Here is a 72,089-nt window from a genome sequence, read left to right as displayed (position 1 = left end):
AATCATTATCACCATCTTAGAATATCTAATCTATCTGCCTTCTGACAATGACATCATCACACATGAAAATGTATTTGTGCCCTACTTCAGTACTCCTGAGTTTTATCTTTCTATAGCCTTAGTTTGATATTTTTATGCCATCACTAATCAACTATCTTTAGGTTCAGATGAGTAGCCTCAGGTGAAATTACTTGGATATGACTCTTTGAATATTATTCTTCTGAACATGAAGTCCCATGAAATAACAAGACAGGTTATATAATTTATTCTCCCACCTCCAACAGACCTTGGTAAGACAAACACAGAAAAACCAATATACATTATTTTGTAGACAAAAAAATAAAGAGGGAAGGACACAGCAAACACTTGCCCATAGCAAGTCTGAAATCTACCTGAAAGTATGGAACAATACCTATCCTTGAATGTTTTCATGGCTCTTGACTCTAGTGGTCATTTCCATTGTTGTTTTCCACAAAAAGAATGTATTTATATATTTTCTCTGCTTGCTTCCTTGATTCCCTTTCTGTAACATTTTAGAGATAGAGTTTTTGTTTGTTTGTTTGTTTCCACTTTTTACTTTCTTTTTCTCTGTCTTAGCTTTTTTTGCTGTTGTGACCAAAAGATCTGATAAAAACAATTAGAGGAGGAAAAGTTTATTTAGGGGCTCACAGTTTCTCTTAGTCCATAGATAGCTTCATTCCTTGGGGCATATTATGAGGTAAAACATCATAGTGGAAAAATGTGGTGGAAAAAAGCAGTTGGGGACATTTTATTAGGAAGCAGAGAGAGCTAATCTCAGCTCACATAATATATAACACAAAGGCACACCCCCATCAACCCACCTCCTCCTGTCATACCCATGCTTACTGAGTGGTGACTGTAATCAGGGGATTACCACACTGATTAGGTTAATGTTCTCATAACCTGATCTTTTCATCCCTCAACTTTATTGCCTTGTCTCATACATGAATTTTGGGGTGCACCTCACATCTAAACAGTAACAGTCACTTTATATCTAACCTGACATGATCCTCTTAAACATTTCATAAATTTCTTATGTTCTCATTTATAATCCACTACATCAGAAAAAGACACATATATAAATATCTCCAGTATACTGCTCTCTGTATTGGGTTTCAAGGGAGTCTTCCTTTAGACAACACATATAAAATCATAAAATTCCTGCTGTTTAAACCAAAGGCTCTATAAGGCAGTTTTTAGATCTTTAGAAGATCTTCTTTTTATTTGAAAAAGTTGGTAAGACAATACTATAAATATTTACAAAGAGTAAATAAAGGATGTCATAGGCACACTGGAATTAGAGATTTTTTCCCAAATCATTTATTAATGTGAGATGATTGTAATTGTTTTTTTGTTTACTTGTTCATTTTTCCAGAAGTACACATAGGGATTAAGAACTAGTCTTATTATGTTTTTTTTAAAGAGAGAGAGAGAGAATTTTTAATATTTATTTTTTCGTTCTCAGCTGACACAACATCTCTGTTGGTTTGTGGTGCTGAGGATCGAACTCGGGCTGCACACATGCCAGGCGAGCACACTACAGCTTGAGCCACATCCCCAGCCCCAAGAAATAGTCTTATTTTCAATGCAAAAAATAATGTTTCTTTTTTTATTTCAAAGTTTATTCTTCATCTTATCTCTTATCTTTTCGCCTTTGTTAAATGGAATAAGAATGAGCTAGATGTAACCTATAATATTGTACCTAAAAATATCCTTAGCCAAATCATCATTTCATTGCATCTTCTAATTTCTCCTTTTACTGTTGGTGACAAAAAGTTGTCAAATTTTCACCTCTATGTATTTCCACAAATTCCAATATTTTCTTTATATTTCCTTCAGTTATCTTGAGAATATTTTAAAATCAATCTCCTTAGTCATTTACCAACACCCTCCATGAAGCATTTTATTGTTTAATTTTGCATCTCCTTAAGTCTAATTTGTTTTGTCTGCTTCCTGACCCCAGAACCTCAATCAGGAAAAAAAAAATTCAGATATTTGTTAAGGCAGATTGCCACTCCTTGGTTTACCATTTTTGTTACACTTAAATGTAAGTATAGGGAAAAAAAAATCATCTCCAAACTCTGGAATAAAAAAAAACAATTTATCCAACATAAATTCAATAATCAGAAAAGTTTCATCTTGACAGCTCTGTCTCAGGGTCATTCATTAGGTTGCAATATGATGGTGGATAATATTAGAAGAGGGTGGAGAATTTGAAATATCTGGGGGGGGGGGTGGATAGACATTGTTTTTTCTTCCTGTAGTCTTAAATCCTAATTCATGGGCTGTGCTAGTCAGATTTCATTGCCATGGTCAAAATACCCAATAAGAACAACTTAGGGGAGAAAAGGTTTATTCTGACTCTCACAGATTAAGAGGTTTCAGCCCATGGTCAGCCAACTGCACTGCTCTTGCCCTCAGGAGAGGCAGAACATCATGGTGGAAGGTCATGGCAGGAGGAAAGCTGCTCTGGTCTTAAGAACCAGGGAGAAGGAGAGCATGCAAGGAGCCAGTGATGAAATGTAAACCCCAGGGCATGCCCCCAGTGGCTTATTTTCTCCAGTAATGCCCCACCTGCTCACAATTACTACCTAGAAATCCATTCAAATTATTAATCCATCAAATGGATCAATTCACAGTTAGCGCTCATAATAAGGTCACCTCTGAATATTTATGTATGGTCACATACAGCTTTTTGGGGACACCTCATGTTGAAACCATAACATAGGCTTTCATAGTTCCACTCAAAATTGCACTGTATCAGAAAAAATAAAAGATTAAAGTCTTATGGAAAGCAAATGGTAAAATGTTACTTATTTACAGAGAAAATAATCAAATATATATATAAAATTCAATGAATCTATAAAATAAAGACAGGAATTCAGTTATTGGAAATGGTACTGTTGAATGTTAATAGCTAATATAAGTAATCAAAATTATAAAAGGTGCCTATAGAGATTTACAAGCCGATGTAAAAAAAAATGTATATGAAGAAATCAAAGAATATTTAATAACAAACAAATTTTGATACAAAAACAAAGTTGGAGGTCTTATATTACCTGTTAAGAGGCTTAATAGAAAGTTATTAAATAATTACTATGTGACAGAATGTGGAACAATAAAATTTAAACATTTTTGGGAAACCTACACCACACACACACACACACACACACACACACACACACACACACATACACACAATATGATTTTCAATACACATGGCAAAATAATTTATAATTGAATTTTACTTTTTATAAAGCAGTGAAGTAAAACTTGACGACTACACTAAAAAAACGAAAAAGAAAACAAGGAAGAACTATACCCTTATATAAATTTCCACTTTACACAAAAAATGAAATTAATCATGTACACCATTGTGAAACTAAAAGTGTATAACTTATTCTAATTAGTGTCATATGTATAATATTCAAAATATACTGTCATGTATATCTAAAAAGAGTTTTAAAATTAGCTGAAATGAATGTGGTAAAATATTACTCATGTTGTTTACTCATAGCAATTCCCTTTAAAGCCTACAAAGCATTTTACAGTATGTGTTCATTCATATAATGAAATGCAAATAAAAGTTAAATAAAATAACGCTCTGAAAGAAAATTTTATAATTAGGGTAAAATTCCTTTCACAGGATACAATGTACACTACAGTAACAGGGAAATAAATTAATCTTGAACATAATCAAATTTCACATTATGAAATTATTTTAAGAAAATGGGAAAGTTAGGTACAGCTTTAGATTGTAAGAGAATAATCTTTTATCTGAAGAAGGACATATAAATAACATATAAATTGATCTTTCTACTCAAAAATATGTAGTAAAATCATAAATAAGAAAATATAAGTAAAATTAAATCATTTAAAAACTTGAACATACATCTAAATAGGTACACAATTTTAAAATTAGCCTGTGAAATATTACTTAATGCTAATTATCAGTAAATTTAAATTAACTTTTAATGTGATACCTACACAATCTCTAGTATTAAACTACAATGACTAATAGCACCAATCGTTAGTAAGTATATGGGACAACTTAATTTATTGTTATTGTTTAAAATCATAAAATATTTTAAGAGATACTTGATAATTTCTTATAAATTTAGAAGTTCATTAGATTAAAAAATGGGAAAAAGGAAGGGGAGAGGGGATAAGAAAGGAAAGACATGAAATTAAGTTGACATAAATTTCATATCTATCTATCTATCTATATCTTCTATATATATATAGATATAGATATATACCACAGTGAATCTTGCCATCATACATCCCCAAGAATGAGGTCTTAAATAGAATATATTTCATGCTTATATAATTATATCAAAATGGATTCTACTGTCACATATAACCAAGAAGAACCAATAAAAAAATAGAAAAAGTATATTCAAGAATGTACTCAATATATAACTGAATAATTCCCTCCTTGTGTACTTGTCTGAGAACTTAAAAAACGATAGGGTCAAAATAAATGTTTTAAAAAATTAGGCTTATATATAGCACTTCCTTTTTTTGCCATTTGTCTTCTATTTCAATACAATCAACTCTATTCATGGAATATACATATAAACTTTTTTATAAAATGAATTTATTTCTATGATCACTAATAAATATGATTCATTCTGTTTCTTCAGAGGAAGAATACACTAGTTTTAGTCAATGCCTTGTGAGAGCCATGGCTTTGATTCATTAATTCTGCTGTTCTTTCATCTTAACATAGGATGTGGAGCATTATTGAAATTCAATAAATATATTGTTGTGTTCACTGAGGAAGATATTTGGTAACTTTATTTAAATAGTCCATTATTCAGGTGTTTTTTGGGTAGGCAAAATTAAGTTGTGCATTATTACCCATTTGGTACACAAGATCATTAAAATTAATATTGTAATTAAATATATTACTTATTTAAAACTGTATATGTGAAAGTAATTTATATGATGATGATTAAAAACAATATATCATAATAAACTTTGGCAGGCATTATGCAAATTATTCTAAAATCAGGTAATTTTTCTAGTAGCCAATGATCTATAATTGAAAAGAGTCCTAGCACATTCTGTATCCAGAAATACCTTTGTTCACTGAGATTAACAAAAATAACAAGGCATGCCTTGAATGAAAAAGAAAAGTGTATGTTTTCAAAGAAAACAATTGTTCATAGTTTTGTGGATCTTATGTGTTTCCTTTAGAAGCCTCCTTCATTGGTGTTCAGAGAGTGTTTGAATGTGAACCGTTCTTTAACTCAGTTTGTCTTGACTTTAGTTATTGCTTTGATACTGATATTTTTCCCCATTTTATCTCAAATTTGACATTTATTATGATTTTACTCTTCAGATTCTTACTCTCCATTAGCCACTCTAATATGAAAGACTTTCCAACCAGGGAGGAACTGCTACACTTTCTTTGTGTCCTACATTTTTATCTCTACAGAAATGATGTAAATTTAATTCACTTGAACTAAGAATATCGATTATGAATATGATAAAATCCTGAGTTAAATGTAGTTTGCATCATTAATGTTGACATGACACTGTGAGAGCACTCAGAATGTTTTACTGATAGAATAAACAAAAGGTGGTAGCCCTTGCTTTAGGAACAAGAGTTTATGATATTCAACATGAACAGGCATAAAAAAGCTACAAAATTTATAATTTCAGAAAGTAAACTGAAGACATAAAAAACCAAGAGAGACCTTAAAATATTTAAAATGTTAAAACCTACTCTCTGCAAGTGGGTATACTGTTATTCCATAAATAAACCGAAATTTATGACACCTAATATCACAGAATCTTTGGTTAATTCAGTGAAATGACAGCAGTAACAGTACAGGCTTCAATAGTAAATTTTTGCCAGTTCAAATGCTTATTAAAATATCAATGCAATTTGCATTCTGAACATGATGGAATAATTGGTACTAGAATGGTCTGATGCCATAAACATCTATAAAACTGAACAACACATGAAGCAAAAGAATAATGGTTCACAAAAGGAAGGCAAAAAAAATGGAATCACTTCCTGCAGGAATTTGGGTGAAGTGCGCTAAAAGAAAAAAAAAATAATCCAAACAGAGTACAGTGGTTTTACAAAATGAATATTATTATTGGAGTTTGGGGTGATTAATATGGCTTGAATTGCTGAGCAGAATTTTAAAACTCAGTAAAGAATGAGCTCATAAAATCTGCATAGGCATTTTCTTGAATATTTGACTAAATGCCTACCTATTTGTGTGCATAACAATAGTTTGCATTCCTGGGCACAAACTATGTTATGAAAAGTATAAGTAACAGATAAATTTACAAAGCTAATAGGTAGTTATAAACAAATCAGTTTTCAGGATTCAGACAGAACAGGGAGACCAAAAGCCCTGAAAAGTTAAAATAGAGAGATCAGTTTTGTCACCCTTGGAATTTAGTAGAGACATCAAATGACCACATCATAGAAGTGTAGTTAATATAATTGAAGTAGCAACTGCTCCTTCTCTACTCTAAAAATTCATATAACTTTTCTCCGGAGTAAATATTAGCAAGTCTAATGTTGCTTAACTAATGACAAAAATAATGGGGAAATTATTGTCAATATAATATTCACATAATAAGAAAAAAATTGAACATGCAAGGAAAACAATGTTCTTAAAACAAGAGTAATAAATATGAAAGTAGAAACTCAATTAAGATAGACAAAAATGAGAGAATAGATGGAATTCATAGGTATGGAATTTAAAACAGGCATTAAAAATGTGTTCACATATTTGAGGAAAAATTTAAACAAACTGACAAAACATATCAATTGTAAAAAACATCATAAAGTATAAAATGAGAATCTAAGAATTTACAAAAGTCAATAGGTGCATTAAAGAGAATATTAAACATTATAAGGTACTTCATGGTAGAGCAAAAGAAACTAAAGAACAGAAAAAGAAGAAAAGTGGCTGAAAACTGTTAATTGACCCTTATTGATCATTACTGGGGTATTAGTGAGTGGCTTCTATATATTCAATTGACACTCAGACTGTGCACTCAGAGAAGAGAAGCAGAAAATTTAATTGAAGAACTATTGAGTAGAAATTTTATGAACTTGATTTGAAAACATTAAGTCTCAGACTTAAGGTTATTAGCAATTTTAAACAAGAAAACAGGAAAAAATAAACACTAATAAATCAGAAGGAAAATCTTAATAAATGGCAGGGAAGAAGACATAATATATTTCACACAGAAAACAAAACTGAAATGAATACAGAATTGTCATTGGAAATAAGGCAATCCAGAAGGTAATAGAACAATAAGTTTAATAACCTTAATTAAAAAGTAAAAACTATTAACCTAGAAACATTCTTTTAATGTGAAGGCAATGGAATATTATTAGAAAAAACAGAGAAAGTGGAGAGAGTTTATGAAGAGCAGGCTTGCATTTCAAGAGATGTCAAACAAAAACAAAAATTTTTTCAAGAAAAAAGGAAATTATAACCAATGGGCTTTCTAAACTACATAAAAAAACAAAAAAACAGTGATGTAATTAGTGAATGTATGAATAATTATAGAATAGATTTCCTCATAACTAATTGAAATGACATAATTGTCCTTGAATTGTTTGCACCCAACTACAGAGATGAAACATAGGTGAAAGAAATGAGGGTTAGTAGAAAAAATATTAATAATCAAAGATTTCAAGTATAGTTGAAAATGTAAAAATTAAAGCAAAATATGGAAAACTAGAACAATGTTATCAACCAACTAACTGTAATTATAAAATAGTATACACAATAACCACGACACATATTCCTTTAATTGAGTGGGAAAATGTATCAAGATAGATAACAGATTTTGACCCAAAACAATTCTGAATATATTTATAATGAGTAATACAGGTAATATTTTCTGCAAACAATGTTATTATATTAAAAATCAATTGCAGAAGACATGGGGAATAATTCTAGCTGGTTGTAAATGTACACATATTTCCAGAAATTCCATGAAATTTCCACCTGAATGAAAATGAAAGCACAAACCCAAACTTTAGAGATTCTGGGATATAAACTGCAATCTGTTAATGTTTATATTACAAAAGAAGAAAAACTAATATTAACATAACCTTGATCCTAAGAGAATAGATGAAGAGCAATTTAAACACAATGTGAGAAACAGGAATAACACATTGATGTAAGTGCGGAAATAATGTAATGGAATATAGTCAAACAATCAGTTAAATATAATGTGTGTTTTTGAAAAAAAATAAACTTGATAAAGCCTTGATCTGGACTGATTAAGGGAGAGAGAAATATCATGATATAAAGCTGGAGTAGCAACAAAATACCATAATCAAATTGGAAAGACAGGCTATCACATAGAGCGTTCAAGTGCTAAAAGGATAATAATGATTGACTCTTTTTCAATAAATTTTATAATGGCATTAGTGGACAAATGTATAAAGAACTGAAAATAACACAAGGAGCAGTAAAAGTATAAATATTTATTTATTCATTTATGACTTCTAATCATTTGAGAAAGATATTATACCAATCTTGCAAAAATTTGTTTTAAAATAATGGAGAAAAAACTTCAAGCTTATTTTATATACTAGCATAATCCTAAGGCCACATCCAAAAGAGACCAATGTTCTTTATTAACATAAAAATAAAATTTTTAAACAGAAGACAACAAAATATAATTCAATAATATGTTAAAAATATGATAAACTAGGTCCACAGATTAATTCTAAGAATGAAAGCTTGACTTAACAATTAAACTCTACTAAGTCTCTGTATTAATAGGATAAAACAACAACAACAAATATAATATTATCTCAAGTGACAAAGAAAATGCAAGTGGACTTAACATTCACATACATTTTTTTTTTCAAAATCCATCAATAAACTGCAATGGAAGAAAACTTTCTCACTGTAACAAAGAGGCATAGTCTGTAGTTCAGATGAAGACACAATTAATTGGCCATGATAAGCAGGATGACCATGATAAACAGGGATAAGTAGAACTGCTAATATACAATAAAGGCAAGGAGGAATATGAATGGAACCTGGTGTTCCATTGACACACCTTTGCCCAATTTTAAATGGTTATTGATATGGACACTAATCTAGTCTTAGAAACTCAAAGTGACTAACCAAAATAGATAAAATAGATTAAAACTAAAAATACAAAAGACTAGTGAAAAAAAACACTTTCTGAATTTTTATGCATATCTAGTCTGAATACAAAAAGGTATAACCACAGTTTGGAAGTCAGTTTAAAATTTTTGTTAAGTTAAGCATGTACCTAGTTCATGATCCAACAATTACACTTCTAGGAATTTATCCAAGAAAAAATTAGAATATACTTATACAAAACTGGAACAATTGCATTTATAACAGCTTCACTCATACAGGTAAAAACTGAGAACAACACAACTGCTCTTCTACACTAAAGTGGGTAAAAATGTAATTACTCTGTGAGACTATTTGTAGCAATAAAATGAATAAACTACTGACACACCCATCATAAATGAATCTCAAAAACATGATACTAACTTGGAGAAGCCAGCCATAAAATAGTATGTATATTTCAGTTTGCATAATGTTTCTAAGAAAAGCAGAACTATGAAAGGTAAATGAAACCAGGAAACAGGGAGTATATCTTGACTGTGAAGGGACCTAAGGGCTACTGTTAAGGACACTGCTCTGAATATACAGAAGCTTAGATCCCATCAGTAAATGCAACTGCAAGCATCCATGGAATTTGTACTTAACATATCTGCCTTTTGCTCCATGTAAATGATTCACCTCATTAAAACATACTTTCCCTGGATGTTACTTGCTAGACTAGTTGAGTTCAATAAAAGTATAAATTTCTAGAATATGAAATGAGATTGGCACATAATAGTAATAATATAGTAATAATAGTAAATAGTAATAGTAATAGTAAATTATTCCTCCACCAGGAAGCAAGATTAAAAATGAACTGTATTTTTTTTGTTTGTTTGTTCTAATTAGTTAAACACTTTAAACACTTTAAAAATTTAAACACTTTAAAAATTATGGTATTTGTAAAGGATGTCTACATTTGCTAGATGTCTACAAGGCAAAAATAAATGTGCAATTGGACTCATATGTATGTAGTAGAAGTGTTCAAAAAACTTTCCATGTGCATTGTACTTATTATAACATGATTTCTTTTCTTTGTATGGCTGTAAAATACAGTTTATCATTAACCTGTAGGTTTTTTTATAACAGTATTCTGTATTTATATGAATGACTGACATTTTTATTCCCTCACTTCTAATGGGAGATTAAATTGTATGACTTTATCATTTTATTTATTTTACTGTAACAACTTGCTAAGATTTCTAATTATTCATATTTACAACATTATATGGTATCCTGAATAGCTCATTTTTTCTTTTAGGATAATAATACAAACACTACAATATGAGTGCCAAATTCAGCTATGCTTTGTTGTTGTTGTTCTTTGTTTGTTTTTCAAAGTTAGGTTCTCTTTAACACTTTGGTTTCTAGGTGTATTTGGAATAACACTTTTATTTATTTATTAATATTTATTTATTTATTAATATGTGGTGCTGAGGATTGAACCAATGGCCTCACACATGCCAGGAGAGCACTCTACTTCTGAGCCACAATCCCAGCCCCTGTGCTTTGTTTCTATAAATAAAGTTCATACCCATTCTGTTACCATTGTCTATGGATGCTTTCCTCTTATAACACAGAGATGGACAGTTATTAGAGAGACTACATGGCCCCCAAAGGCCTTAAATATATACTATTTGGTCATTTACAGAAAAGGATTGCTGACCCTTGACTGTTTCAAATAGTGAAAGGAATTTCTAAACCATCATGCCTGGGAGTTAACGTATTGATAATTGGAAAACACAGAGAAAATAAAAAAAATTAAATAAAACTGTTTTATCATTCGGTACTCAAAGATTACCTAACCAAAGAGAACATTTTGCAGCCCCTTCATAATATTAACAAATTGCTCTCTTAGGTACAATAAGCAGCTGATTTATTGAAAGTGACTTGTGCAGTTAATATCTGGAATGAAACAGCTAGTTTCAACTTGTCCAATTTTTACATTACTCTTTATTTTCCCTGAGAACTACATTGTCAAAACACTTTTAGTAAAGCACTTCCTTGTAAAATGATCAGTTGTATCTGTCACTAGGAAGAAATGCATTTTCCTGCTTTATTACAACCATCTGCATCTTTCATTTTCTTTTAATTCAGTCACTGGAGCCATAATGATCGTTGCTATTTCAGGAGATGCCATCAATTACAGCGAGGAGCTCATTCAGAAGTGAAAGATGAGTTCCATTCTCTCTTACTTAGAGGTCAGTGATCATTCCCCAACCACTTTTCTGTGAACAAATAGTACAGTAATTTTCAGAGGCTCCTTTCATTTTTCTCAAGTCGGCTTCTTTACGACTTTTTGTAGACATTGGTTATAATAACTTCATATGTTCAATGCTCGCAGCCTGGAACAAGCCTGACCCAAACATTTTCTTTGTGTCCAACATGTTAAAATCAAACATATACAAGCCTGACTTTAATGGGGACATTTTTGAAAATATCCGTATTGTTAAGACAGTATTTTTAAAAACATGGTACAATTTATATTCAAATAATTCTGTAGTAAACTACTTTCCCTCCACACATTCTATATAATTTTTATAAAAATAATCATTTTGAAAGATTCAATATATATCATACATTTGTGTCAAAAATAGCACAATATTCAAAATACTTCATTTATAGGCCTTCTTCAGAGCACCTTTAATGATTAGGAATGAAATTCAATTGTCACTATTCTGTTCAGAAGTAGGTTTGGTGTGACTAATACATGGGCACAAATGCCTGCAGAGAAAATATATACCAGCTTTAAAAATAATCACCAAAAATATGAAGCAACCAAGATGTTTTAAAATGGCCAAATGGATAAACTGATAACAAATATAATGGAAAATATTATTCAGCAACTTTTAAAAAATTAGCTATTCAGTCATTAAAAAGACACAAAGAAATGTCATATACATATTATTATGTAAATTATTTAAGAAAAATTAAGAAGATGGGGAAAACTTCAGTCTTCACCAAAGAATCAAGGGGAGGGATGAGTGGGTGAAGCAGAAGAAATATTTAGAGTGTCAAAATTAGTGTGTATTATGTTTTACTGGTGAATATCTGACTTTTCATTGAAAGACCCATAGAACTTCACAGCACAAAGATTTAACCTTAATGCATGCAAATTGGGACAACACTAATTTCAGAAGTTGAGATAACCCAAGATGAATGGAAAAATAATAAATAATACATATATTGTAAATGCACAAAGTAACCTTACTGAAGGGGGTGAGCATAAATAGTACTGACCTACTTAGTTTTGGAAATGAGTAGTGTCTTAAAAAACCAAGTATGAGAAATGCTACATAAGCACTGTGATCCAGATGACAAAGTTGTCTCCCTCTGGGGCATGTGACAATGATTCTTATATTTCTATATGAATACAATACACATGAACAATTAAGCAAATGAATGGTGGACAGTGAGGACTGCTTTCTGGCTTTTGGAATACAAGTTCACACAAAAACCAGGGGATATAGGTAGGATGAGATTCTGGGTTAGAAATGGAGACATCATGTGAAATTAAATAGTTGGCTACATAAAGAAATCTTAATAAATTTGAATAAAATATATGGATTAATACATATATATTGTTGAGGGCCACAACCAAGTTATGATGGCGCCTGGCAGTATGCCAGAAGGAGTGGTTTGTGAGCCAATGCCAGCGAGCCATTAAGATGATGAGGATTCTTTAATGACTGACTGCTCTGTCTAGATGATGTCAATTAAGTTAAGCTGTGTGTAATTAGCTGGGTATATGTACCTCTGCTGTCTGGCAGAGAAGCAGTTACTACTACCTTGGGTGCCCACTACTTTGAGTTCTCAGTTCCTGCTGAGTTCACTCGAAATAAACCTTCAAGTTGCTTGTCACCTCTCAGTAATTTTGCCCAGCCAGACTTAGGCAGCCCAGGTGGACTATGGAAATATATAAATATAAATACATAAATATAAATATAAAAATTCTCTCAGCTGAAAGGATCTAAGAGCAATGACATCTGGAAAAGTTAAAGTGACTGGAGAATGGGGAGTAAGGGGACAAAATGGAGAGTAAAGTATTTCATCCCAGAGGTAAGAACTCTTTTAGTAGTTATTAAGAAATGGGACAAATGAAGGGGATAGTAATAGAGCTGATGCTTCAAATATTTTATTTCACTCTTCTTTATTCCATATTTCTGAGATGAAATTCAAAGCAACTTATCATTAATTCTGTATAGATAAAGTTTTTCTTGCCTCTGATATATCATAATTTTCTCTTAATCCTTTATTTTCTATAGTATATTATTTTGTCATTTATCCTGCTCAATGTTTTATGAGCTTGCTGAATCTATGGTTTATTTCCACTAATTAGGAAAATTCTAAACCATTATTGCTCCAATCATTTTAGCTGTTTCTCTCTCCCTTCTCCTGATAGTCCTATATGTATATACTGTACCTTATGTAATTACTTTGCAAGTATTGACTATTTTATCCCAGTTTGAATATTCTTTCTTCTTTCTGCATCTTAGTTTTCAGAGTTTCTATTAAGGTATATTCAAGCTGATTGCTGTTTCCTTGGCTATGTTCAGTCTATTGATGAATCCATTAAAGATATTCTTCATTTTTATTGTAATATTTCTTATTTCTAGCATTTTCCTTTGTTAGGTAAGTTAGTTATTCATGAGCAGGTGGGTTGTGGTTAGCCGTTCCTGCGGACTGTGGTCGCCATTACATGATGGCGCTGGCTCCGTTGTGGTCTGTGAAGGACAACTCCATATCAAAGAGAGTTGGCGTGTTCCCAGCTCCTTATCAGAGAAAGTTGGCGTGTCATTTTCTAGCACCCTGTGAGAAGGGTACACGTGGCAGCTTTGCATTGGGGTTCGCGGTGCTTTATTAAGGCTGGGAGGGGCATCCGAGGTAGTAGTAGAAGAATTATTAGAAGAATATCAAGGGCCTGAATAAACTGTTGAAAGAAGATTCCTGAGTCGCATCTTCCTTGCGGGCAAGGGGGGTCGCGACAGTGGGTAGAAAAAGGACAATGAAGGGCAGTAACAACCTAGGGAAGACATCAGAAATATGCATTAAGAAAAGTCCATCTATCACAAAATCAATACCACAGGAAGCCTCATGCGACAGGCAAACATTTGAAAAATGGGAACGCTAATGCCCAACCCTAACCAATCCTTAGATAACAGTGACCCCTTAAAGGGCTTGTTACTCGAGATTATGGGGAACTTTGTGAAGCTTCAGGAAAATGGGGCCTGATACTTCAGAACCTTTCCCAGCCATAGTTATTTACAATCCATTAAGGAAACAACTGGTTTCAGGCCATGTCACTGCCATCACTTATGACTAGGACACTAGAACTCTTTCTTATCACAGATACCATGTCACAACCGCCCTTGAGACTAGGTCATCATGACCCTCAAATAAGGAATTCTAAAGGGATAACTAATCATTTAAGTGTACATGTGATAATAGAACAAGGACAAAAAAACTCAAACCTCCTAAAAACTCATTATTCTGAAATGCCTATAAAAGAGTTTTCTTTATTGCAATACCTTGAACTTCCCCACTCCTTCCTCTCTTCCCTCCCCAATTCCCTTCTAGTACACTATTGATATTTTATTTACATATTTATTGTAATTGGTACACTCTAGAAGTACACAAAATTGGAATTGGAATAAATTGTGATATATACATACATGCATATAGCATAATATTGTCAACTTCTTCCCCCAGTTGTTCATCTTCTCTTTTTTTCTTCATCTCCCTACATTTTTTGTTTGTTTTAAATAAAAATAAACAAAAGATACTCCAGCTCAGGGAAGAAACAAGGAGATAAGACACAGCTTTCCATCACAGCTGATCTTGAGAATAACTATGGACTTTAGTGGTCCTGTTGCTCCTCAGACATCTCCTGACTTTGGAGATGTTTGTACTGTGTCCTGACTTTGTGTAGATAGGTCTGTCTTGCCTCAAGAACAATTAAAATTAAGTTCTGTCCCAGCCTGGGGGAAGAGGAAGAAATTCTGTAGGGTTCAATAGTAGATGCACTGCATGTGTATCTCTCTTATTCTTACTTTCCCAAGTGAACTCTTGCCTGCTAATATACGCAACTAGCCTGAAATCTCTGGGAGACCGAGATCACAAGAACTAGTTGCTTGTGAATTCTCTTCATCCCTGTAGATAGGTTTCCACTGTAACACTTCTGAATTTTTTAGTTTCCACATGCTACTTTTTTTATTTTTATATTACATTCATGTATTAGAAGCTTATTTTCTAATGTAATAGTATTGAGAGGTGAGGCCTCAATGAAGGATGATTGGGTCCCGAAGGCAAAACCCTCATGAACCTAGTAATGCAATTATTATGTCAGTGAGTTAGGTATGGTAAGAGTGGTTTATCATAAAATTGAATCTGCCCCTCATGCTTCTTTTTTGCATATATTTCTTTGTCCTTTCTTTCACTTTCTCCCATATAATCATGCAACATAAAGGCCCTCACCATTCATCACAGCTATTCACTTCTACTTTCCAGCTTCTAGAACTGTGAATTATATAAAGTTCTTGTCTTTATAAATTACCCAGTCATTATGGTTTAGATATGAGGTACTCCTCAAAAGCTCACGTGTGAGACAATGCAAGAAGTTTCAGAGGAGAAATGACTGGTTTGTGAAAGTCTCAACCAAATCAGTGAATTAATCCCTGAAGGAATTAATTGAGTGCTAACTAGAGGCAGGTGGGGTGTGGCTGGAGGAAGTGATTAACTGGGGGCTTGGTTATGGGGTACAGATTTTGTATCTGGAGCTGGAGTCTCTGTACTTCTTGATCACCATGATGTGAGCTGCTTTCCTCTGTCACCCTCTTCTGCCATGATGATCAGTTTCAACTTGAGCCCCAAAGAATGGAGCAGCTTACTCTGGACTAAGACCTCTGAAACCCTGAGCCCTCAAATAAATGTTTCCTCTCCTATAGTGTGCTAGTCAAATCCTTTAGTCACAGGAAAAAAAAAACTGACTAAAACACCAAACTTTGGCATTCAATTGTAACAACAGAAAATGGGTTAAGACAGCTTTCTTTTGCTTATACTAGCTGTCTGTTACTATGCATTTTCCCCTTTCTTTATTAGAGCCTGTAGCAGATTAGTCATAATTGCACTAAATTTCTAGTATTACATGTCCCCCACATTTTTGAACCAGGTTCTTATGTTCTCTCTGTTTCAAACTGTATTTATTTTGTTTCTTTTAGAAAGTGTTGGAATTTTGTTGGTTGTTGTTGAAATAGGACCTATTGTGCATGGAAAATGGAACTGAGATAGACTGCCCTTAATGAAGTGCTTTATGATTTTCTGGTAGAAGTTAGTGTGTATTTAGTATCTGCTTCCGGTAAAGGTGTCAAAGCATAAAATTTCTACTAGTGCCACCGTTACTGTCTTGCTTTTATCTTTGCAAACCCACAGACATTTCTTGTTAAATGACTTCTAAGACTTGTAGTTTTTTCAACTCTAAACTCCTATTATTATAAAAAAGACATATAGATATTGTTGCAAGAGGTGGGGTAAAGTGAATCATCCTTTATGCCTATCAGTACTTTAGGATGATTGGGTCCTAAAGGCAGAACCCTCATACATGATTCTGTTTTTTTTACATTTTGTATATTTTTTTGTATTTGTAGGCAACCCCCAAAATTACTTGGAACAAGAAAGTTACAATGAACAAAATTGGGCTTATTCCTTTCCCACATGGATGTATAGAGTGGGTAAGGTTTATGTATTTTCCTGATCCCACTCACGTGGTATCTGATAAAATCATTTTTCTTAAATACAGATATTGTTAAAGAAAACAAGAGCTCTGAGTTCATTTCAAAATGTCCATTTTTCTATTTCCTCCTCCTGAAATATTTGCAGCCACATCAATGTGGATAGCAGTACAATTCACAATAGCTAAACTGTGGAACCAACCCAGATGCCTTTCAATAGATGAATGAATAAGGAAACTGTGTTATATGTACATAATGGAATATTACTCAGCATTAAAAGAGAATGAAATCATGGCATTTGCAGGTAAATGGATGGAGTTGAAGAATATAAGGCTAAATGAAGTAAGCCAATCCCCAAAAACAAAGGTCTAATTTTTTTCTCTGATAATTGGATGCTGATCTATAATGGGGGTGGTGGAGGCATGAGAAAAATGGAGAAACTTTGATTAGGCAAAGGAGAGGGAGAGAAGAGGAGTGGGGGTATGGAGGGAGGAAAGAAGATATAATGAGATGGACATCATTACCCTAGGTGCATGTATGACTACACATAGGGTGTGACACTATGGTACAACCAGAGAAATGAAAACTTGTGTGCAGTTGTGTACAATGAATCAAAATGTATTCTGTGGTATATAGACCTAATAGGAATGAATGAATGAATGAATGAATGAATGAATGAATGAATGAATGAATTTTTTAGATATTCATTTTCCTCCTGCCCCTAACAGCAACATGGTAAATATTTTTTTATCTTGTTGTAAGAACCTGACAGAGCTCTTGAAGGCAAAATACACAAAAATATGGACCTTTTTAAAATATGAGGCCTTCCTACAGTTTTTTTTCCCTCTCTTTATCTATATTGAAGCTCCAATAGTTATTATCTTTTTCATACCCAGGTTTTACTCTAGCTGTGATTTCTCTTCTTGGACCTCTCTTCTGATAAAATGTGCAATGATTATTTTTCTTTGGGGTTGGGGGATACCAGGGATTGAACTCAGGGGCACTCAACAACTGAACCACATCCCCAGCCCTATTTTGTATTTTATTTAGAGACAGGGTCTCAATGAGTTGCTTAGTGTCTTGCCCTTGCTGAGGCTAGCTTTGAACTAGTTATTTTCCTGTCTCAGCCTCCCAAGCTTCTGGGCATGTGCCACCATGCCCAATTGTGCAATGATCCTTCATACCTGCCTCTCTATGTCAGTGAGCACTGCAGTTTGCTCTGTGAACTCAATTCTTTGATAATTTAAATATGTTAATTTTTAATTTGTTCTATTTTTTCTGTGATGACTACATAAGTGATGACTTTCAAGATATGTATATCAGTATATATGTATCTATTTTTAGTACATATATAATATATTTTTACTCAATACATCATAAGGAAATAATTGAATAAATACCGACAACTATAGGAGAATCTTGTTACTAACAGTATCAAACTTCTCAAAACAAAAATGATGAAGTCTTTAAGATGATAATGCATAGCCAAATATAAAGGAGGAAGAATAGATAGGTAGAGTGAAAATTGAGATTAGAGGAGTATCCAGTATCATTTTACTAAATGTCTTTGAAAAATTCACAGAAATTATTAACAAAAATTTAACAGAAATCATCCCAGGGAAAAATGAATTATTTTTAATTAAGTCTTTTAATTTTCTTATTTTTATAATAAATATAGATTGTTTGAATAAAAAAGTGTTTAAATTTATTGTAATATAATATTTATTCAGGAAGAATTTTACGTATTTGAATTAATTTACTGACTGCTTTCCATGTGTGAGAACTTGAGCTAGTCAGTACTGAGAGGATTCAAATAATTCTGTTGGTGTCCTAAAGAATATAAGGAGCTGCTTATCTTTCAAAAATCAGGGCACACTGAAAATTAATAAAAACAGAAGGTAAAGCTTCCTCTTTCATGCATATATGAGAAACAGCAAGTTTACTAAGGCATTTTTACCTCTTTTAGAAATTTAACTCCCTGAAGCAATGTAGTATAATAGTTTTGGTCATTTTTTTTTCTTCTAAGTGTTTTAAATGTAGAGAAAAAATGTATAATGCATATACATATACTCATTTAGTTTTTTGTTCTGCTGTTATTTTTTGTACTGTTTTTTAAACATTGACTAAAAATTAAAGTCATGTGATCAATCATAAAATACTGTCTACATATTATTGTGTGGTTAAATTAGTTAAATTACTTGCTGAATAATAGAGATCCTAAAATACTTAAAGAGAAAAAGAAGCTACAGCCTATTAGAGTATTTTCATTTTGACCTCATACATTTTGTAAATGAGAAAAATATTTTTATGAATTTATTTATTTTGGTCTTGTTTTAACACATTTTCTTTCCATTTTTATGCCCTCTCCAGTGATTTTAAATTTTATATGGGCCTCAAATAAATCACAACTTGTCTCTAAGTATACTACATTTTACATAAATTCATCAAAATTCTCAGTGTTAAATCAATTAAATCATTCTGTAAACATCATGTTCTAACAATGGAACCGTCTTTGATTAAACCTTCCAAAATTATAGAAAGTCTACTTAACCTAAAAAAAAAAATGAAGACCTCTAATCACAGTTTTAATATAATTAAATTGCAAATGTCATTCTTTTTCAGCTTCAATAATAGCTATCATAAAAATTGTTTAGAAGAGAAAAAGACATAAACCCTTTGGCTATATCAACTTGTCCTCCATGAATTTTCTTCCAATACCTATTGCTGGTTAATTTTTCAGACTTTTTTAGGTTATAATTTATTATATATTATTAGTTAATAATTTATAATAAAATTTTCTTTGTGCTGTAGAAATATATAGAGATAATAAGAACTATGAATATTGTGTTTTAGGATTGGGTTTTTAAAAGCAACAAAGTTTATTATTTGTTCAGACAATGAGTCCCCAGATATTCTGCTACTTCCAGAGTGATTACTGGTGAAGAAATAAATTGGGTTAGAACTCTAGCTGACTAAGTACTATATTCAGCATTTCCAGAGTACAGGCGACATCCATAATAAATGACTTTAATTTAAATGTGATTTCTAACAAAAATAATTTTACCATTCTGACCTTATATATAGTAGTTTCTTAGTATAACAATTATTTCAAATAATATAAAATTTCAACCTGCTGGCATGGATTCTATTTCCAGGACAACACAATATGAAATATTTAAATTGGGCAAAGTCAGAGGCATAGTCCTGCCTGTTAGAAAACCAAGTTAGATATTTTAGGACATAATTTAAATTCTCAATAACTATTTCAAAAATGCTGATTTCTAATAAAAAGCTGAGAAATGTAAAGAAATTAACTGATGCATCCTGCCTTCAGGGAGATTATGGTCCAAAAGGGGAGATGCTGGTAAATAAGCCTTCTGCAGAGTTATCCTTGCCCTCAAAAGAGTATGCATGTTCAAAAGGGGGGTTTCAGAGGAGCAAGAAAGTTTATCAAGCTAATGAGATTAGGAAAAACAATGTTGAGCATAGGATGCTTAAATAATTAGCTTTCTAAGGCAAGAATTTAATATTTAAATGAAACACTAAAGAAAGTGTTTTTTACAGTGAGTTCAGTCTGAATAAGAAACCATGTCATGAACCTAAAGTCATATGTAGAAAATAATGAATAGTTCAGTTTTACATATGAATGTATACACAGAATAATGGGTAAATAAAACTAAAAAAGCAGCTCGTAATCTTATTTCACTAAATACATTGCTGTATCACCACAGCAAAGTGAGTTTAGAAGAGAAATTCAAAGAGATGTTCTTAATACTTGTTGTTTGGATATTATCATTTCTTTGCCTTCTTGAATGATCCTATAAGCACTGCTCTTCCAATCTCTTGCAATCACAAGATTAAAACAAAGGCTAAATGGTGCACCATTTTCTTAATAAGAAAAAAAAATAAGCAAAATAATGACAAATATACCTTTATATGATATTCCTTTATATTTTTCCTGTGTGTATATTTCAAAATTAAAAAACTAAAAGCATTCTCAGTAGATATCTACTTAAGGACAAAGTCTTCAACCTACATTTTTAAATAGATAAAGTATAAGGTCCTTGCTTAGCATCTGGACGGCCATCTTAAGTGGCAACCGCCATTTTAAGGAAAGAGTTTCACTTTCCTGTTTAAAGGCGTTTCTGAGAGAGGCTCACCACTCACTCATACCAGCCCAACCCCGAACCCTCATCCCCCCACCGAGCATTAGGAGTCCCAGCTCTGATTCCTGAGCCTACCCTATAAAAGTCCTGGAACCTGTTGAGAGCCACAACCAAGTCAGGATGGTGCCTAGCATTTTGCCAGAAGGAGTGGTTGAGAAGTAACGCCAAGGATCCATTAAGATAATGATAATTAGTTAAGCTGTGTATAATTATTAAGATAATGACTGATTGCTGTCATTGGATGATGCTAAATTAAAACAGGCTGTGTATTCAGTTGTATATATGGACCTCTGCTGTCCAGCAATAGGGCAGCTCCTGCTACCTCAGGTGCCCGCTACTTTTGAGTTCTCCCGGAGTTCCGGTTGAGTTCGCATGGGTTGGGGAATAAAGTAGTTCCTGTTTGAACCTATAAGTGGCTCGTGACCTCCTGGTTATTTGGTGCCAGCCAGACTGCGGCAGGAACCCAAGCCTGTTTTGCCTCTCTCCACTATACAGAGATGGCCTTTATTTGTTAACTCTGACCAAAAAAAAAAAAAAAAAAAAAAAAAAAAAAACCTCTCGTGTATATCTCTGCCTGGTCTCCCTCTTTAATTTCTTGCTTACCCATTTTTTATTCCTTGATTTCTGTTCATAAAGTATAGATTCCAATACTCTATTATCATTGAAACTGGCTGTAAGCAGCATTATACCACATTTAGACATTAGAAGTCTCCCTGATTTATCTCCTGGTCATAAAGTTTTCATGCATTGTTACTTTTATTCATTTGCTTATATGTAGGAAAAGTTTGCAAGTTACAATTTGGATGAAAAAGTAGACTATGTAACTTTTTCTGAGGGTATATATTCAAATTAACATCAAAATTTATGTGTATACTATGTTTACTTTGAGTAGCCTAGGTAACGAATGAACTTCAGTAGTGAGTTAAAGCTTACTCAAATTACCCTCAGGGCCACCATTTTTCATTCATTCAATACATACAGTGAATCTGTGATTTAGGAACTGTGAGTACACTGAAATAAAATAAGAAATATAAAAGATGATATCTATGTCTTCAGAGATACATGGAGTATTTGAGGGAAAGAGAAAATTCAATAAGCAATTGCACTTTTAAATGAAAATGATGTGATGAGACAAAAAATACAGTATTGGTATACAGGTATAGAAATATTTTATGAACCCTAGATCCTAGAGAATTGTATATTACTGCAAAACACTATCATTCTATTTCCAACCACATTGAAATTATGTATTCCTAGAGTTGGAAAGTTACTTGAGGACCAAAAGAATCACTGTTTAGTAGGGAGAGAGAATTTTATATTATCTTAACATTAAATAATAATCTGTGAGCTCTCAGCTGGAAATTATAGTTCCATAGTACATACCAGTGATTTGCAATCACATCTGGATCCAAGAAACTACTTCTTTAATATCCTAACTATATAAACTGAATAATTTGTTGCCGTTAGGGTCTATATAAGTAATGATGACAAAATCTATCAAATGTAAAATAAACCAATATAAGTGTTAATTAATTATATAAACATATCTGTATTTGAAGTAATGACATTATAGAGAAGATGCAGTCATGTGCACCTGTAGTTTTAGATACTCAGGAAGCTGAGAATGCTGCATCACTTTATCCCAGTGTTATCCAAAGTGTGGTCCTTGTCCCTGATGCCAACTCATGCCAATTGAATATTGAGGACACATTTTTGAGAAAAAGGAACAAGTAGGTTTGTTGTTTTGTTAGCCAAAAAGAAATACAGGGCACTTCTGTCCCAGAGGCTGTGGTTCTGCCCATCAGGAGAACAGAGGGCTTTAAAAGATGTTCTTATATGCTGCATTCCATGTGTGCCTTGAGAGGGGGTCCCAGGTGTGCCAGGATGGTGTGTTGAAATTTACTTGTTAATTTGGGAGACAGTAATTTTCTAGATCTTCACATGACATCTCCTTCTAGTGGTGGGAACAAGAGGTTAAGGGAATAATTTTATATAATGGGCCCACTCTGCTGAACTACACATACTTTCTTTTCCAAGAAGCAATTTACCTGTAGCCCTGCCTGGCTTAAGTGAATAGTATATGTCAAATTCCTTAGCAAACTACTTGTTATCTGCAGGAGAAATGCAGGCCCACAATATTGTCAATAAGAGGAAATTACTCTGAAGGGGAAGACTTTTGTAACACTTTTCACAGAACAAATCCCAGAACTCATGGAGATAAGAATAATTCTTCTTAACCATAAAATCTGTGAGAATTTGTGGTTTACAATCTAATTGCAACTAGTCAGCATGGGTCAAAGTGATCTAGAGTTGTCATAATAGTGAGGACTTGAAAGTCTGATGTCATTCTGCTGTCAGTCAAAAATCAAGAGGTAAAAATGGATGAAACTCTCTGGAAACTTCCCTGGAATGCCCAATAAAACTGGACTACAGGAGAAGCATGCTGCCCCTATTCTCACTGAGAACACCCACTCTTTCTTCCTTGAAGGTGTCCCCTTTTCTTTTTCCTGTTCCTTCAATAAAGCCTGAGTGATGTGTCTGAAATCTTTTTGATGTGTTAGCAAGAATAAGGGTTCGAAGTGGGGAGGGGATCCTTATACTGCCTCAGTTTCCTGCAAAGCCCTAGCCTTATAACAGTAAGCTCTTTTTTTTAACATTTATTCTTAAGTTTTAGGCGGACACTATATCTTACATTTATGTGGTACTGAGGATTGAACCCAGTGCCTCTTGCATGCTAGGTGAGCACTCTACCACTGAGCCACAGCCACAGCCCAACAGTAAGCTCTTTTAACAAGTCTACCTACAACTCTAATAATCTTTAGCAAATTCTTTCCTTTTTATTTCTCTATTAACAATGTAAACTGGTAACTTTTTCCTTATAAAATGTTCTATCAAATATAAATATTTGAAATTGCTTTCTTAGATGCATAAATTTCCTATGGTATACATAAAATAAAACTTTAGACATATGCTTCCAAATATTATGAGAATTTTCTTTAATATGTTCAAAGAAATCACAGAAAGTAAAAATCTTACATGTGATTTTTCTTTGGTTAGCTTTTTACAAAATTATAAAAAGCTATATTTTCATCAATTTTTTAACAATCTCTTGGATATTAATGTCAATGTTTATATTTCTGTCTTCTTATTAGTACTCCCAATTCACCTCAATAACTCTTATACAAAGTATATAGAATGCAGCTTATGGAGGTCTCCCCAACTGGCCTGTCAGCACTCTGGCTCAACTCCTCAACTCTTTGAAATGTGCACCAATTTATCCCCTCTTGCTTCTATCCAGACCCATCATAATACTGAAGAGCCCAGGGGCTGATTAACAAATAAAATACCCTTTTTTTTCTCTCTCTCTCTTTGTTGAATATTTCTTTGACAATTTTAGTCTTCTGTAGTTGTGTGGTTAGACTTTTGTTGTTGGTGGTGGCAGTGGTGGTTCTTCTTTTTTTTTCTTCTTCTTTTTTTTCTATAAGTTGCCAATACAGACATAATTAAAGCATAATTTTTTAAAGATAAGAATATTGTTGCTCATAGGCTTAAAAACTAAACACCTGATTTTTTTCAACTCATTAAATAATAAGAGAACCAAAAAGATATATTAAATGCATATGCACATACACAAACACTTGAGGAACTTAGTATTTATAGGCAATTTAATAAAGGAATGATAACATAAAAATGTTGAATTAGATACAAAACTTCTTAATATTTGCCCTTGAGTTATCTTCTCCATCTAAAAGTGTTAATTCCCTCTCTTCTGAAAAAAAATCTACAAGTTAAACTGTACTGTGGAAATCTGAAATAGCCCAGTCAATAGAAACTACATCAAAGGTTCAAGGTCAGAAGCAAAATGAAAGAGCACTGAATAAAATCTTCTGCCCTTTTCCAAGTTTCAGAGAGTATTTCTAACTTAAGTTCTTCTCATTGGGACACTTCTTATGTTTTTATCATTCTACTGGTTTAGATGTTTTTACTCTTGCAAAATGGTGGTTCTGGCAAGGTTAGCTTGGTATTCTTATCAAGGTTTCTCCTATTTCTCCTAGAAAACTAGAAATATGGAAATTAAGAATTTGCAAGAATTACCGATATCTCAATCTCCACTCTTTCCTGGGTCACTGCCCATTGGGATATGAAAACAACAACAACAAAAAAAATTATTAGTGTTTTCTACACATTTCAAACAAAATCTTAATATTTGGTTTACATAAACCCAGATTATCATAGGCTCAGGAATTCTGTCCTATACTATGTTACACAAATACTATATGTCTGGTGGATCACAGAAGCCACAATTGTAAGAAATATTGTCTTATTAAAAGCAAAGTATGGATAAACTTTAACCTGAGAAATTAGTTCTATGAAATTTATTATACTGTGATAGAACAGGTGATGGACATAGCAAATCTATGACTAAAATCTGCTAACTCTTTTTCAATAAAACTTTGCTCCTTAGAATCTTGCCGACTCAATCTTTATAACAAAATATGCTTTGGTATCTCTGTCTGAGTTCAATTACATAGAGTCACTTTCGAAGAAGAGTGAAGTTTTGTTTTCCCCCAGATTCTGATTAGATACAGAAAAGAATTAGAATTCAAGGATACTCATGGTACCAGATAGATTATAACAATGTTAAGTAAGTTCTTGTAGTAGATTCCTCTGGAGACAGTCCAGCATTTCTGAATCTCAAAGTTCAGTTATTTTGTCTCAGATAGCTTAAGTGCATTGTACATTAACAATTGTATGCACTTCATAAAACCTTAAAACAATATTTTCATGTTTTATATTTATTATTTGCTTTGGAAAGTGGAAAATAAGAGTCATAAAAACTAAATGGATTATCCAAAACCATTATCTGTAGGAGAAGATTCAGATTTGGGTTTGTCTGCAGAAGATAGATAAAAAAGAGTTTGAGTTAATTAATATCACATTTCCTTACATCATAGAAAACACTAATTTGTATTCTAAAATATGACATAAAATTGATCATAAGCAAGGTATAATCTTGCTTAATATAGGTAAGAATTTATAAAAAGGATGAATAAAAGTTATAAGTTTCATTTTCTAAACTACTAAATAGGATAATATATCATCAATGTTTCAATTTTGAAACTGAAGAAGAACAAAATGTATACAACTAATGTACAACTACTTGAGATGACCAGGTTTCAACATTTTATCTGAAAAGAAGCTTCAAATTTTGATTTTTTTCTTTTGTGTTAGTTATTTGACAATATTTTATTCTAATATGTATGCCTTTTGTTTTGTTTTTTAAAAAATTTCACTAGATTATTTATAAGAAAAATAAAACCAGCTTCATAAAGTGTAATGTCTTCTATTTTTAAGAAAAAAATGTTTGAGTATTCATTTAATTTCTTATTAATTATACATTAATTATACATATGTCATGTTTCTTACTGGTTTGATTTAGTTGGATTTTATGTACCTTTTCCAATTTTTAGGGTATGTTTTCAAATTTATAATAAATTAACTAAATTGTATTCATACACACACGTTTTACATTCTGGAAAGAATACAAGATTGTAGGGTGCAGGTGCTTCATAGCTGTGAAAGTTTTGTTATGAGGAGCCACTTCAGAAAACACTGTAAGTCTGAATTCAAATCAAAGAGAGTTTTATTAACCTGGCCAGGGACTGTCGTCCACCCATAGACACTGAAGCTCTGTGGGAGAACAGCAATTTCCCAGTCTGTATCTTGGGAATTTAAGGATGAAAACCACAACTCAGGGGCTTTTCTCAACTTCATGCAAGCAAGCAAGTTAGAGAAGCTAAAAAAAAGCTGTTAGTTTAACCCCTCCTCAGTCCAAACAAGTGTTAGACAACTGTATCCTGAGTTTCAGCTGAGCAGGGGCAATAATCTCTTTTAAAGTCATGTAGACCATAAATGAACTCAAACCCAGGATGTAGCTCACCATGACCACAAACATATCCTGAGCTGGGTACATTCTGTTGGGTACATTTTCTACATTGCAAAGTACAGGACAAAAAAATTTTAAAAATACAGCCTTCAGGGGCTGGGGTTGTGGCTCAAGAGGTAGAACACTCATCTAGCATGCATGAGGCACTGGGCTCCATCCTCAGGACCACATAAATGTAAAATAGAGATATTGTGTCCACTTAAAAAAACTAAGAAATAAATATTTTTTAAAAAGTCATCCTTCATTTCTGTTTCTCAGAAATGGGTCATGCAGTTCCCTCTTTCACAGGAGCAGTAACAGAAAACTAATGTGGAGTCTAGAAGAGCTAAGATGGAGTTCCTATGGCCACACTTTTTGTTCATATAGCCACAGTGACTCCATTTGTGCTATTCCAGTACTAGTGATTTATTTGATGCTTACAGTTATCTCATTTACTCATCATTTTACTACTGATATCTATAAGCCTTATGTTTATATAATCAAGCTAACACAATTGTTCACAACTATAGTAATTCAACCTTGTTTATAACTGTATTAGCCTATCAGCCTATATTTATCCATAACTATAGTGGCATACTGACTTATCACCATTCACTGTTCCATATCTTTTTCTTGTGGCTTAAATCCTATGTCTTATGGTTACATGATTTTATTGCTATTACTTAGGCTTACTCCTGATAAACTTATCTATGAACTTCTATGTTACTATTGCTTATCTATGTTATCTTACCTTATTCCTATAATCTATAAATATAACCTATGTCTATGACTTATTGATTATATTGATTAGTTCACAGCACAGCAGTTTAAATGATTATCTCTACTTTGGAGAAATGTTAGTGGAGAGAAAAGAGAGAGAGAGAGATAGAGAGAGAGAGAGAGAGAGAGAGAGAGAGAGAGAGAGAGAGACAGTCATCTATTGCTTAAGAGGAGTTTTTTTCAGAGAAATGTCTCCAGACAAAATTTCATCATTGTGTGAACATCATACATTTACTCAAACTAGGATGTCTATAACGTCACTAAGCAATATATTCTTCTGGGACCATCTTCATATATGTGGTTTGTCATTGAACAATAGGTCATTATGGACATTTCACTATACACAGCCCTCCATATCTACAGCTTCTGTATCCACGTATTTAACATTGCTTGAAAATACATAATGTGAAATATAACTCAAAACTTTGTTTTATACTATTTACAAAACAATTACTTGGGGAAACATTGGTGCCATTCACTCTACCTTTTAAAATTTATATGAAAAAATATTTTCAATCCTTTTTTTCTCAGAAAAAAAAACTAGAGCCTGACTATTGTAGCATACAATTGTTTATCATGTGTACTTATTGCTACTCTTCCAATTAAGATGAAAAGTGAGTAAACTTATATTATAGAAATATTGATTGTCATGTATAATATCAATTTTTTTAGTTCATGTATATATAAAAATTAATCTAACACAGATGGGAGAAAAACATTGTTTACAATGATAGAATTATACTGTGTATTTTAATAGCATATTTTGAAAGAAATTAGAAATATAAAATGCCATAAAATGACATGTGAATACATGAAGTGTTTCAATTATATTTTAGAATTACAAATAAAATACTTCAAATGATTAAAAGAAGTTTCATTTTTTTATTTTTCACTATAGACACTGCACAGTTCCTGGTTTAATTTTAGCAATAGATAGTTCACCAGGTATAGCAGTGACCCCCTCCCTATCCCAGTACATAACCGTGTAAGTCTTAAGTAGTGGTGCTTAATTCTTTGATCCTCCTCCCATTCAATACCCCCTTCTCTTGAATCTGGTGAACCTGTGACTATATCAACCAGTCAAGTACAATATATGTATGCCATGAGAATTCCAAGTTTTTATTTCAAAAAGCCATGCAATTTCTGCCTTGTTTACTAGAATTCTTGGTACCAGAGTTGTGAGCTAAATCCTAAAAAAGCTGACTTCTTCTGACAGCCATATTGAAGAAGTATTCTATTGGTATTCAAGAATACATGTCAGCTAAGACCAAACTTCCAGCTGTTCTGCCAAAGCACCAGATATGTCAGTGAGGCCATCTTGAATGTTGCAGAGTAGCTTCTGCCAGCTGACTACCACAAAGTGATTCCACATAAAACCACATGGAACAGGAGAGTATTCCACCCAACTACTGCCACAACTGTTTCCCACAAGTAAGTGACTATATTAAGCATATTGTACCTTTGAGTCATTATCTTTTGAAAGAGTTCTTTTACAGTAATAAATACATAAAAACATATATCAAAATGATTTCAGGTGTTTCACTCCTCAGTCAAATATCCAGAGAAAACACTGCCTATAAAGGTGTCACATAAAATTCCCAAACCATTATTAATTATCAGTTATTGAAGCCAAAAAAATATTTGCTTCTGTTTATTGAATGTTTGGTTTTTCCAAGCATGGGACTACATATTTTGTGAGTAACTGATAAGAATCACACTACCTTGATTATATACACTGCATATGATAGCTAACTCTAGGTATCATATCAAAAGCAGAAAATTGAGAGCAAGGAACTTAGAAAATATGACTCCTTGACAATACAAGATTGAAGTTCTTATTTGTTTTGAGATTTCAGCTCTAGTTAATCATAATATTCAGTCTATATTATAATATTGTGTTGTCAGCTGTGGAGGCCATTATGAATTATTAAAAACCATCCCACTGATACTATCAAAAACTGTGTTAAATTATGAAATATGACTACTCTATAGAGAACCATACTTTCACCAGTATAAGGAGAAGTATAGAGACAAAAAATATTCTAAGGATCCATAGTACATTTTTTCTAAGAAATATCTAAACAGATTTCTAAAAAAAGATTGTCTGAGCTCTTTGGGGTTTATATAGGAAAGCCAATCCCATTTAGATTAAAACAACATCACTGACTGTCTTAAAGTGAAGACAAAATATTTTGCAACATGTAAATTGAGAAAATTATTTACACCCTTATTTCTTATGATATAGCTAAACCCTTTATTTGCAGGTGAAATATACCACTTGTGTCAATGCTAAATACCATGGCCTTTATTTGTTTCAAAAGTTTACTACCATTCAAGACACACAAAATTTAAAGATAAATTTATGAGACCCTCAGGAACCTCACAGATAGAAGTTAAGAAGGATGAAGGCCCTTTTTCTAAAGTTATAAAGTCTAATAAAATAATGTGTGTGTATATCATACATAGGTTGCATAAAATAGCAGAAGATTATTTTCACCTAGGTTAGGCAAAGAAGATGTGTATGATAGGTCTATATGTTACTTTTCTATTCCTGCTTTACCTATTATTACAAACTCAAGTGTTTTAAAATAATACAAATGCATATGGCAGCAATCTGTGGACCTGGCTGGATTCTCTGCTCCTGCTTTAACAAAGCAATTAATGTAGTGAGTGGTTGGTCTCTTATCAAGAGCCTCTTGGAAGATTTTTTTTTTATATTAATTCAGACTGTTGACAAAGTCCAGTTCTTTGAGTTTATAGAATTGAAGTCCTCATTTCTCCAAAAGATGCCTTTCTGATCCTTATATAGAAAGTTTCTACTTTAATAGGTACATGCAAGTAGATTAGACTTACTCAACGAATCCTGAATTCTCTCTGCCTTTCAAAATTCACAGTTTTACTTGCATCTACAAAGTTCCTTTTGCTATGTAATGCAATAAATTCACAAGACTCAGAGATTAAGATATGGATATTTCTAGGAGAAGCTTCTGCCTAGTTGTGGTTCATCAACTTATTAGACATTTTTAGAATAAAAGATCATGATATATGTAGTAGCAGAAAATAAGTATATATAGTTTGAGAGTGAACTATCTATACATGCACAAGGCACAAAATACTATAATATTAATAACTAATCTGGGTAAAAATGATGCTCCTGTATGTGAAGAAATGTGTATATGCTACATGTTGTTATACTTTATGTGAAGAGTTACTATAGTTTTCATACACATAGATGCAGTTAGCTTGACCTGGATCAGCTTCAGCTTTTTTGAGAGGCCTCTTTTGTTCTTTATATGGACTAATAATGAAGAGAAATAAACAACAAAGACAAATCTATTTTGACAAAAAAAAGGCTCACTCCTATTTCCCAATTATTGAAGTGCCTGAGCCATACTGAATATAATACCATATTTGTGATGCTGGAAGTACAGCAATTCCTGGGAGAAAGGATTCTGAAGTTCATATTTCATTGAGATGTGAGACAGCACTGTTAAAATGGTTTTATTCATAAGGGTGGTTGGATCTTAGGGAATACAAAATTATACATATATTCTCCAATTTTTGTTGTATACACATTCACTCTTCTTCACTTGGAAATACTGAGGGGATATTTAACCCTATATGAAATATATGAATGTACATATTTATTTGTATATGAGGAGAATGGACACAAAAGTATAATAATAGTTGAGGGCATGGGTATGTAAAAACACTTATTTGCCATCTGAAAGGAACTTTGAAATTTGATTTTTTATTAGTAATGGGGATTTAAATAGTGGGACTTTATTGCCAAGCCATATCTTCAGACCTTTTTATTTATTTATCTATCTTGAGACAAGGTCTCACTAAGTTGCTTAGGGCCTTTCTAAGTTCCTAAGCCTGGCTTTGAAATTGCAATTCTCCTGCCTCAATTGCCAGTGATTGCTGGGATTATAAGCGTTTGCCACTGTGCCTGGGTGAAACTTGATTATTTTTTAAGAATATATAATCAATGTTCATCAATTTTAATTATGTAAATACATGAAGAATAAATATTATTTGATATAAATTTTAGATGTATTTATTAATATACAAGTCCAAGAATACTGTGACTACCTAGAGATTGGGTTTCAGGAACAGTGTCACAGTTATGTATTTGTAGGAATAAATGCATAAGAGAAAATATATAATATACAAATAGAAAGAGAAAATATCTAATATACAAATAGAAAATATAATATTAAAATTTATGTGAAAGCATAACACACTGCAAATAGCCCAAGAAATCTTGAAAAAAAGATTAATGCCTTCTGCATAACAATACCTGATTTCAAACTACAGAACCAAAGTATTCAAAACAGCATGCTACTGAGAAAAAAAAATAGAAATGAAGACCAATGGAACAGAATATAGATCTGAGAAATAAACACACACATGTATAGTGAACTGATACTCAACAGAGACACCAAAACACACATTGAAGAAAGGCCAGGCTCTTGATTAAATTGTACTGGGAACACTGGCTATTCATATGCAGAAGACTAAAATTTCACACTTATATCTCAACCTGTGTAAAAGTCAACTAAAAACATCAAAGACTTAACTAAATGTTCTGAAACTATAAAAACACTAGGAGAAAGCACTGTGGAATCACTTGAAGTTATTAGAATAATCAATGATATGATTCCAAAAAAAAAGGCAACAAAAGCAAAAGTAGATAAATGGTATTACATAAAACTAAAAAAAGTTTGCATAGCAAAGGATATCATTAAGAAAGTGAAAATGTAATATATCAAATGGAAGAAAATATTTGTAAATTTCACCTGATGAAGGGTTGATTTTTAGAATATAGTAGAAACTCAAAAAATTTACAAAAAACATATAATCCACTTTTCAATGGGCAAATGAATCTGAACTAATATTTCTCAAAAGAAATGCAAATGGCTAACAAATATATATTTTAAAATTTTGTATATTCTTAGCCATGATGGAAATGCAAATTAAAACCACAATGATACATCTTCTCATTTTTGTTAGAATGACTATTATCAAAAATTAACAGCAAAAAATGAAAATTATTTTGTGGAGAAAACGGAAGCCTAATACGCTGTTGAAGGTAATGTAAATTAGTATAGTCATTTTGAGAACAGTATGGAGAGTTCTCAGAAAACTATGTTTCAGGTACTCCATTTCAGAATATATATCCATTGAAAATGAAATCAGTGTATTAAGTAGATATCTACATGCTCAGGTTTATTTTGGCAGTATTCACATTAGCTAAGATAGAAAGATTCAACCTAGGTGCCCATGTATTACATATACATTATATATATAAAATATTATCTGGACATAAAGAAGGATAAAATCTTGCTGCTAATCTTTTGCAACAAAATGGATGTAATTGAAAGACACTATTTTAAGCCAAATAGGCCGCCAGTTACTCTCTCTCTCTCTCTCTCCCTCCCTCTCTCTCTCTCTCTCTCTCTCTCTCTCTATATATATATATATATATATATATATATTCTTTTATTTTCTTTAACATGGTTTATCTTTCATATGTGTAAGTTAAAAAGAACTAACCTGAAGGTAGAATGGTGATTATTAATGGGTGGGAAGGGTTGGTGGAAGGGTAAAGAAGTTAGATTTAATTACTGTACACTGTACACATTTCTTGAAGTATCACATTGAACCTCAGAGGCATAATTAGAACATTGAATTAAAAAATAAATTTAACAAAAATATTGGTACAGATTCTCTAAGAAACACATGCCAAAACAAATATAGAAATGAGAAAGATTTATTTGAAATTAAAAGAACATGATTTTGAGGAAAAAGATGTGGGAAATGGGAGGAGTCAGGAGAAACCATAGAAGCATGGTGAAAGTCTGACCATAGACACAGAAAGGAAAAGCAGGAAGAGTCCTGGATTGCAAAAGCATAGTTGTAATAAAGTTTTGCCTAAGTCCTAGAGAGTCCTTGAGTCAACATTAACTCTCAAAGGTGTCCTGCGTTTTGTAGAAACTAGCTTTCCTTACTATCAACCTCATGCTCAGTCATTGGCTTGGTGGAACTAGTTGAAAGCATGGCATCTGCCTGAATGTGGTGCTGGAATTAGAAAATACATGTATGAAGATGTGAAAAATAAATTAATAATAATAATAATAATAATAATAATAATAATAATAATAACAATAACAATGCAGTAATAAAGCACTTGCATTCCCCAGAACAATAGATTGGAGAATAACATTTATCTATTTGTTTGTTTATTTGTTTTTTCAGGGCTGAGTGCCAAACTCAGGGCCTTGTGCATAGTAGGCAAGCACTCTGCCACTGAGCTAAATTTCTAACCCTGAGAAGAATATTTTTATGTCGGCTTCAGTCTACCCCTTGTGCCACAAAGACCTATTTCTGAATTCAGTTTTGTCTCCTTTGGTTCTCATTGGACTTCCTTGTTGAAGGGGAAAACAGAATGTAAGTGAATTGAACTGATGTTAGCTAATGGTGGAAATCATGGCCTGCAACTAAATGCTTGGTAGGTATGCATATCCTCTCTGAGCGGCCACAAAACTAGCTGCTAACTATGTCATCAAGTATATCATTTAGGGCAGCATCCTGAGCCTAGAACACGTTGCTTTTCGATCACAAATAGACTTAAGAGGTTATCTGCTTTCTTATTTTTCAGAGAGAATGCAGGATGAATTTATTTTGAGTCTCTGGACATCCAGAACACTAAGCCCTGAGAACATCACTGAAGTAGCATATCACTGAATCTTTGAGAGGTTTTTTTCCCCCCATGATATGTAAAACATATGTCTAAGGAATACGTTCAATCCTTTTGCTCATATTGTCTGATCAGTACTATAGTGTTGATGTGATGAATCTGTGCAATATTCTGTGGAATCTCCTGGAAGTTTGTATCAGAGGTTATGACAAGAGAATGACATCTTACTGAAGCAAAACATTATATGAATATTCTTCATCATATTATAACACAAATGGGAACTTTTTCTTATCCTATTATCTGAATTGATAGAATACATTCCCCAGGTCAATTCTGTTTCCCAATTTCCTGAGATCTTATCAATTTATTAATGATGCCTTATTTAGCAAAGCAGCCATAACTAGGGTGCTCACTTCACATTTTTAATTTTTTAAAATTTGTTTTAATTAGTTATACATGACAATAAAATGCATTTATGCACTTTAATATATCATACATAGATTAGATATAATGTCTTATTTTTCTGAGTGTACAAGTTGCAGAATCATATTGGTCATGTAGTCACATATATACATATAGTAATAATATCTGTCTTATTCTACTATCTTTCCTATCCCAACTCCCCTTCCTATTCCTCCCATAACTTCTGTCTACCTAATCTAAGGTAATTCTATTCTTCCCTAGTTCCCCCTGCCTTATTGTGACTAAGCATTCAGGTGTTAGAGAAAGCATTCAGCTTTTGGTTTTGTGGGATTGGTTTATTTTGCTTAGCATGATAGTCTCCAACTCCAACAATTTACTGGCAAGTTTCATAATTTTACTCTTCTTTAAAGCTGAGTAATATTGCATTGAGTATATATCCCACATTTTCTTTATACATTCATCTATTTAAGGACACCTAGGTTTGTTCCATATTCTAGCTATTGTGAATTGAGCTTCTATAAATATTAATATGGCTGTGTCACCATAGTATGCTGATTTTAAGTTCTTTGGGTATAAACCAAGGAGTGGGATACCTGGGTCAAATTGTAGTTCTGTTCCCAATTTTCTGAGGAACCTCCATACCACTTTCCATAGTGGTTGCACAAATTTGCCGTCCCACCAGCAATGTATGAGTGTACCTTTTTCACCACATTCTCACCAACATTTACTATTGCCTGTATTCTTGATGATTGCTATTCTGACTAGAGTGAGATGAAATCTTAGAGTAGTTTTGATTTCCATTTCTCCAATTGCTAGAGATTTTGAAGACTTTTTCATGGATTTGTTTATTAAATTGGGAGGCTGTGCATGTCAAGCATCACCCTTGTTATCTTCCCATTAACTTTGTCTCTATGGGCTGAAAAATTCAGGGATGAATATTTTGTCCCCTTATGTGACTTTGTCATGATTTCTGATGTTCAAGTAAGTGCTGACCTACTTGTCCTCTTATTTTGGAGCACTAAAACCCCACAGATATTATAATATACAGCTCTGAGACAACCTTTTTCATTGTCATCCATGCATTCACAAAAACAGCCATCCTCAAACTTCTTAGTGATTATGTGCTACTCTCACTGGCACACCCTAATGTCTATGATGAATAGTGTGATCTTTAAGCCTTCCTGTGGAAACTAACCACATAGTAGGTATTCTAGCCTCACATAATAATTCCATTCCACTTGCCTCAGGCGTGTTATTATTTTCCCTACTTTCTTCCCAACTCAGCCATTTCCATTTTGCTTAATATTAACCATCAATTTCTCTGGGTTTCGAAAAGCAACCCTAGCAGAGAGTTTGCTGCATATCTAAGGGTAGTTGAGAAGATATTATATTCCAACTTCAGTTATAGACACCATTTGAATGAATTCTTGTTCTTTTTGTCTTACATGCCATTCTTTTGGTCAATTACTCTCAAATTCCAGTCATTGTGGCAATGCATGCTCCTGTCATTTCATGCTATGTAATTCTTGAAATTCCTTAAGTGTATCATCCCATTCATCTCTTATCAGGTCCATTATATCCTTACTTAGGCTATAATAAGATTTAACTCTAATTATCAGCTTGCAGCCAAGAGAAATTAGATCAGCACCATAAAGTAGCAATTGTTGACTTGTGAGGAAGAGGTCTATACAATATCTTAGAACAGGGTGGAAGAACTCTAAATCTTACTGAGCAAAGGTGGACCACCTCTTCAATCTCTATCATTGAGAGACGTCTGTAAGAGTCATCAACTACCTGAGCATCCTTACAAATATCCACAACCCATGTCTCAGGGCCCCAGGTTTTCCCAGCCAGTCACTTTCAACACAAAAGATCTGTCTTGAAGAAGACTTCAGATGTCTCTGGAGTTATGAAACTGTTATTACCTTGTCTTCAATTTGTTGCTGAGTATTTCCTTCTGCTTTAAGACCTAAGGATCTCTTTCAAGTTACCAAGGGAGTCCTCTGGTGCTCACATTTAGCTGTTAACTGATTGTTTATACCCCTCCCTTTCTCATTATTCCTCTGAATACCACCATTGTAATGTAGAAGGCCACTGATGATTTTTCTTTTTATGCTGCTTCTTATGCTCTTATTTTTCAAATGAATGAATCCTTGTACTTCAAGAGGCATGTCATTCCATTGGAACCTGTTGCCAGATGGCAAATGATAAAACAGTGATTGTGTTATAATCTCCTTTCTGAGACTCCACCTCACCTATTACTTAGAATGGCATCCTTTTCTCCTGAAGAGGGGGCAACTGATCCTGTTTTCAACACCCATGTTTCCATCTCATTTTATGAGTCTCTGTCTCAGTATCATTTATGTAACTTCAGATTCTTTGACAAAAGCTGCTAAGAAGAGCTTATTTGTGAAAGAGAATTTTTGAGAAACACATATTACTGGGAAAGGAGAGGATCCAGAGAAGGTGTGGTGCAGAACTGAGTCCTAGAAAAGACAATAGGAAAGGGGCAGTATGTAGTAGGAACACTATTTAGATTTTAGTACATTTCGAAAAAAAATTTAGCCATGCCAATGAAAGTCAATGAACCAAAGTCATTTGTCTGAGGACACCTATTTTCCAGAAATGATCTTGCACTTGTACCATGAGAAGCATGGTCTTGGTATAAACATTGTGGTGGATTGTCAGAGAGCAAAGCATAGCCATTCGTCAATCACTCTTCCTGCAGCAGAATATCTCTATGGTATATTTTATTGTCTACTATAAAAAGCATGAAAATTCGTGCTGCATTTTTGTACCAATATAATGTGAAATGGCAGCTGTGAAAGCAAATAACTAACACTTGCAAATGCACTGACATATTAAGGAAAGTTATGATTTAGTACAATAAGTACTAGAATATTTCTTGAGTCAGAGGTTGAAGGGATATAGCTATAAGCTCAGCTAGACGCTATATTATCACTGAGAATAGAAATGCAATGTGAAATTAACATGTGAGCACTACTTATACTCAACACTATTCTGGAAATTGATCTTGCTAAGCTCATCAAGATTTATCTTTGGGCTGGGGATGTGGCTTAAGCGGTAGCGCGCTTGCCTAGCATGCGTGCGGCCCGGGTTCAATCCTCAGCACCACATACCAACAAAGATGTTGTGTCCGCCGAGAACTAAAAAATAAATATTAAAAAAATTCTCTCTCTCTCTCTCTCTCTCTCTCTCTCTCTCTCTCTTTCTCTCCTCTCTCACTCTCTCTTTAAAAAAAATGATTTGTATCTATTTAAAAAAAAAGATTTACCTTTAATTAAACCAGAAAACATACTCAGTGGTGAGGTCTCCTATAATTGTTTTAATCGCTTTTCATGACTCAAATTGTCTATTTGAGAGGGTGGGGCAAACTTAAATCTGTCCAAGCTACATACCATGATGCAGAGTTACATTTAATTAGAAGGAAAGTAAGCAAAATTGTCAGCCTATAACCATAGTGCTACACTTACTTAGAGTGTCATTTTCTTCTCACTGGAAGCATAGAAGAAGGCTAGAAATGGATTATTATCATCACTTATTAAGGTTTCCTCCCTTGTAAACATTCCAGAATTCGTTCATCTTCATCTTCACTTTTATCAGCTTTCAAGTATGGCACAAATTTCATCCATCATCACTCAACAGGTAGATGGTCATACATCAGACTAACTTCATACAGATATGCAAAAAATGTATGAGCTTTGGAGTGAAAGAAAAAAAAATGTGAAATTATATTATCTAGTGTCATCACTCCAGCTGTTACATCAATGCTTCTGAAATTTAATTCACTAGATATAAAGCACATGTTCTATAATTTACCTTTAATAATGAATAAATCATTTCCAGATCTTTTTCTTACTATTACATTAATTGAAAGTATGCTTTCCACCTTTGCAAATATATACCGACTATTACACTACTTTATGATGCACTATTTTAACAGTATAAAGTAGGTTTACCAAGTTTTACATCTAAACATAACATCTAGCTTTTTCTTTTTCTTGTTTTCTGTAAAAGTATCATGATTTTTAAGTAAATATAAACTTCTATTTCTCCCTAATGATGTTTACTCAGGACTGGTAAATAAAAGATTGGCTATAAAATATCCCATGACAGTATGAAATTTAACTTTCCAGCACTTTACAACTGAGTTAGACATAAACTTTATGCATTACATATTCCAGTTTCCTTTTTTTGTGGTATTTTCTCTCTGAAAAGATTTAACATTCTCATCCTGCAAAGCCAGTTATGACCATGAGACTCAGTTTGGTGTGTGTCTAATCTAAGAAAAACATCACTTTGAAAAGTCACATTTTGTTCAGAGGTATCCTTGTCCAGTGATGGGAACTATTCCAGATGGGAGCTGTTTCTTTTTTTTTTTTTTTTAAAGGAGCTCAGATTAATATGTTATTAAAAAGCCTCTCAATTAACATATAACATGTAAAAGAACTAACTCATGCTTAAACTCAATGTCATTTTTTAATTATCTATTTTTCAAGAATGGTACAATTACCAAACAAAATATCCAAATTTTTAATGAAAATTGACCAAATATTTCTGTGAATATTCAATATTGATAGAGTTGCACCAATCCAAAACAAATTATATCTTTCTTGTAATAAATTTTCTCTTGAAGTAATGGTGTGTGCTTCTTACTCTACCTAACATATCAAACTCTAAACTCACAGTTCTGTAGCAGTTATTTGCAACACATGGGTAGCTGATAATTATTGGTTTTGACCAAGGGTCTACATTTGCTCTAGTAGTGTTTAACGAATTTGAGTGCACAAAACTTATCAGACTGTCACAGTTATACCTTATCACCTTGAGCAAATGCCTGGTCTGAGAGGATTGTACCGACTACTAAGGAATCTCGGAAGGAGATGGTTGAAAAAGTCTGTAAACAGGATTTTTAGATTTCTTTTTGCTAAACATGTTACTACATGTTCAAAAACATGAGTGGATTATGCTTACTAACCCATGGCTTAATATCATTTAAAATACTGGATTACACATTATCTAGATTTAAGGGGAAAATAAAGAATGTCTATATATTACTTTTTTTGTTTCAACATTTTCAGTTTGTGTCCTGTTGGTTTTTATAAGAAAATCTAGAAAGAAAGTAAACAGGTTCAGAAAAACTAAAACAATAATGATATTCCAGGGTGTAAATGAGTTGAAATGGCACTACAAAAGTTCTGAATAGAAATAACTCTTATCTTTTAAAAGTTAAATTCCATAAGTAACACTTTTCCATAAAGACATTTTCCAAATCATGTTGCTTTTCAGAGCCTATTATTTGTTGGTAAAATAAATGCCTGATCAGTCATTTTTTTTGAATAAAGATAATTGATTAATATCTGTGAATAAAGAATGTTATATCTTTCTCAGGAAGATCTATTTCACTGAGTGGGTACTAGTAATGGAAAGAACACTATGGTATGTAGGATAGTATATTACTCTATAGCCCAGCCTGGTAATCAGGGGTGACCAACAGGAAAATAGATGCTTTGCATTTTATTTAAAAGGTATTAGCCCCATGAAAATTGTTGTACAACAAAATATCCACTAGCAGTTTTTCCTGAACACTATCTCACTGATTGCTCATATGACCTTCAGAATATTCATTAGTACTAAAAATTGAAAAAAAGCAGTAACATTTCCCAGACCACTATAATTGTCAAAGTATAATTACCTATATTTTCTCACCTATACATTTGAGACAAAAACAAATCATCCAAGTGAATCACTGATTATGCTCCCTGAAAGTGAATTTGTGCCATACTTATTTAGGGTCAGAGAGGTTACATATTGGTGATTTGGGATTTTAGTTTTCTTTATTTGGACGTGATATTTCAATTAAAACAACTAGTTTAGTTTTGAACAAAAAAATGTTACTTTTCATTTCAGCCTTGCTTTTTACTTGATTATTATTTCATTTATAAATTTATTTTTACTTAAAACATGGACCATCCTCACCCCGATTATATGAAAAAGAAAGCTTGGAACTAGTGACCTGCAGCTGCATTTTAAAATGACCTCTGTCTTTTCTAATAACAAACTCCCATGTGAAACCTTTCTGTAAATTAATGGCAAATTAATCTTAAGCCATTTTGTCACAAAGTCAGACTTAAAATAACTGTTTCTGAAATTTCATTATGCAGTGATACCAAACGAATAAATACAGCCCACAGAAGATGTTTTAAATCACTTTCTAAAATCTAGACTTTTCAACTCTGTGGCCTTAAAATTGATAGCTGCAATTCTCCACTTGCCTTGTAACCCTGATGGTGCTGATACAAGCATGATTCTCCTTGAAAGTAGAAGTGCTATGCTTAAATTAAGCCCAGTGATGGTGCAGAACAAGTCATATATTTAGGTGAAACTGTTTCTTGGGTGAATAAGATATCTTGACATGTCAATGGAATATGAAACTCAATTTCGCAAGATTTTTCTAGTGCCAAAAGAAATTTAAGTAGAGCTATCATTTTTAGTCTTAATAGAAAGGATAAGTCTTCCTCTATATATCTTTATATTCCCAACCTGTTAAATTTAATTTTATCATCCTCATAAAGTCTAGCATTCTATGAGCCTTCATAAAAGCAAAATTACATTTCACCATTGCCTTGTATTTTGTTTTCACTTTCAGCAACTTCTTAGACTTCCAATTATTCCACTTTTCCTCCTTGTGCCCCATTTAAGATTCTCTACTAACCAGTTTCACAGAGCTGAATTCATTATAAAGAAAAATAGGGGCTTGCAGCTTTCTTTAACCTATATTATCTAGAAAGAAAAATAAATATTCTACAATCAATGAAACACATGTTAGAAGCATATCCAGCTGAGTAAAATTAAGGCCACTTTTTTCAAAAGGCAGCATCAAAATCCCAAAAGGACTTTAAAAGTCAAATTAGACAGCCAAAAATCAGCTTAAAAAAGTTCTAAGTAGGTAATTTGAAGGTTATTTAAAAGCAAAAATTTTACAAAGAATTTGATTTTACTGTAAGTATTGTTTTATTTCGTAATCATTGTTTATTTCCTTAATGACTATACTTTCATGCAGCAGCACATGGTATTTCAAACTTTGAAGTGTCTTTTATTTTCAATTTTCTATGATAACTCTCAAATGGCTTTAGCTAAGTGGCATTCTTCTACTCATTACACCCTGACATCAGCTCAGTGTCCCAAAGTAAACCTCAGATGTTCTTTACTTATTTTTAATTAGACCAAGAATCAAACATATTTCCCCAAAAGTGTTTACTGATGAATTTTCAGGTAATCAGGTAATAATCCCAATAATCAGGGATTATTGCTTCAAGGAAGAAATTTTAGAAGTTGAAAGAGCAAAAAATGCAGATAGCAGATATCACAGTACAGCAAAGTGGAAATAATATCTAAATTATTCCTCCTCCTCCTCCTCCTCCTTTTCCTCCTCCTCCCCCTTCTTCTTCTTTTTACAAAAGTCCCTTCATGATCAGTAGATATTAAAGAACTGCACATTGTTGAAAAGAAAAATATCATTGTGGGCAGTCAGTTCATGAGCTAATTGAATGCAAATATATAATTTATTTTATTTTTAATTTTTTTGATAACTTAAGCTATTCAAGATTTTTTAGTTATGGTTGTGCATGCTGATAATAAGAAATAATACTAAAGGCTTAAAGTAAAAACTTGGTCAAGGTGACCCCAATAGTAGTGTTGGTAAGGATTTCATACTGAAGATGACTTGCTTTCCTGGAACTCAATTAAAGCTTGTTTTTTCATTGCTTCATATTGCAACTATTCCTATCACACTATGTGTTCATTCAGGAAGCTTTTTGGGAAAGAAGAAAACACCAAATAATATTCCTCTGGAATTCCATGTCTTCTAATAGCTGTTTTCACATACTTTCACCCAAGATAGCATTATCTCGAGACCAGCCATTGCCCGGAGGTCCATGAGCAGTTGAAGTCTCTTTCAGTTTCATATGTAAACTTCATTATTTGTGATATGTTTTGAGAAAGTAAAGAATATAGTTGATAATCAGGATTATTGCTTTGTTTGTTTACATGCCAGCACCCGAAAACTTTTTCTTTCACATCAGATCCTAGGTCTATTTCACACATTCTCTTGATGGAAACCTCAACATGCTGTTCTTGGTTGGGTGTCATGGATAATAGTGTAGGCAGAGGCACTTTGGAAATGTATAATATGTGAGCACAATATAATGTGCTTATGTTGTGTAGTGTTTCTGACTGTTGTGTGTTTGGACAGGAGAACTGTAAAGGCTCATTTTTTGCTTTAATATTTTAAATCCCTATCACAGCCATATTCTATTCTGGTGGGAAGCTCAGAAAAAGAAGGGAAACAGATTTCACAATGACAATGAACATTGCCATTATGATGAGAAATGATATAATCAAATTATTACTATTGATTGACTTCTTTTAGAGACTATGAACCATTGTGTTTCCTTCCAATTGTCTATTCTATTCATATGCTTTCCTTCTTATATTATCAATAGATTGTTATGTCATAAGCCTTAGCTACATTTTATGGATTATCTTTATGGCATCTAAAATGCTCAGCTTCCAATAATAATGCCATATATCTCACAATGTGTACTTGTGAAGATACAATGCTAAAGGCATATGCTAACATATCAAAATACTATGAATACTCACACAAACTTCTGGGACTAGAGCTTAAACTTCCCCTGTACCTTTTCCTGTCTCAATTATTTATGGCTAGTTCAGCACATCTTTATTTCTACCATCTGCTTAGTATCCCAGTTCAGAGCTGAGCTTATTTTAATTAGAGTTGTCATAGGTGATTCACTAGTTGCTCAAACGGTTGAAAAGTGATGCCTATGCTAGACTACAACAGATTCTGCCAACTTTGACTCTCTATGACTGTTTAATTTGTCTCTGCTTTTTAAAAATAGAATACATTACTTTATTAAAGATAAATGTGAGTCTAATTCCATTCTTGGCAATATAAATACTCTCTCCTTTCGGCTGGATTACAATCATTATGGTATAAATTGTTCAGAATGAGTAATGCTAAATAGCTATTCCTTGCCAACAATTTAAAGTGGTAGATATTGCTGAGTACAAAGTGAACCATGTAAGCTTTTCCTCAAAGGACATTCAAATTCAACATTTCGTACATTTAAATGTACACTACCTGAGAGTTATAATCTTTATATTAAATTTATGTATATTTTTTATCATTTTAAGTAAACTATTTTAACATGACAGTGCTTAAAAACAAGAGCAGTATTTATGTTATAGAAATTGTTACAAATTATTGGTTATAATATTAAAGTAGTTAGACCATTAAAAAAAAAAAGTAGTGCTACAACATTTGTTCCAGGTAACGGTGTCAGCTGCAACCCAGTAAACACATTTTGACCTCTAATGTTTCTCTTTTGAAAAATCAGGATGAAATGTATATGACATTAAATTAACCCCTTTAAAGCAAACCATTCATTTATCTTTAATCCTTACTAAATTGTTCTGTAAGAATTAGCTTTAAAATATTCCATCACCTACAAATGGATCTGCATGCTCTTTAAACATGTTATCATGCTTACCTCCCACCAGACCCTAGAAATTACTGATGTTCTTTATTTCTCTACAAATTTACCTACTTAGGACATTTTATGTATATAGATATAGATATAGATATAGATATAGATATAGATATAGATATAGATATAGATATAGATATAGATAGATAGATAGAGATATATAGATATAGATATAGATAGATAGATAGATAGATAGATACATACATACATACATACATACATACATAGATAATATAGTATATCATCTTCTAAGCTGCTTTACATTGCTGTGACCAAAATACCTGATAAGTACAGCTTAGGGGGCAAAAATGATTTAGGTTTTCACAGTTTAAGAGGTTCAGTTCATGTTCAGTCAGCTCCACTGGTCTGGGGCCAAGATGAGGTAGAATATCAAGGTAGTAGGGCATGGCAGAGAAGAGCTACTCCTATCATGGAAGCCAGGAAGTACAAAATGCACAGGGAAGGGACCCCAGGGCAAGTGAATTTTCCAGGATCTACCTCCTTCAGCCATATGCCATCTGCCTACAGTTACGATTTCAGTTAGTCTATTCAAACTAGGATGAACTATTTAGATTACACATCTCATAATTTCAATATTTAAACTCAGAATATTTCTGCATTAATACAGTAGCATTTGGGGGACATCTCATTTCCAAGCCATGACACTTTTAAGTCTGGATACTTAGAAAATATTTTGAAGTTCATCCACAACCACATTGTAACACATTGTAGTACTTTATTCTTTTTCTGTAGATGAGTAATATTCCATTGTTTGGATATCAAGTTTAGTTTACCCACTCATCTATTAAAGGATATTTGAATGTTTCCACCTTTAGGTAATTGTGTAGAGTTAGATTACAAATATTTGTATAAAAAATTTATCTAAATACCTCTTTTCAATCATTTTGCATACTTTGCTAAGGGTAGAATTGGTGAATAATATAGTAACTATGTTTATTTGTATTAGAAAGTATATTTTTAAATAATAATTCATTTATAAAACACATTATGATTCAGAAGCTATCTTTAAACGTGTTACCTCATTTGCTCATCAAAAACATGAAGGAACAAGTATGATTACTCATGTTTTATAGAAGTAAAACATGAGTAATTATATTCTCATATATATGAGTAATTATATGAGTAATTATGTTACAGAGATAGAAGTGAATACCTAATTAAATTAATCAAGTTCTCAGTATTATTTCATAGTTTTAATAAAAATTTATTTTTTGTACTGGAGATTAAACCCAGGGATAATCTACTACTGAGCTACATCCCCAGCTTTTTCTTTTGTTTTCTTTGTGTGTGTGTGTGTGTGTGTGTGTGTGTGTGTGTGTGTGTGGCACAGTCTTGCTAAGTCAAGGAGGCTGGCCTCAAACTTATGATTCTCCTGTCTCAGCCTCCTGAATAGCTGAGATTATAGGAATGTGCCACCACACCAGGTTCAAGAAGATTATTTCTAATATTTACTCTGAACCTGAAATTCTAATATTCTAAAGTTTGAGGAGATCCACATGGTAGATTTTAAATATATTCTTGTTTTCAAGGTACTGAGCAGCATCTTCAAGTTTCCTTATTATGGCTCCATCTCTCCATGCCTGGTTAGTGTTTCTTATAACCTGGAAAAGAAAGAAAACTTTAGTTTATGTCTTAGAACACCAATGACTCTCTCATACCTTTGGAGACATTTCCATTTTGTGAATCTTATTCACTCTTGCCACTCACTTAATATACACTCCTGCCTATTTTTTTCCCTTGGCTAAATTTCAATCCTGTAAATAGCTATAAAAATTCTGGTTTAACTATTTGATGAACTAAAAGAAGAATTTGAACTGGCTCAGATTATTAAAATGATAAGAACTGGGTATGGATATTTTGATGGAATATTAAAATGTAAAAACCCCTTTCAAAGCAAGATTTGTAATCAACTACTGTTAGAGTTGTGGGTATTAAAAAGAATGAGGATATAACATGAGTGACATAGAAACATGAATGAATGGAAAAGGCTAAAAGACACAGTATTGTTTGAATTCCTTTAGTTGCCATGGTTTCTGTGCTTCTCAGTTTCTACCCCAGGTTATTTTCTGCTCTAACTTAATTTATGGTCCATCTCCCTGCTAAACAGTTCCCATTTCAGTTCCCCCCTGAGCCTTTAAAGGAGATTGAAAGTAGCAGTTAAAGCTGGTTATGCTCAATAGTCAAAGCGAATTTTGTTTACAAGATGCTTCCTGTTACAGTGTTTCCATTGTCTAAATAACAGGCAATAAAATCTATCAGCTGGAAACCTCCCCTTGTTGTAAATGAGCAAATGATTTCAATCAGTATCTTCTGCTGAACAGTCTTTCAAGGGCCGTCCAGTTTTAACATTTCAAAATCTATCTGAAATCAATGTGAAAATATTTATTGAATTAATGATTACATACCCAGAACTCTGCTAAGTTCTATAATAGATACAGAAGTAGTATAAAAGGGCCCAGCCTGTGAGAATTTTGCATCAATTTCTGTGACACATTAATTTAATTTTTTAAATGAAGAAAATATTATTATGGTGCTACATATAAATATGGGATCCAACATAGGGAAAATAATTAGAAGTAGTATCTTCTGGTAGAGCTTCAAGGAAGAGCTCGAATCATGCCTCAAAGAATTTTGAAAATGTGAGATGATAGGGAGATAAAATTTGGATTACAGAGAAAGAGTTGACTAAAGATTCATAGGAGATAATAGTTTGAAATATAAAAATGGATGGGAATGTAAGAAATACATTTTTAAAAGGCCTCTCAAACTTTACAAAGTGATTAACTAATTGAGGAAGTGATTGTGAATTGACTTAATGAATTGAAAAATACATGTGATTGATTGCCTGTACTAGAGACATATATATAGTTACAAAACTGTCCTGAGAGATAGCCAATAAGCATGGAGATAATTTTCTATATTCTACAAAAAGAGATATAAGAATGTAAATGAGGCAGTGGGCATGGAGTGGAATAGAAAGGAGAGGAAAATATGGCTACATGTAATCTGTGTGATAATCTTCTTAGCCCTTTTCCATTGTTTGTTACATTAAGTAGTTTCATAAGTATGTATTTTTCAATATAAGAAAGGAGTAAATTGAGAGGTATATGATTTATACAAGTGGGACACAAAAGTGAGGTTTTTATCTAGATTAATTTTATTCCAAAGTGTTATTTCCTTTGGCTCTTGCTGAATTTTACAGGAGAAGCAAAATATAAAGTGAAGCTTTCACACTAAGGTAATCCCAAAGTTTCTCATTATAAATTGTAGCCTCCTATCTGAAATGGGAACCATATGTCATTCATATATCTCACAAATACTGATAATAATTAAATCCTAGTAATTGCATGTTAACTTTGAAGTCAGTAACAGCATTTAGATGATCATGTTCTCCCCCACTTAACGTGATGAAGATCTACAATCTCTTCTTGTTGCTTCTTGCTTTTGTTATCTGGTGACAAATACATCATTTTCCCACCAGATAGAATAAATATCAGTGCCACACTGTCCTCAGCACTTCTCCCAGCCCTCCCGAATTCTATAGATTTGCATAGATGCCAGCTTTTAAATATTTTCAGTGAGTATTCAAACTTCAAATATAAAAAAGCACAAACCCTCTGATTTTTATAGAGGAAGAAATCTTGAATTCTTTGATATCACTATCTTCTTCTTCAATTTCTCAAATATTCTGTTTCTATTTATAGTCATCTCTCCTTCTCTTCAGTATTCTCTTCTCATCTTTTTCTCAGCTAGTCTTCGAAGACTTTTTCCTCCACATCAGCTTTCCTCCTGATTCTCTGTGTATATTACTATAAAGATAAACATCTCTAATCTGAAAATCCCAAACTGAAATGCTCCAAGTGCTCACACGTTTCATGAGTGTAAAATTCTCCATTTGGCCTCATATAACCAAATGTAGTCAAAATGCAGGTCATCTAAAAATATTGTGTAAAATCACTGTCAGTCTATGTCTATAAGGAGTATATGAACCATAAATAAATTTCAAGTTTACACTTAGTTCTCATCCCTAAGATTTTTCATTAAGTATATGCAGATGTTTTAAAATTTTAAAAAAATCTCCAAATCTAAGACACTTCTGGTTTCAAGTATTTTGTATAAAGAATAATCAATCTTTACTATAGTTTAATAGCAGTATCAGCGATTTTTAAAAACAATTTCTGGTCTCAGAGCACTTGTGCATGCTTGTCTTTTTATTTAACAACTTAAAATATCTCTTTGAATGAAGGTAATGTGCAAATGTCAAATGCCTTCTAATGTAATTTGAGATTAAATCAGGAAAAAATCCTTCTAACTGTATTGAACAACATTTTAAAAAATTACTAGTTTAATCAATTTTAGTTTTCTTCAATTTATATTTTTTCTCTTGAAAGCCTGTCTTTTGTATTACACTCTTCTGATAGAGTCCAGCAATGGGAAAAAAGAAAAGCAGGACCCAATAGGATCTCCCCATTGTTGAAATAGTTTTGCTTTCAAGGATCAATATCAAAAATGTTCTTGTGAGAACCCTGTGTTTTAGCTGTCATAAAAGATGTTTTTATCTCCATTTTATATTTTGCTCAGCATTTTTTCAACGCTGTTTTAGTTGAAAGCATGATAGTCTAATAAAGTTACTTGTCATATAAAATATGAGTATACAACTGAAGAAAAACTTATTTTATAGAAAAGCATTTTGAAAAGATATACATTATTTAAATGAATGTAGGGATTCTAGAAGAAATGAGGGCTTTTAATTGGATATTTAAATAATACTTCATATATTTTGATCTTCAAAGTTTAGTATCTATAAGAATATTAGTACTTCCTTTCAAATTTTAATAAAATTGTTATAAGTTACAGTCATAGACTCTCAAAATCCAGAAAAGCATTAAAATTGAGATAGAATATTTTGCAAATGAATTTCAGTGTAATCTTGTAAGGCACTGCTAGTAAGAATGATGCCATTTAAGAATCCTCATGACTTCAATAAAAATTAGCAGAGAAAGTGAAAGACTTTTCAGTCTCACACTTTAGTTAGGTCTCAATATTCCCATGTTAAACAGAAACAAAGACTTTAATGGACCTTGAGTGAGATAGAATAAAAAGGCAGAAAAATATGATCCTCCAATGATTGTCTCCACACAGACACACCAAGTTGAACAGATATTCATGCACCAGACTATATTCATAGAAATTAAGGAAGTCAATTGAAGGACAATGATGCCTTTTTTTAGCATAAAAATAAGAAAAAAATACATTTAAAAAGGCAGGGAAGAAACAGTTCCCATATCACTCCAGCCCAGCATAAAGAAGGAATCCTCCTATTTCAAGGAGGAAGAAAAAATTAAGTGTAGGCCTTAGACTTTATAGCCAGTACCAGGTGCATAGCAGTGAAGCTTCATGCAGGGCAGAGCTCCAGAATTCCTTCTGCCAGGCCAATATCTGTGGGCCAAGCTTTTGAAATGGGCAGCAAGGATACTCTCCAGCACTGCCACTCAAGCCCCTCACATCAGATTGGAGAGCAAGACTTCACTTGTTGAGGGGCAGGGGAAAAAAGCTAGCAGAGGACTATGTCTTGGAGCTCAATGCCAAGGCTGATGCAGTGAGACCCAGCACACAGTAGAAACTGACATTCCCTTACTCAGGCAAGAGCTCACAGATGGAGGCTTTAATCTGCCCAAGCATCAGGAGACCTGTGACTGATGGGACAGACTCAAGTTTGGGCCGGCATCATTGCCAGCTCCTCTGGCACACTACCTTACCACAATACTGTGCACATTCCTACAGCTGTGAGATGTGTGACCCAGTTGAGTGTTAGCGTGTTGGCCAAAGTACTTTCTTCTCATTCCATCCCCAACCTCAAGCAGCATAGCTATCACCAGGCCAATGCTTGCAGACAGAACTATAGATGTGCCCTGTTGCCAGTCAGAGACCTGTACTTTGTTAGAATGAAGGCCTGCTGCAGCATGGGCCTTTGCATGTCCCTGAAATTGAACAAGTCTTTCTGGCTATGAGATTAAGGTGTAACTGAGCTTAGTAGTGGCCTGCGTTGTCAAGGAACTGCCTTCACCAACATTACTCAAATCTTGGGCAGCATACCTTGGAGTGAGATCTCATTTGGTTTAGGTAAGATAGGGTAGAAAGCACAAGATTGTTACCTGAAACTTAGTGGCCAGTCGGTGAAAGCCTCATACTAGGAAGTTCCTAAAAGTTCCTATTGCAGGTCTGACCAAAGACTGAGCCTCTAGAATAGCTTTCACACCAGAAGACACATGGCCTCAGTCTATCATACCTCTTCTAAGGCCAACACCACATGAAGCTTTGTCTATATATCTTCCTCAGCAGTAGGCTGCCCATAGCAGTATGGACCTTGACTATGCTGGTCTTATCAGGTTTTGGGTTCAAATTTTGTGACACTTCTTGGTGGTGTTGATAGCCACAGGTATGGCATAGGGACCTGGGGCTAGATGATCCATAATTGTGTACAGAGCTGGAAAGAATCTTGTAGCTCTTAATTAGGATGGCTAATGTAGAAAAGGTTTCTGGGACTACATAGGCCACAGGAAGAGGCTTGTGGGAATGGATTATGCTTTTAGCACTACCCTATGTCTTTCTAAATTATACACCAACTATGGTTTAGGGAAAATTTGGGATTAAATTGCCCTGTAGTGCAGAAACAGTGACAACACATTGAACACAGACTTGAGTGCCATTCAGTGTTTACACAGTGGGAGAATCTGTAGGCTCAAAGAAAATAGAGAGCAAGCTTAGAAATTCTGGATAGACAGAGACAAACAAGTTGAAATTAGGTAGGCTGGAATAAATATACAGCCATTCAATGCTCATATGATGTTACATGCCAATGAGCAGCATCAAGAGCTTTCAGGAAACCATGACATCACTCAAATGTTGAAATCTTGAAAAACTGACTTCATAGAAATTGAGAACAGAATAGTGGTTAACCAGAAACCAGAGAGAACATGAGGAAAGCTGTCCAAAAGCTACATTTAGGTAGGAGCAAGATGTTCTGGGATGTTATTGCACAGTGGGGTGACTATAGAAAACAATAATTTACTGTACATTTATACAGGCTAGAAGAAGGAAGTACTAAAGTTTTCAATATAAAGAAATGATAGATGTTGAAAAATGTACACACACATCAAAGCATTACCATTATAATCTAGTAGGATGTACAATTTTTATGTTTTGATACATTAGTTAAAAAATAAATTTGACTTAAAAAGACAATATGGGTGTTTTAGCATTGACATCAAAGTGGGGCAGAAAGGAATAGCAGCAGATTTCTTCACAGGTGACTTTCTCTTGCTGTATCTATAAACAAAAATTTTATCAACACAACAAAATGCATCATATTTTTAAAGACAGCTCAAGGATATACTATTGAATATAAATATAATTTAACTAATTTATTTGAACTAATTTGTTTTTTAATCACCTAAGGAATACTTTCTCTAGTTGTCTTATCAATTTAATTTGGTTCATAACATTTTCCCATAGAATAAGCCTGCATTTCCCTTCCCAACATACTTCTTTCTTTCTCACTTGAAGGAGAAGTCAGCAAATTATTGAATTTATGCCTGTTTTTTTTAACCAGAGCCTGCCACAATCCTTGAACAAACTAGAGGCTCAATAATTTTAGAAATGATGAATAGCTTATATTGCACACAAAGCAGAGAGAATAGGTTAAAAAAAAGACCAGCTGTGAAAACTCTTTAATCTTGTAAAACAGGCATTTAAATTAGTAACAAGGAAGACAGGCTAGTAAGAGAAGGGTCCAAGGATTTACCAAAGTGATTACACCAAAGAAGAACTAGAATTAGGTTATTCTTCAGCCCTAAGATTCCATGAGTCTCCTCAGTGCAGATGAGTGAAGAACAGATTATGATCCATTCTATCATTCAACAGCTTTCTATTTCCCATGTATCTTTTTTTTTCTTGCAGGTATGAATATATTGCAATGCATTCCAATTTTATATAACTATAATGTACCAATTAAAAATAAATAAAGAGAACACAATTGGGGAGGTTGGAGGGAAGGGAAACAGCAAATACTGAGGATTGAGATGGAATAAACTATATTATATACATTTATGAATATCAAAATGAAACCCACTATTATTTACAACTATAATACACTAATACATTTTTTTAAAAAAGAAATTAAGACAGTAAAATATTTGGTTGAGCCAAAAGGGTACTGAGAATTTATAATAGTGAAGTTCTTCAAAAGAAATGAGTTTTTCAGTACTTGGGTACTTGGCAAGAATAAATAAACAACTTGATATAAAAAACTAAAAGGGCAATTAATATTTCCTTGCCATTCTAAGATTTTCTAACTGTAGTTTCATCTATTCCTAAGCAAGTACGGAAGTAGGTGGGAAGCAATTAGTTTTACTAGGGCATGTATTTGATCCTCTAGTAAGGTGGATATGTAGAAGAATCACCTAAGGAATATGTCTAGTAGGCCTCCTGGCATCCAGAATCAACTCAACAATGACTTTCTATATTCTACTCCTTTGTCCTGGCACAGTAAGAATTTGGGGGAATTTATTTAAAACTGTTAGGATACTTTATATATCCCTCTCACTCCGAGTGTTTACTGTAAACTTAAAACTCCTGGATTCACTGTTTTACTATAATCTATAAGTTTTATCTCACAACATTCATTCTCTGTGCCTTATGTTACCTACACTATATTTTTCATTATTACATCATTATTGCTCAAAGGCAGAACTTCATTGGGTCAAATAAGAAAACCACAACCCTGTGTGGAAAATTCTCATGCCAAGAAAGTATCTTTCATACTTCTATGCATCAGTGTCAGGAAATCTTTGCTAATTCATTTGATTACAATACACAAATCACTAAAGTAGAATCACAAGTATTACAAGGTAAAAGAAAAACAAGCAATGTCCATGAGAAAGCCACAGGAAATTTAATTCTTAAAAATACATATTTTAGTCTCCAATAAGAGTCTTATTTTATCAACTTTCCTAATCCAAAAGCCATCTTTGTTTTTAGAATTAAGAACTACTCAATATCTAGTGGTCATATATTAAGTGAAGTCTGACAATCAAGAATATATTGACTAACTAAACAATACTAGTGGCCAATGAAGGTTTTAAAAATAAAAGCATAAGATATGGTAGGAAACATTATTTATAAAACTAAATACAAATGTAATATTAAATGGCTACTTCTAAGTGTGGCATCTTAGATTTAAGAATTAGGGCAAATATGTCATAAGAGGAAAGGGAACTAATCAATCAAATCCAAAAGAACTCACTATTTTATAAAGTTTGAGCAACAGCCCTATGAAATAGTATTTATTTTTACTTTTCATTAATCTCTTTAGTAACTTAATTTTTAATCCTATAATCCATCTCAAGTTTTGCAATTAAGTAAAAACAAAAGCAGATATGTACACCAAATATTTTTACAAAACTCGCCATATATCCAGTCTGGGATCCACATCTGTAGATTCAACCAACAATAGACTGAAGATATTTGGGGGGAAATTTTCCAAAAAGCAAAACTTGAATTTCTGATGTATCTTTAAGCAGGTGTGGTTCTAGTGTGGTGTTATAACTAGTCATCATTGCTATTACAAACATAGAGTGTCCAAATATTCAACATACAAGTCAGTAAATAACACAAATTGAGTAGTGTCAGCTCATCTGCCTTCTCCAGAACATACTGTTTCAATGTTGGTCTGGGCTGAGTTGATCACCTCGTCTGTCATTGACTTGTTCTGCCAAGCAGTTATGAGAAATTTATCTTGAGAGTTGGAGACTTTCTTATTCATCTATTTTGAGAACAAAGCACACAATGGGAACTCAAGAACCATACTTTTATAAGCAATTAACTTTTCTAGTTCAGCTCAGTTAACCAATTTTCTGCATGAGCTGGAAGAAATCACATAACTATAACCTCAGTTTCTCCATTTAACAGGTGAAGACAATGTCTACTTTATAGTAAGGGAGATGTTTTGTACAATAAAAAAAACTTAAATTATTGAAATAGAAGTCTAATTCTGGGAGCATAGTCTAACTTATTTATGAAAATTTTATTACTACTTCCATAGTTATTAATAGTTTCAAAATAATTTCTCTCTATAAAAAGGTATTTTGAAGACAAAATTACAATAAGTGTTTTTTTAACACTAAACAATGACTGATTATTAGAGACCAGTGATTTATGAATTATCTTAGAAAGCCCTGGATTTGAGACTTTATTGGAACTCTGAAGAATACCGCTCAATTGAATTCTTCCCATGGAATCTAAGGTACTACTGGTTAGTAAGTAAGAAAAATGAATGGATCCATTAATTCTGACAGATGACTGGGGAACCATGTGGTGCCTGCTACCTATGACTGACACAACAGCAAATGCAATCTACCACAATGATGGTGTCACAGTAGTTTCCCATTTAGTGTATACTGTCTTATTTCAGCTTTCATAGGAGAAAAGACTTAGCCTCATGTTTTATCAATACAGCTTTAAAACTGGAAAGAAAAAAATAGAATGATCCCTGAATAGCAGATGTCACTTTTTATCATTCCTTAGGAGAATGGAAATGATGGAGATTATACAATATTTCCAAGTGCTTCAGCTCTATATGAAACTTTTTGTCAGGATGAAGGTTGATTCAGTTACAACTTAAAACAATATATAAAATAAGTAATAATTTTCATATGTACTTAACACGTCAGAAACTATAAAACTTATTTAAACTCTGCTATATATACATATATTAATTTTTTAGTAGTAGACACAATACTTTTATTTTATTTATTTTTTATGTGGTACTGAGACTTGAACCCAGTGCCTCACACATGCTAGGCAAGCACTCTACCATTGAGCCAAAACCCTAAACCCTAAATTGCATTATATTATTTAGTCATTTTTATAACATTATTTAGCCTATTGTAATGTCTATATATTACAGGTAAGGAACGAGAAATATTTTTAAGGTCAAACATTTGGTTTGTAAATGGTGGTGGCAAACATGCAGGTGGTAGTGATGTCCAAATCTCAGGTCATAACTATGACCTTGCCCTGGCCCAAAAGAACACTCAGATTTAAATATAAGTTATGAAAAGACAATGCATGTGTAATCATTGAGCATTTGCTTCCTAATAACCAAAAAGTTCCTAAAAATCTTGAGATACACTAACATGCAAATGTGGATCTATAATCACCATATACTTTCCTCATATTTTGAACTGAATTATTTGTCAGATTGATTGTTTTCTTCAGCATATTTCATTTTTTTTTTTTTGGTTAAACTTTCTAACAAGTTCAAATTCATGAAAACAACACAAGAGTTCTGACAGGTATCTGTTTATTTGTTCTGATTCACTGGTCTGAAGAATTCTGGATTTAAGTAGCAAAGGGGCAAATGTGAAAGGTACACTAAACCACTCACCTTATTAAAACTCATATCACTATATACTCTCTGTGGCATTTTCAGGATATAAGTGATATTATTACAAAATTACTGCCTTTAAGAATCATTATAGAAGAGAATGATAATTACTACATGTTGAGTACACCCAAAGGAAGATCAGTAATCACTGAGTTTTACTAGAGCATAGTACCTCATTTATTAAGCCAATGAAATAAAGTAGAAATATAATAAAAATAATTGATTGAAAAGAGAGAGAAATGTGGAATATCACAAACTATGTATAAATAAAAATACTGAATTCATCCATTCAGCATTTCTGACAGGAAATTTCATCTTTCCCTTTATCAGTAATTTTTATATTATAAGTAGAATATTATACTTTGATTAATAGGAAAAAAAGCCAGGCTACTTGAACTAGTTAATTTCACATCTGTAATCACAGTAGTTCAAGAAGCTGAGGCACAAGATTGCAAGTACAAAGTCAACCTCAGCAACTCGGTGAGGCCCTGAGCAACTTAGCTAGACACTGTTTCAAAATAAATTTTGAAATATGCTGGGGATGTAGCTTAGTGGTTACGCACCCCTGGGTTCAATCCCTGATACCAAAAAGAAGCACACACACAAAAAAAAAAAAAAAAAAAAAAAAAAAAAAAAAATTAAAAGAAAAAAATTAATGTTAAATGTTTTTTCTCCCATTTTTAAAGTAAAGATGACACCAATGTGACTTAGTCACATGGAATCTTGCATAAGGAACCTTGGTTGAATATACTAAACTTATTAGAAGACCATTCATTAACTCTGACATCTTTTTATATATAAGCGTGTTCCACATGGTGAAACTTGATGCTTAGAAAAAATACTCAATTGTGAAGTACTTAAGGAATTTAGGAGCTCAATAAGATCATGAAAATACGTTTTATATTGCCCTTCTTTATATAGATAAGAAAACTGAGGTCTTAGAAGGTAAAATAACTTATTTAAATTAATTTACACAAAGCTTCTTGAATTCGGTCTTCTAGTTCCTATGCTACCATTTTTATTTTCCCAAAGGTGATCAACAGCAAAGTTGCCATTCCAGGTTATCTAAGAAAAAGCAATTCTATAAAAATAAAAAAATGGGATTTATTTTTCAATTCATTGCTCACATATCAGGACACCATTCATTGCAGATGTTAATTATATATATGACTTTTAATAGATATTTCCAATGTATGAATATCTACCAATATAAATAAACTGTAGTAACAAACTCTAAACTAAGCTCCGATTATTGGGTCACCTACTTTTTCCTCCATGCTCAACCAAAGATATAATTGCTGTTAGTTCTTAGATGTTCTTCCAGAGTGCCTCTATATAAATGAAACTATGAAATATGAAAATCAGTATATACCTTCTTTCACTCACCTCTTCTACAGAAATGGTGACAACAAATGTTGTGGACTTTAACTTTTTTCGCTGAACAATATATCTGTAGATATTTCTATTTCAGTAGGTGAAGAGCTCCCTTATTCTTTATAGAGTTACATTATGTTTATGAGCATGTAAGTAATGGCCTCATGTTATTGACAACCTTTGACCAATACACTTAATGACCACAACAAAACTTTGTATGTTTCATCAACTGGTAAATGTGTATGTCCAGAATAATTTCTAGAAGTAGAATATCTGAGATAAATGTAAATAAATTTGTGATTTTTTTAATCTCTAGATATTGTAATAATTTATGAGAGTATCTGTTTCTCAACAGGTAAAAAATTGAAACTTTTGAGGATATTCCAATCATATTGTTTTTAAAAGATGAGTAATCAGTTTCTATGAGCAAATATAAAGGGAAAGTAATTTCCATGGTATTTAAAAAAACAGAGGGCTTTATGATTTTATTTCATGAATCCTGACTGTTCAATTTGTGGTTATACAGTCAGACATCACACACAATTTTGTCCATTCGTTGGGAGCCAAATTTTTAAAACTGAAACAAAGGAGAATACATTATTACCTATGCATGTACATTTCACCCTTAAGCAACACAATTTTAAACTGCATGAAACCACTTACTTGCAGATTTTTGTTTTGTTTTATTTTGTTTTGGAGATTTATGACAATTTGAAAAACTCACCGATGAAGTTCATAGAGTAGAGATACCAAAACAATTTAAAAAATCCAGGTATATCACGAATACCCCAGAATATAGATAATAGTCTCTTTTGTTATTGATGTAATATATACAGAAATTTATTATAAAAATTTTATCAAAACTTGTTTACACAAACACTCAAAGACTTGTACATGGCACAAAAATTGAAGTAATATAAATAAGCATAAATATTCCCCATTAAATCATGTTTGCATCAAATTAACTCTAGTATATAAAGTAATACTATAATAATTTCACAGCCACCTCCAGTTGCTTTCCTAGTAAGCTCAAGCATCGCGTGCATCCACTTAAAACAGACATGTGATACTAATCATTTTCACATGAATAGTTCATCTCTCCAGTGAATTATAAGTCATCTCTCACAGTTTTCACACATTTTTCACAATACGAAATATCTTTTATATCCAATATATATATTGGATATAAAATGTATATATTATTTATAAATATATAAATTATTTATAAATATATAAATTATTTATAAAAAATATATATATATATATATATATATATATATATATATATATATAAATTGACCCTTTATGTTAGCAGTAATGCTTCTAGTTAATGACAACCTATAAAAATTTGGGGAAGTCAAAGTTAGCCCTTGGATTTTTTACTTTGTTGGAGTTAGCATTGCTAGCCCTCATGTTGTTCAAGGGTCAGCTGTATATAAAACCAAATTTTATGTTTGCCTTTTGGATTTTTAGATAGCTCTTATATGAGCAATTGATTCCCAATATTTCTATACATAACTATCTCCAAATTACCCAAGTGCTGAAAAATGGTATTTAACAGTGTGTTCTGGCCCTGGTAATGATTGATTGCTTGGTCACAGTGTGGAAAATAATGACTACAAGTGGCTACAAGAGATTATTTGTACCATATACACATTCATCTTCTCAGAAGCAAATTTTTATCAAAGAAGAGAAGGCAATAATTGTAGAATTTATTGTATTTAGTGCTTATAAATTAAAATGTGTTTTAGTTATTTTTATATAAAAGCATATTTTGATAGTGAAGAATCAAAAATTCTGTTCTGAGTTATTTTATGGAGCTATATCTGGTCATGGAAATATCCTGGCATGAATAAACACATCTAAAGCATCATGTCTTTCACAAGGTAACCAGTGACCATTGGAATCTGGAGCAGGCAATTGAATATAAAATGAATTCTTTTATCTTGGAGGTTGGAGAAACTCACTTGATATGGCCATAATATCCAAAAACTTATATTTGAGCAGGAAACTGACAGAAGTGAAAATAATATTATTATAATGCACAGCAAAACCCCAAAATGAAAATTTAAGGAAGTGTCATCAATGGGTCCTAATTTATAGTTTGATAGCTGCAAGAAGCTCCAGCATGTTATTATATGATAGAATGACTGCAAATAACAATAATGCACTGTGTTTTTCACCATACAGAATTGTTAAGTGTTTGAAGGGATGGATATGTTTACATTATACATTGTGTACATATACTGACATATTGCATGCTCCCCATTAATATTTGTAATATTTATGTTTTATATATGTATTTTACATTAAATAAATTTTATTAAAGAAAAAGAGATTATTATTGTTGGAGACTTAGAGCTTTACCATTATTGTATTAAAGAAAAAACAATATTTGTCAAACTGGATAGAGCAAGGAGGATGAGATTACAGATGGACATTTTGAATATTTCAACACAGTGAGGCACAGTGGCCTGCCCCAGCTCCATGAGGCCTGCAAGAAGACAGGCACCCCTCCCACCCCACCACCAGGCCACTCGGATAGAGACAACCCTACACCCACATGGAGAGCCACTCCATACTAGGGCTTCTTAGTCACCAAAGCATGGCTCCACAGCCCAACATGAGAGTACATATAACCTTAAGGATGCTGCAGCTGAGAAACTGGGATATCCCTGCTTCTATCGAGGGACAACAATAAGGACCTGGAAAGATGTCACAAAGGTCCCTGTGGATCTGGCTGCACCAGAGGTGTCTCTGTTAGGGGTACTGACAGTTATCCTGTTGCTGAGGTAACAGGGAGTCTTCCATGGGGTTGCCTTTCTCTTGTTTATCTGATTAACAGCCGACTTCTTTTCACTAGTCATATAATTTAATACCTCTATATTCTCACATCCTACATCATAAATATCTCAGACAATCCCCAGCCCCCCTTCTATCATTGGAAACTGTAATCCATTTTATAAACCTATTGACTATATTTTAGAAGATAACCGAACTCATCGTTTCTGATTATAACAACAAAACTGTAAATGTAAAAATAGAAGTTAACTGATCTATAGCTGCCCATTGTGTACATTGAGTGCAGTGATATTAATCTCCCCCTTAAAGGTAAGGTATAGGTAATCTTTAGGGACAATATAAGAAAATAGGGCAGAATTTGTAATACCTCAAATCTACACTGCCAGAGAGGAAGACACATAGCCATAATGTGAAAACAAGGGAGAAAAGTGCCCCAAATAAACCAAGATACTACAACAATAGAATTTATAGATAGCACAGTAGACAAAATGTCAGAGAAGGAGTTCAGAATATACAAAACAAAAATTATCTGGGAATTAAAGAAGGACCCAAGTGAGCAGATACAGGCAAAAATTTATGATCCAACAAATAGATAAGAGAGCAAATGTAGGTAGCAAGAGATTACTTCAAGAAAGAGATAGTCTGGAAAAAAACCAGAAATCATTGAAATGAAAGAAACAGTAAGCCAAATAAAAACTCAATAGAAAGCATTACCAACAGATTAGATCACTTGGAAGACAGGACCTCAGACAATGAATACAGAATATAAAATCTTGACAATAAAGTTGTCTTTACAGTGAAGATGCTAAGAAACCCTGAGCAGAATATCCCAGAATTATGTGATACCATCAAAAGACAAAATTTAAGATTTATTAGGATAGAAGAAGGTCCAGAGACACAAACCAAAGGAATGCACAATCTTTTCAATGAAATAATATCAGAAAATTTCCCAAGCTGGAAGAATGAATTGGAAAATCAATACAAGAGGGCTATAGGACACCAAATGTACAAAATTACAATAGGTCTACACCAAGACACATTATAATGAAAATGTGTAGCATATAGAATGAGGATAGGATTTTAAAGGTGACAAGAGAGAAAAATCAGATGACATAAAAGGGAAGACAAATTTAGATCTCAGCTGATTTTTTTTAACTCAGACCCTCAAAGCTAGGAGATCCTGGAAGAACATAGACCAAGCTCTAAAAAATAATGGATGCCTACCAATAATCTTATACCCAGCAAAATTAAGATTCAAATTTGACAAGGAAAAAAATCCTTCCATGATAAACAACAAAAAAAAGCTAAAAGAAATTACACAAGAAAATTTTCACTACAGAGAATATTGTTGGCAAAATATTGCACAAGTAGGAAATTAAAAACACCAATGAAAATCTGCAAAGGGAAGAACTACTTTAGAAGAAAAGCCAACCAAAGGAGAAATCAAGTTACCCCCCCCCCCAAAAAAAATAATCAAAAATGACCAGAAATACAAATCATGTCTCAATAATAACACTGAATGTTAATGGCCTAAACTCACCAATAAAAAGACATAGACTGGTAGATTGGATTTAAAAAAAAAAACACAACAATATGCTGCCTTCTAGAGACTTAACTCATAGGAAAAGTCGTCCACAGACTAAAGGTGAAAGGTTGGGAAAAAATATATCAATTACATGGTCTGCATAAAAAAAGCAGGAGTTTCCATCCTCATCCTCAAATAAAGTAGTCTTTAAGACTACTTTAATCAAAGTTAATCAAAAGGGATAAAGATGGACATTTCATACTGCTTAAGGGAACCATATATCAACAACACATAACAGTTAGAAATATATATGCCTCAAAAAATGGAGCATCTACATTCATCAATTAAAGTCTTCTCAAGTTCAAAAGTCAAATAGACTACAGCACAATATTTCTGGATGACTTTAACACACCTGTTTCACCACGAGATATATCTTCCAAACAAGTGCTAAACAAAGAAATTACAGAACTCAAAAATACAATCAATAACTTAGACTTAACCAACATATATAGAATATATTATTCATCAATGAGAAAATAAGCTTTCTTCTTAGCAGCACATGGATCATTCTTTAAAATAGATCATTTATTATGCCATATAGCAACTCTTAGTAAATACAAAAAAGTAGAGATACTGCCTATATTCTATCAGACCACAATGAAATGAAATTAGAAATCAATGATAAAATTTTTAAAAAAGCTACTCCAACATCTGGAGACTAATTAATATGCTATTGAATGAACAATGAGTTGCAAAAGACATCAAGGAGTACATAAAAAATTTCCTAGAGGTAAAAGAGAACACTGATACAACATATCAAAATATCTGGGACACTGTAAAAGCAGTTCTAAGAGGAAAGTTAATTGCATGAAGTTAATTCCTAAAGAAGAAGAACAAACAAACTCCAAAAGCAGCAGAAGTAGGATAATTAAAATCAGCCCTGGTGGGTTGGGGATGTGGCTCAAGCGGTAGCTTGCTCGCCTGGCATGCGTGCAGCCCGAGTTGGATCCTCAGCACCACATACCAACAAAGATGTTGTATCCGCTGAGAACTAAAATATAAATATTAAAAAATTCTCTCTCTCTCTCTCTCTCTCTCTCTCTCTCTCTCTCTCTCTCAACTCTTTCACTCTCTCTTTAAAAAAAATCAGCCCTGAAATAAATGAAATTGAAACAAAAGAAACAATGAAAAAAATTAACCAAAAAAGTTGGTTTTTTCAAAAAATAAATAAAATTGATAAACCATTAGCCATGATAACAAAGAAGAGAGACAAAAACAAATTACTAACATCCATGATGAAAAAGAAAATATCACAACAGCCACTACAGAAATACAGAAGATAATTGGAAAATATTTTAAAAATTTGTACTCTAATAAAATAGAAAAAATTGATGGCATTGAAAAAATTTCTAGAGGCATATGATGTACCCAAATTAAATCAGGATGATATACACAATTTAAACAGATCAATTTCAAGAAAGAAAATAGAGGACACCATTAGAAAACTACCAACAAAGAAAAGCCCAGGACCGAACAGATACACAGATGAGTTATATAAGACCTTTAAAGAAGAACTAACACCAATACTTCTCAAACCATTTCATGGAAAAAGAAAAGAGGGAATACTTCAAAACACATTCTTTGAAGCCAGTATCACCCTGATTCCAAAACCAGACAAAGACACATGAAAGAAAGAAAAATTCAGACCAATATTCTAATAAATATAGTCGCAAAACTTATCAATAAAATTTTGGCAAATTGAATAAAAAACATATCAAAAAGATAGTGCACCACGATCAAGTAGGGTTCAACTAAGGGATATAAGGTTGGTTCAATATATGGAAATAAATGAATGTAATTCATCACATCAATAGACTCAAAGATAAAATCATATGGTAATCTCAATAGATGCAGAGAAAGTATTTGACAAAATAGAGCACCGCTTCATGTTAAAAGCACTAGAAAATCTAGGAATATCAGGAACATATCTCAACCTTATAAAAGCTATCTATGCTAAGCCCTAAGCCAACATCATTCTCAATGGAGAAAAATTGAAAACATACCCTCTAAAAACTGGAACAAGACAGAAATGCCCTCTTGAAACTCTAGCAAGAGCAATTAGACACATGAAAGTAATTACAGGGATACAGAGAGAAAAAGAAGAACTCAAATTATCACTATTTGCTGAAGATATGATTCTATACCTAGAATACACCCCCAAAAAAATCCACCAGAAATCTTCTAGAAATAAAAAGTGAACTCAGGAAAGAAACAGGATATAAAATCAATACCCATAAGTCAAAGGTATTTCTGTACAGAAAAATTAGGCTCAAAGAGAAACTAGGAAAACCACCCCATTTACAATAGCCTCAAAAAAAATACTTGGGAATCAACTTAAAGAAAGAGGTGAAAGACCTGTAAAATGAAAACTACAGAACACTAAAGAAAGAAATTAAAGAAGATTTAGAAAATAGGAAGATCTACCTTCTTCTTGGATAGGCAGAATTAATATTGTCAAAATGACCATACTACCAAAAGTACTATACAGATTCAATTAAATCCCAGTCAAAATCCCGATGACATTTCTCATAGAAATAGAAAAAGCAATCATGAAATTCATTTTGAAAAATAAGAGACCCAGAATAGCCAAAGCAATCCTTAGCAAAAAGAATAAAGCTGCAGTATTACTATTCCAGACTTTAAACTATACTACAAGCAATAGTAACAAAAATGGCATAGTATCAACACCAAAATAGACCAGTAGACCAATGGTACAGAATAGAGGACACAGAGACAAACCCACATAATTACAGTTATCTCATATTAGACAAAGGTGCATACATTGAAGAAAAGATAGCCTCTTCAACAAATGTTACTGGGAAAACTGGAAATCCACATGTAACAAAATGAAATTCCATCTCTATCTCTCACCATGCACAAAACTCAACTCAAAGTTGATCAAGGATCTAGGAATTAAACAAGAGACCTTGTGCCTAATGTAAGAAAAAGTAGGCCCGAATCTTCAGCTTGTTGGATTAGGCCCCAACTTCCTTAATAATACTTCTACTGCAAAAGAATTAAAACCAAAAATCAATAAATGGGATGGTTTCAAACTCAAAAGCTTCTTCTCAACAAAAGAAACAATCAGTGAGATGAATAGAGAGCCTACAAAATGGGAGTAAATATCTACCACAAGCATATCAAATGTAGCACTAATCTTTAGGATATATAAAGCACTCAAAAACCTTAACATCAAAAAAAACCAAATAACCCAATCAATAAATGTGCCAATAAACTGAACAGACACTTCTCAGAAGGCGATGTACAATCAATCAACAAATATATGCATAAATTTTCAACATCTCTAGAAGTTAGAGAAATGCAAATCATAGCTACTCTACTATTTCACGTCACTCCAGTCAGAATGGCAGCTATTAAGAATATAAACAACAATAAATGTTGGGTAGGATGTGGGAAAAAGGACACACTCATACATTTCAAGTGGAACTGCAAATTCGTGCAACCAATCTGGAAAGCAATATGGAGATTCCTTAGAAAACTTGGAATGAAACCACCATTTGACCCAGCTATCCCACCCCTCGGTTTATACTCAAAGAATTTAAAAACAGCATACTATAGGGACACAGCCATATCAATGTTTATAGCAGCACAATTCACAATAACTATTGATAGAAAATGAGGTTTGTTTTTTATTTTTTGTGAAATCAACCCAGATGCCCTTCAGTAGATGAATTGATAGGGAAGCTTTGGTATACACACACACACACACACACACACACACACACACACACACACACACACACTGGAATATTACTCCTCATTAAAAGAGAATAAAATTATGGTATTTTCAGGTAAATGGATGGAGAATATAATGCTAAGTGAAGTAAGTCAATCTAAAAAATCCAAAAGCTGAATGTTTTCTTTGATATGAGGATACTGACTCAAAGGCAATTGAGGTGGGGGGGGCATGGGAGGAATGCAGTAACTTTAGATAGGGCAAAAGGGAGCGAGGGGGCAAGGAGTCAGAATGAGGGTGGAATGAGTTAGACAACATTACTCTAAGTACATGTATGAAGACACGAATGGTGTGAAAATACAATCAGAGACTAGAAAATTTGTGCTATATATGTGTAATATGAAATGTATTGCATTCTGCCATCATATATAACAAATTAGAATAAATAAATATTTTAATAAAAATAGTGAGGTAAGCAAAGCTCTTTTGAGTGCTTACAGGAATGTTACTAGTTCTTATTAGAAAGCATTCTCATATTAACTGTCCCTATTTTAATGAACATACTTCTTGACTCCAAAAATGCATGTCTTAGAATATATATACTACAGATGCAATCATACATATTCATGAAGAAATAAGCTTAAAAACATTAATTACAGAGTTTTATAAAAGAGATTTGAAAACCACAAATGCTATTTAGTTGAATGCAAATTGAATACATCGTGATACACCACAAAAGAGAAAAATATTATATGCCCACCAGTGAAAAAAAGAGAAGTCTCCCCATGAACTGATATTGTACAAAACAAGATAGTTTCTTAAATGAAAATAAGGAGATCACTATTTAATATAAAAACATTTGTATGAAAAAAACAATTTACAATAAATACAAATATATTCTTATATGGTAGCATAGTATAATCTAACTCTTCACAGAATGCCCAAGAATGAGTAATACCTTCAGTCACAGAAACTCAGAAACTGGGATACTAGGAAGAGTAGGAGAATCAAGAGTGAAATCAAATAAATGGAACACATTCTTGGGGTTGGGGTTTTCTGCATATCAAGCTCTATGAACTTGTGGGAACTGATATGCCAGTCTTCTGGCTATGCACCTGGAGAAGTGAGTCTTTAGTCAGGCATCTAGTGCTTTTTTAAGAACAGTCTTAAATAAACGTACATTTAATCTGACTTTCTTCTGTTTTTAACAGGATTAGAACTATCTTGAAGTTTAAGTCTTTTAAACTATATTTCTTATTAAGAAAAAAAAGAAAAGTTGTCAAAACAGTTTTTCTCCAACAGTGTTCTTTATGTTCACTGCAATCTTACTGGGTGATCATCTCAATTTGACAGAAAACACTTTGGTGTCTAGTGTGGTGCCTATACACTGAAAGAAGGTGAACAGAGGATAACTATTTTTTTTTCACTGTTGGTTTAGATATTGCACCCATCATGAGGGTTCAATGTGACTTTTAAGGTTGATGTTCTCTGACTATATATATTTTTATCCCCTCATCTAGGAACCTAAAATAATATACACAGAAAATTAATTTATTAGAACTGATGTAAATAAATAGCAGACTTACAGTGATAGAGTTACCCTAATTGATTAAAATTTCCAGGGAAACCACGACTGTTTCCTTTTATGTTATTGAATATTGGAAAACTCTTCTTTCAAAAGCCATTTCCTTTATTTTACACAAAACTAATTATATGAATGCTTCAAACTTTGAAGTGTTATTTCCTTTGATTTCCAAGGAGACAGAATACCTAGCATCTAACTCATAAGCATTCTTTAATGTCTTCTATAGATAGAAAATGAGGTTTGTTTTTTGTTGACTTGTACTGTGCTGGTCTTCAACTCAGTTCTTTGATCTCTATATCTACAGGCTTTTCTAACTGAGGAAATGTCTAACTAATGTATGTTGAATTAGATGGACTGAGTTATCACCAGAACTAATGATGAGATACTTAGGTTTCTGCATACAAGCCTTGGCTGACTTTTGTGAGCTGTTAAATTTTCATCAATCTCACTGTATCATTTTGGTCTCTTTGGTTTATGTGGTTCCACAGTTTTTCCCACCATTTCTTGCTGGTTATACATATGGGGTAGAAATGGCCTCTCCACTTATGGACCCTTGGTGTCTTTTGATGGAGTAGGGCAGTCTCTGGTCTGTGGGATGAAGATGCTTCCTTGCTGGAAGCTTGCTGTGCCAGGATCATCTGTTGGTCGTGGTGAGAGTGGTTCCCTGGCTGTTGATTTTCAGGAAATTTTTTTAATTGCTATTGTTTTTTGGTTATTTTATTTATTTTTGGCTCTTTTAAGCTACACATGACAGTAGAGAGTATTTTGACATATTATATATACATGGATTAGAAGTTTTTCTAATTCTCTGACTGCTTCTTGTGATGTGATTTTTTTCCCCTAATTTGGCTTTGAGTTTTCTCTCCTGAGTTTCTAACAACTTTAGACCTGCCCTAATGAGGCTCCTGTGGAAACTATCTTGGATGTTTATAGTATAGTTTTCACAGAATACTTCTTCATCCTGGAAAAGGGTCTAATACCTCCAACACTTAACTAGGTGTTCCTCTCACAAAAGACTTGTTAGCACTGCACAATACCCTTGTGTCTTTTGTATGACTTGTGTTCAATTTACTTATACCAAGATGGTCACTCTCTAGGAGAACCCTGGCCTAGGAAAATATTTAGGTACAAGTGTGGTCAGATGAGACACTGAGGGTACACATAAAAATGTGTAACATGACAGAAGCTCTTTAATTGCTTACAGATCTCAGAGGAGAGAGGGCATCATGGCTCACTGGTCCCACAGGAAGGCAATTGCTTTCTGGGACACACACACTCCACTAGCTGGTGGAGAATATATGAGAGAGTCAGGCCTAGGAGCAGAAGACTTTGGGGTCTAGGACACTATTCAAGCAGGTTGTTTGGGGGAAGTTCTTGTTAAAGCAAACAGAGTTCTTCGGAGTTCCACTGTCTTCCACTGTGGTCACACTGTCTTCCTGTGTAGTCCACACTGGATATAGGGTCAGTGGGGTGAGTCAAATAGGTTGTAGTCGGCAATCTCATGGAAAAGTAGCTTTACTCTTAGTGAAGCTCGAGATCCATTTCCTTTGCTGGCTCTGCCAGGGCTGACCTGGGGTTTTAGATGTGACCGGTAATCTGTCTCAGAGGAATGGGTTTCTCTGAAATGTCTTCTGTTCCCAGTTTAGGTATCAAAAAATGCCAGATCCATGTCCCCTTTTTCCTCTAATCCTAAAATCCCAGACCAGTTGTCTTTCTTCTTGTCAATGTTCAGAAATCTTGTATTGCCTCTTCTGTAATTTCCATGGTTTTTAGTTGACCTTAGCAGTAAGAATCAGGGAAAATTAATGCTAAACCATCTTGTTCTATAACTGATGTCTCAATAAATGTACACGGTAAGTTTTATGATTTCCTTTAGTAGATGCTCCTGCATTTCCTCTCCTGGAGTTTAATTGTATGGAGTGCTAAATATAAGCCTCCAGCAATATTAGATATTGCATTATTATTGATATCATTTGTCTGTAGAAGAGCATATTCTGGTAAAGTCTAAAAAAGTCAAGACTTTTTAGCTTCATAAATTGCATAGGGGTAAGTGTGAAACAGTCTCTCTGATCCCCCTCAAGGGAATAGCTATTGGATTTCTTTACTACCATAACTTTAGATATATCTATTTAACCTTAACCTGAAACAATTTCCTAAGAATGGTATTTGCTTCAATATTTGCATCATTATAGTCAAGATAGGGACAACCTATTTAAATTGCTAAGGATACTTAGATGATCTTTTAACTTTTATCTTTTAATCCTTCAGAATCATTTCATATTTAACCCAAGTTCCTAATCCCTTAAGAGAAAGATAGTTTTCATATCTAGACATGTTTTTCAATCAAGTAGAATAGTCAATGAAGTAGTCAGTCAATTAGCTGCCCAAAGTATTAATTTTATTGTAAGCCCTGTTCAGTATGAGTTACATACTCAAAGAAATTTATTCAGCATAAAAATGAAGAAAAGCTATGCTTTGTTTCATTTTTTTTAATCTTTGAAGCAGTTGAAAATGTTTCACTCCTTTGCAAATGAGCTAGGGTTGTTTCTCAGACTCAGCTTTTCATTCTGTCATTTTTATCTGCATCAAGCAGAAGGTACTAGTATTGTTTTACATAAAATACTAGAAAGTTTAAGATAAATGTGATAGAGTAATACAGAAGAAGCTGAGGTATTTTCCAAAAGAAGAAACTATAAAGAGGGTAGAAATAAAATAGATAAGAGGTATGTTTAAAAAATATAATTCTAAATACCTCAAGAAAAATTTAGCACTAGTTTTTTTGCACTAGAAACCAGAATATTATAAAATGAGTTTAGGAAACAATATTGAAAAGGATTAAAAAACATGCCTTGTAAAATGATTTAATTCTATTGTGGCAAAAGACATTCTATTCTCTTTATAATTATATAACCCCATAACTACATACTCTTGTGTTTTTCTTTTCTCTATCTCTGGACAGTTTTAAGTTGCTCTGTTCCATCTCCACAGCCCACTGTGTTAAAGGGTTAGGTTCTTATAATCTCAGGAAAAGGGAAACATTCATGTTAAATGATAACCTACTATGTACCTGCACTTATCTCTCTTATTTTTATTTTCTTTATTATCATTCACATTTAAAAAATAGCAATCAATTTCAGACAGGTTAAATAATTATTGACTTCACAACTAGAAGTATAAAATTTAGGTGTAGATGTAGATGTGTCTAGCTTAAGACCATTCATTTCTATTCAACCATGCTTTTTTTCCTTCATATTTGACCCCAAATCGTATCATTAATTTTTTAGTCCTCAAAATTATTTTCTGCTTCTATTAATGATATAATCAGTAAGTGCTTATGGAATTTCCTAGTATAAAAGTGGTATGTATTAGTTATAGTATGGGATTAGTACAGAATTGTTTGCAGTTTAGTTACTCATTTAATGAATAGTCATTAACTATTTCTAAATCACAGACATCATGTTCAAAGTGTATTGGGAAGTATTTTTACTCGCATCTCAAAGCATTTAATTATGTAATATTAAGAATAGATTTATTAAAAAATAATGATACTGCTATGGTTTGGATGTGAGGTGTCCCCCAATAACTCACATATGAGGCAATGCAAGAAGGTGTAGATGATAAATGATTGGTTTATAGTCTTAAAATAATCTGATAATTAATCACTGATGGGACTAATGGGGAGGTAACTAGAGGCAGGTGTGTTGTGGCTGAAGCAAGTGATTCATTGGGGGCGTGGCTATGGGTATATATTTTGTTTCTGGAGAGTGGAGTCTCTCTTCACTTCCTGATTGTTATTTGAACCACTTGTCTCAACCCCACTCTTCCACAATGATGTTCTGCCTCACCTCCAGCCCAGAGGAATAGAGACAGTCTTCTATGGACTAAGACCTCTGAAACTGTGAGCAACTAAATAAAGTGTTCCTCTTCTAAAATTGTGGTCAGATCTTTTAGGCACAGGAGTGAAAAAGTTGACTAAAACAGATACTGTTCTAGGAGAGCTAATTAAAAAATTGCTACATGAGTACTTAGAAAGGAAAAAAGTATTTATTCTTTCTGTGCATATAGCTATTTTGGAAAAAGTAGTATTCGACTTAAAATTTGAAAGATTACTAGGCATAGAATATGGGTAAAGGGTGATCCAATCTAATAAAGAAACATAAGCAAAGCTTCTAGAAATTAAATTATATGATACGTTGTAGTCATAGCAAGTAGCTGTTTATTCTTAGGGCTGGAGAAACACAGGAGAGAGTGGAAAAAAGACTATGAACATAGGTTGTGACCATCTTGTAAGAGGCATTGTGTGTCTAATGAAGTGTGACAATATTAGAGGGAGTCTAATGTTAAATTAGAAGGATTAGAATGATTTTTGAGCAGAAAAATATTTTAATCATTTGACCATCTTTTACCTGTTGGGGCTAGCCTTCTGGGCATTACAAGGATTGTGTCATCACATTGCAATGTTTTATGCCCACAATCAGCAAATGCTTTCTTTTCAAAAAAATAAGACTATAAACTGATCTTAAAGCCTTTTTCACTCAGGCACTCAGGCACTCAGGCACTCAGGTATGCCTTCTTGTGTAGAACTAGCAGTGTATTTTATCAAATGAACATTTATTATAAGGGATCTTAGACAATGTGTCTCATGTACATGATTAAAATGGTAACATAGGAAGGAGAAAAATATAGTAGCTACTCCAATAGAATAGTTAAGGTATGAAATAGTATCTCAGAGTGAAACACTAATTTTCATTAACTAATATAATTTCTTGTCTTCAAGTTTGTACCCTAATTCTGAGATCTTTATCTCCACCCAAGGAAGCAAGAGTGGTGAATTTTATGGAGCATAAAACAAAGTTGTCAATCTTTGGCTCTGGAAACTGAAATAGCAAGTTCCACTTGACACTATTGTCACAGAAACACTTGGCAGTTGCACAAGCCCACAGACTGCCCAGTTTCTATTTGTGTTTTTCTCTTGACCATTTTGCATTGTTTGTGTCCACAATAGTTACCACGTTTTCATCTTGTGCTCTTCAAATAAGACAATCCTCTTTACTGTCTGTAAACAACCATTCTGGACCTGAGACATTGCTCAGT

This window comes from Ictidomys tridecemlineatus, chromosome 16 (genome assembly GCF_052094955.1).
Source record: "Ictidomys tridecemlineatus isolate mIctTri1 chromosome 16, mIctTri1.hap1, whole genome shotgun sequence".
NCBI lineage: Eukaryota > Metazoa > Chordata > Mammalia > Rodentia > Sciuridae > Ictidomys > Ictidomys tridecemlineatus.
This window is presented reverse-complemented; position numbering follows the sequence as displayed.